Below are 72,089 nucleotides of genomic sequence, written 5' to 3' on the forward strand. Positions count from 1 at the left end.
AGCAAGAAAGTAATTGCCTCACAGTGAGCAGGTAAGACATTGCCTCACAATGAGCAAGTAAGACATTGCCTCACAATGAGCAGGTATGACATTGCCTCACAATGAGCAGGTAAGACATTGCCTCACAATGAGCAGGTAAGACATTGCCTCACACTGAGCAGGTAAGGCATTGCCTCACAATGAGAAGGTAAGACATTGCCTCACAGTGAGGACATAAGACATTGCCTCACAATGAGCAGGTAAGGCATTGCCTCACAATGAACAGGTAAGACATTGCCTAACAATGAGCATGTTAGACATTACCACACAATCACCAGCTAAGACATTTCCTCACAATGAGCAGGTAAAACATTGCCTCACAATGAGCAGGTAAGGCATTGTCTAACAGTGAGCAGGAAAGGAATTGCCTCACAGTGAGCAGGTAAAACATTGCCTCACAATGAGCAAGTAAGACATTGCCTCACAATGAGCAGGTATGACATTGCCTCACAATGAGCAGGTAAGACATTGCGGCACAATGAGCAGGTAAGACATTGCCTCACAATGAGCAGGTAAGGCATTGCATCACAATGATCAGGTAAGCCATTGCCTCACAATGAGCAGGTAATACATTGCCTCACAATGAGCAAGTAAGACATTGCCTCACAGTGAGTAGGTAAGACATTGCCTCACAATGAGCAGGTAAGACATTGACTCAAAGTGAGCAGGTTAGACATTGTCCACAATGAGCAGGTAAGACATTGCCTCACAATGAGCAGGTAAGACAATGCCTCACCATTATCAGGTAAGACATTGCCTCATAATGAGGAGGTAAGACATTGCCTCACAATGAGCAGGTAAGACAATGCCTCACAATGAGCAGGTAAGACATTGCCTCACAATAAGCAGGTAAGGCATTGCCTAACAGTGAGCAGGAAAGGAATTGCCTCACAGTGAACAGGTAAGACATTGCCTCACAATGAGCAAGTAAGACATTGCCTCACAATGAGCAGGTATGACATTGCCTCACAATGAGCAGGTAAGACATTGCCTCACAATGAGCAGGTAAGACATTTCCTCACAATGAGCAGGTAATTTATTGCATCACAATGATCTGGTAAGACATTTCCTCACAATGAGCAGTTAAGACATTGCCACACAATGAGAAGGTAAGACATTGCCTCACAATGAGCAGGTAAGACATTGCGGCACAATGAGCAGGTAAGACATTGCCTCACAATGAGCAGGTAAGGCATTGCATCACAATGATCAGGTAAGCCATTGCCTCACAATGAGCAGGTAATACATTGCCTCACAATGAGCAAGTAAGACATTGCCTCACAGTGAGTAGGTAAGACATTGCCTCGCAATGAGCAGGTAAGACATTGACTCAAAGTGAGCAGGTTAGACATTGTCCACAATGAGCAGGTAAGACATTGCCTCACAATGAGCAGGTAAGACAATGCCTCACCATTATCAGGTAAGACATTGCCTCATAATGAGGAGGTAAGACATTGCCTCACAATGAGCAGGTAAGACAATGCCTCACAATGAGCAGGTAAGACATTGCCTCACAATAAGCAGGTAAGGCATTGCCTAACAGTGAGCAGGAAAGGAATTGCCTCACAGTGAACAGGTAAGACATTGCCTCACAATGAGCAAGTAAGACATTGCCTCACAATGAGCAGGTATGACATTGCCTCACAATGAGCAGGTAAGACATTGCCTCACAATGAGCAGGTAAGACATTTCCTCACAATGAGCAGGTAAGTCATTGCATCACAATGATCAGGTAAGACATTTCCTCACAATGAGCAGTTAAGACATTGCCTCACAATGAGAAGGTAAGACCTTGCCGCACAATGAGCAGGTAAGACATTGCGGCACAATGAGCAGGTAAGACATTGCCTCACAATGAGCAGGTAAGGCATTGCATCACAATGAACAGGTAAGACATTGCCTAACAATGAGCATGTTAGACATTACCACACAATCCCCAGCTAAGACATTTCCTCACAATAAGCAGGTAAAACATTGCCTCACAATGAGCAGGTAAGGCATTGCATCACAATGATCAGGTCAGCCATTGCCTCACAATGAGCAGGTAAGACATTGCCTCACAATGAGACGGTAAGACATTGCCTCACAGTGAGCAGGTAAGACATTGCCTCACAATGAGCAGGTATGACATTGCCTTACAATGAGTAGGTAAGGCATTGCCTCACCATGAGCTGGTAAGACATTGCCTCATAATGAGGAGGTAAGACATTGCCTCACAGTTAGCAGGTAAGACAATGCCTCACAATGATCAGGTTAGACATTGCCTCACAATCAGCAGGTAAGGCATTGCCTAACAGTGAGCAGGAAAGGAATTGCCTCACAGTGAGCAGGTAAGACATTGCCTCACAATGAGCAAGTAAGACATTGCCTCAGAATGAGCAGGTATGACATTGCCTCACAATGAGCAGGTAAGACATTGCCTCACAATGAGCAGGTAAGACATTGCCTCCAAGTGACCAGTACGACATTGCATCACAATGATCAGGTAAGCCATTGCCTCACAATGAGCAGGTAATACATTGCCTCACAATGATCAGGTAAGACATTTCCTCACAATGAGCAGGTAAGGCATTGCCTCACCATGAGCAGGAAAGGAATTGCCCCACAGTGAGCAGGTAAGACATTGTCTCACAGTTAGCAGGTAAAACAATGATCAGGTAAGACATTGCCTCACAATGAGCAGGTAAGACATCGCCTCACAATGAGGAGGTACGGCATTGCCTCACAATGAGGAAGTAAGGCATTGCCTCACAATCATCAGCTAAGATATTGCCTCACAATGAGCAGATAAGACTTTGCCTCACAATGAGCAGGTAAGGCATTGCCTCACAGTGAGCAGTTAAGAAATTGCCACACAATGAACAGGTAAGACATTGCCTCACAATAAGCATGTAAGTTGTTGACTCACAGTGAGCAGGTAAGACATTGTCTCACAGCGAGCAGATAAGCCATTGCAGCACAATGAGGATGTAAGACAATGCCTCACAGTGAATAGGTAAGAAATTGCATCACAATGAGCAGGTAAGACATAGCCTCACAATAAGCATGTAAGACATTGCCTCACAATGAGCAGGTATGACATTGCCTCACAATGAGCAGGTAAGGCATTGTCTCACAATGAGCAGGTAAGACATTGCCTCACAATGAGCAGGTTAGGCATTGCCTCACAATTAGAAGGTAAGAAATTGCCTCACAGTGAGGACATAAGACATTGCCTCACAATGAGCAGGTAAGGCATTGCCTCACAATGAACAGGTAAGACATTGCCTAACAATGAGCATGTTAGACATTACCACACAATCACCAGCTAAGACATTGCCTCACAATGAACAGGTAAGACATTGCTTCACTGTGAGCAGGAAAGGAATTGCCTCACAGTGAACAGGTAAGACATTGCCTCACAATGATCAGGTAAGACATTGCCTCACAGTTATCAGGTAAGACATTGCCTCACAATGAGCATGTAAGACAATGCCTCACAATGATCAGGTAAGACATTGCCTCACAATCAGCAGGTAAGACATTGCCTCACAATGAGCAAGTAAAACATTGCCACATAACGAGCAGGTAAGGCATTGCCTCACAATGATTAGGTAAGGCATTGCCTCACAATGAGCTGGTAAGACATTGCCTCAGAATCACCAGCTAAGATATTGCCTCACAATGAGCAGATAAGACTTTGCCTCACAATGAGCAGGTAAGGGATTGCATCACAATGATCAGGTAAGCCATTGCCTCACAATGAGCAGGTAAGACATTGCCTCAAAGTGAGTAGTACGACATTGCCTCACAATGAGCAGGTAAGACATTTCCTCACAATGAGCAGGTAAGGCATTGCCTCACCATGAGCAGGAAAGGAATTTTCTCACAGTGAGCAGGTAAGACATTGCCTCACAGTTAGAAGGTAAGACAATGCCTCACAATGATCAGGTAAGACATTGCCTCACAATCAGCAGGTAAGGCATTGCCTAACAGTGAGCAGGAAAGGAATTGCCTCACAGTGAGCAGGTAAGACATTGCCTCACAATGAGCAAGTAAGACATTGCCTCACAATGAGCAGGTATGACATTGCCTCACAATAAGCAGGTAAGACACTGCCTCACAATGAGCAGGTAAGACATTTTCTCACAATGAGCAGGTAAGGCATTGCATCACAATGATCAGGTAAGACATTTCCTCACAATGAGCAGTTAAGACATTGCCTCACAATGAGAAGGTAAGACATTGCATCACAGTGAGGAGGTAAGACATTGCCTCACAATGAGCAGGTAAGGCATTGCCTCACAATGAACAGGTAAGACATTGCCTATCAATGAGCATGTTCGACATTACCACACAATCACCAGCTAAGACATTGCCTCACAATGAACAGGTAAGACATTGCGTCACTGTGAGCAGGAAAGGAATTGCCTCCCAGTGAGCAGGTAAGACATTGCCTCACAATGATCAGGTAAGACATTGCCTCACAGTTATCAGGTAAGACATTGCCTCACAATGAGCAAGTAAAACATTGCCTCATAACGAGCAGGTAAGGCATTGCCTCACAATGATTAGGTAAGGCATTGCCTCACAATGAGCTGGTAAGACATTGTCTCACAATCACCAGCTAAGATATTGCCTCACATTGAGCAGATAAGACATTGCCTCACAATGAGCATGTAAGGGATTGCCTCACAGTGAGCAGTTAAGTAATTGCCACTAAATGAGCAGGTAAGACATTGCCTCACAATAAGCATGTAAGATGTTGCCTCACAGTCAGCAAGAAAGACATTGTCTCCCAGTGAGCAGATAAGACTTTGCCAGACAAAGAGCATGTAAGACAATGCCTCACAGTGAATAAGTAAGAAATTGCATCACAATGAGCAGGTAACACATGGCCTCACAATAAGCATGTAAGATATTGCCTCACAGTGAGCAGGTAAGACATTGCCTCACAATGAGCAGGTAAGGCATTGCCTCACAATGAACAGGTATGACATTGCCTCACAATGAGCATCTTAGACATTACCACACAATCACCATCTAAGACATTTCCAAACAATGAGCAGGTAAAACATTGCCTCATAATGAGCAGGTAAGGCATTGCCTAACAGTGAGCAGGAAAGGAATTGCCTCAAAGTGAGCAGGTAAGACATTGCCTCACAATGAGCAAGTAAGACATTGCCTCACTATGAGCAGGTATGACATTGCCTCACAATGAGCAGGTAAGACATTGACTCACAGTTAGCAGGTAAGACAATGCCTCACAATGAGCAGGTAAGACATTGCCTCACAATCAGCAGGTAAGGCATTGCCTAACATTGAGCAGGAAAGGAATTGCCTCACAGTGAGCAGGTAAGACATTGCCTCACAATGAGCAAGTAAGACATTGCCTCACAATGAGCAGGTATGACATTGCCTCACAATGAGCAGGTAAGACATTGCCTCACAATGAGCAGGTAAGACATTTCCTCACAATGAGCAGGTAAGGCATTGCATCACAATGATCAGGTAAGACATTTCCTCACAATGAGCAGTTAAGACATTGCCTCACAATGAGAAGGTAAGGCATTGCCTCACAATGAACAGGTAAGACATTGCCTAACAATGAGCATGTTTGACATTACCACACAATCACCAGCTAAGACATTGCCTCACAATGAGCAGGTAAGACATTGCATCACTGTGAGCAGGAAAGGAATTGCCTCACAGTGAGCAGGTAAGACATTGCCTCACAATGAGCACGTAAGACAATGCCTCACAATGATCAGGTAAGACATTGCCTCACAATCAGCAGGTAAGACATTGCCTCACTATGAGCAAGTAAAACATTGCCTCATAATGAGCAGGTAAGGCCTTGCCTCACAATGATTAGGTAAGGCATTGCCTCACTATGAGCTGGTAAGACATTGCCTCACAATCACCAGCTAAGATATTGCCTCACAATGAGCAGATAAGACTTTGCCACACAATGAGCAGGTAAGGGATTGCCTCACAGTGAGCAGTTAAGGAATTGCCACTCAATGAACAGGTAAGACATTGCCTCACAATAAGCATGTAAGATGTTGCCTCACAGTGAGCAGGTAAGACATTGTCTCCCAGTGAGCAGATAAGACTTTGCCATACAAGGAGCATGTAAGACAATGCCTCACAGTGAAAAAGTAAGAAATTGCATCACAATGAGCAGGTAAGACATGGCCTCACAATAAGCATGTAAGACATTGCCTCACAGTGAGCAGGTAAGGCATTGCCTCACAATGAGCAGGTAAGGCATTGCCTCACAATGAACAGGTATGACATTGCCTCACAATGAGCATCTTAGACATTACCACACAATCACCATCTAAGACATTTCCAAACAATGAGCAGGTAAAACATTGCCTCATAATGAGCAGGTAAGGCATTAGCTAACAGTGAGCAGGAAAGGAATTGCCTCACAGTTAGCAGGTAAGACATTGCCTCACAATGATCAAGTAAGACATTGCCTCACAATGAGCAGGTAAGGCATTGCCTCACAATGAGCAGGTAAGACATTGCCTCACAATGAGCAAGTAAGACATTGCCTCACAATGAGCAGGTATGACATTGCCTCACAATGAGCAGGTAAGACATTGCCTCACAATGAGCAGGTAAGACATTGCCTCACACTGAGCAGGTAAGGCATTGCCTCACAATGAGAAGGTAAGACATTGCCTCACAGTGAGGACATAAGACATTGCCTCACAATGAGCAGGTAAGGCATTGCCTCACAATGAACAGGTAAGACATTGCCTAACAATGAGCATGTTAGACATTACCACACAATCACCAGCTAAGACATTTCCTCACAATGAGCAGGTAAAACATTGCCTCACAATGAGCAGGTAAGGCATTGTCTAACAGTGAGCAGGAAAGGAATTGCCTCACAGTGAGCAGGTAAAACATTGCCTCACAAAGAGCAAGTAAGACATTGCCTCACAATGAGCAGGTATGACATTGCCTCACAATGAGCAGGTAAGACATTGCGGCACAATGAGCAGGTAAGACATTGCCTCACAATGAGCAGGTAAGGCATTGCATCACAATGATCAGGTAAGCCTTTGCCTCACAATGAGCAGGTAAGACATTGCCTCACAATGAGCAAGTAAGACATTGCCTCACAGTGAGTAGGTAAGACATTGCCTCACAATGAGCAGGTAAGACATTGCCTCAAAGTGAGCAGGTTAGACATTGTCCACAATGAGCAGGTAAGACATTGCCTCACAATGAGCAGGTAAGACAATGCCTCACCATTATCAGGTAAGACATTGCCTCATAATGAGGAGGTAAGACATTGCCTCACAATGAGCAGGTAAGACAATGCCTCACAATGAGCAGGTAAGACATTGCCTCACAATAAGCAGGTAAGGCATTGCCTAACAGTGAGCAGGAAAGGAATTGCCTCACAGTGAGCAGGTAAGACATTGCCTCACAATGAGCAAGTAAGACATTGCCTCACAATGAGCAGGTATGACATTGCCTCACAATGAGCAGGTAAGACATTGCCTCACAATGAGCAGGTAAGACATTTCCTCACAATGAGCAGGTAAGTCATTGCATCACAATGATCAGGTAAGACATTTCTTCACAATGAGCAGTTAAGACATTGCCTCACAATGAGAAGGTAAGACATTGCCTCACAATGAGCAGGTAAGACATTGCGGCCCAATGAGCAGGTAAGACATTGCCTCACAATGAGCAGGTAAGGCATTGCATCACAATGAACAGGTAAGACATTGCCTAACAATGAGCATGTTAGACATTACCACACAATCCCCAGCTAAGACATTTCCTCACAATAAGCAGGTAAAACATTGCCTCACAATGAGCAGGTAAGGCATTGCATCACAATGATCAGGTCAGCCATTGCCTCACAATGAGCAGGTAAGACATTGCCTCACAATGAGACGGTAAGACATTGACTCACAGTGAGCAGGTAAGACATTGCCTCACAATGAGCAGGTATGACATTGCCTCACAATGAGTAGGTAAGGCATTGCCTCACCATGAGCTGGTAAGACATTGCCTCATAATGAGGAGGTAAGACATTGCCTCACAGTTAGCAGGTAAGACAATGCCTCACAATGATCAGGTAAGACATTGCCTCACAATCAGCAGGTTAGGCATTGCCTAACAGTGAGCAGGAAAGGAATTGCCTCACAGTGAGCAGGTAAGACATTGCCTCACAATGAGCAAGTAAGACATTGCCTCACAATGAGCAGGTATGACATTGCCTCACAATGAGCAGGTAAGACATTGCCTCACAATGAGCAGGTAAGACATTTCCTCACAATGAGCAGGTAAGGCATTGCATCACAATGATCAGGTAAGACATTTCCTCACAATGAGCAGTTAAGACATTGCCTCACATTGAGAAGGTAAGACATTGTGTCACAGTGAGGAGGTAAGACATTGCCTCACAATGAGCAGGTAAGGCATTGCCTCACAATGAACAGGTAAGACATTGCCTAACAATGAGCATGTTAGACATTACCGCACAATCACCAGCTAAGACATTTCTTCACAATGAGCAGGTAAAACATTGCCTCACAATGAGCAGGTAAGGCATTGCCTCACAATCACCAGCTAAGATATTGCCTCACAATGAGCAGATAAGACTTTGCCTCACAATGAGCAGGTAAGGCATTGCCTCACGGTGAGCAGTTAAGAAATTGCCACACAATGAGCAGGTAAGACATTGCCTCACAATAAGCATGTAAGTTGTTGACTCACAGTGAGCAGGTAAGACATTGTCTCACAGTGAGCAGATAAGCCATTGCAGCACAATGAGGATGTAAGACAATGCCTCACAGTGAATAGGTAAGAAATTGCATCACAATGAGCAGGTAAGACATTGCTTCACAGTGAGCAGGTAAGGCATTGCCTCACAAAGAGCAGGTAAGACATTGCCTCACAATGAGCAGGTAAGACATTGCGTCACTGTGAGCAGGAAAGGAATTGCCTCACAGTGAGCAGGTAAGACATTGCCTCACAGTTATCAGGTAAAACATTGCCTCACAGTTATCAGGTAAGACATTGCCTCACAATGAGCACGTAAGACAATGCCTCACAATGATCAGGTAAGACATTGCCTCACAATCAGCAGGTAAGACATTGCCTCACAATGAGCAAGTAAAACATTGCCTCATAACGAGCAGGTAAGGCATTGCCTCACAATGATTAGGTAAGGCATTGCCTCACAATGATCTGGTAAGACATTGCCTCACAATCACCAGCTAAGATATTGCCTCACAATGAGCAGATAAGACTTTGCCTCAAAATAAGCAGGTAAGGGATTGCCTCACAGTGAGCAGTTAAGAAATTGCCACTCAATGAGCAGGTAAGACATTGCCTCACAATAAGCATGTAAGATGTTGCCTCACAGTCAGCAAGTAAGACATTGTCTCCCAGTGAGCAGATAAGACTTTGCCAGACAAAGAGCATGTAAGACAATGCCTCACAGTGAATAAGTAAGAAATTGCATCACAATGAGCAGGTAACACATGGCCTCACAATAAGCATGTAAGATATTGCCTCACAGTGAGCAGGTAAGACATTGCCTCACAATGAGCAGGTAAGGCATTGCCTCACAATGAACAGGTATGACATTGCCTCACAATGAGCATCTTAGACATTACCACACAATCACCATCTAAGACATTTCCAAACAATGAGCAGGTAAAACATTGCCTCATAATGAGCAGGTAAGGCATTGCCTAACAGTGAGCAGGAAAGGAATTGCCTCACAGTGAGCAGGTAAGACATTGCCTCACAATGAGCAAGTAAGACATTGCCTCACAATGAGCAGGTATGACATTGCCTCACAATGAGCAGGTAAGACACTGCCTCACAATGAGCAGGTAAGGCATTGCCTCACAATGAGCAGGTAAGACAATGCCTCACAATGATTAGGTAAGACATTGCCTCATAATCAGCAGGTAAGGCATTGCCTAACAGTGAGCAGGAAAGGAATTGCCTCACAGTGAGCAGGTAAGACATTGCCTCACAATGAGCAAGTAAGACATTGCCTCACAATGAGCAGGTATGACATTGCCTCACAATGAGCAGGTAAGACATTGCCTCACAATGAGCAGGTAAGACATTGCCTCACAATGAGCAGGTAAGGCATTGCCTCACAATGAGCAGGTAAGGCATTGCCTCACAATGAGCAGGTAAGACATTGCCTCACAATGAGCGGGTAAGACATTTCCTCACAATGAGCAGGTAAGACATTTCCTCACAATGAGCAGGTAAGGCATTGCATCACAATGATCAGGTAAGACATTTCCTCACAATGAGCAGTTAAGACATTGCCTCACAATGAGAAGGTAAGACATTGCCGCACAATGAGCAGGTAAGGCATTCATCACAATGATCAGGTCAGCCATTGCCTCACAATGAGCATGTTAGACATTACCACACAATCACCACCTAAGACATTTCCTCACAATGAGCAGGTAAAACATTGCCTCACAATGAGCATGTAAGGCATTGCCTAACAGTGAGTAGGAAAGGAATTGCCTCACAGTGAGCAGGTAAGACATTGCCTCACAATGAGCAAGTAAGAGATTGCCTCAGAATGAGCAGGTATGACATTGCCTCACAATGAGCAGGTAAGACATTGCCTCACAATGATCAGGTAAGACATTGCCTCACAATCAGCAGGTAAGGCATTGCCTAACAGTGAGCAGGAAAGGAATTGCCTCACAGTGAGCAGGTAAGACATTGCCTCACAATGAGCAAGTAAGACATTGCCTCACAATGAGCAGGTAAGACATTGCCTCACAATGAGCAGGTAAGACATTTCCTCAAAATGAGCAGGTAAGGCATTGCATCACAATGATCAGGTAAGACATTTCCTCACGATGAGCAGTTAAGACATTGCCTCACAATGAGAAGGTAAGACATTGCCTCACAATGAGCAGGTAAGGCATTGCCTCACAATGAGAAGGTAAGAAATTGCCTCACAGTGAGGACATAAGACATTGCCTCACAATGAGCAGGTAAGGCATTGCCTCACAATGACCAGGTAAGAGATTGCCTAACAATGAGCATGTTAGACATTACCACACAATCACCAGCTAAGACATTTTCTCACAATGAGCAGGTAAAACATTGCCTCAAATGAGCAGGTAAGGCATTGCCTAACAGTGAGCAGGAAAGGAATTCCCTCACAGTGAGCAGGTAAGACATTGCCTCACAATGAGCAAGTAAGACATTGCCTCAGAATGAGCAGGTATGACATTGCCTCACAATGAGCAGGTAAGACATTGCCTCACAATGAGCAGGTAAGACATTGCCTCAGAATGAGCAGGTATGACATTGCCTCACAATGAGCAGGTAAGACATTGCCTCACAATGAGCAGGTAAGACATTGCCTCAGAATGAGCAGGTATGACATTGCCTCACAATGAGCAGGTAAGACATTGCCTCACAATGAGCAGGTAAGTCATTGCCTCACAATGAGCAGGTAAGACATTGCCTCACAATGAGCAGGTAAGACATTTCGTCACTGTGAGCAGGAAAGGAATTGCCTCACAGTGAGCTGGTAAGACATTGCCTCACAGTTATCAGGTAAAACATTGCCTCACATTTATCAGGTAAGACATTGCCTCACAATGAGCATGTAAGACAATGCCTCACAATGATCAGGTAAGACATTGCCTAACAATGAGCACGTAAGACAATGCCTCACAATGATCAGGTAAGACATTGCCTCACAATCAGCAGGTAAGACATTGCCTCACAATGAGCAAGTAAAACATTGCCTTATAACGAGCAGGTAAGGCATTGCCTCACAATGATTAGGTAAGGCATTGCCTCACAATGAGCTGGTAAGACATTGCCTCACAATCACCAGCTAAGATATTGCCTCACAATGAGCAGATAAGACTTTGCCTCACAATGAACAGGTAAGGGATTGCCTCACAGTGAGCAGTTAAGAAATTGCTACTCAATGAGCAGGTAAGACATTGCCTCACAATAAGCATGTAAGATGTTGCCTCACAGTCAGCAGGTAAGACATTGTCTTTCAGTAGCAAATAAGACTTTGCCATACAAAGAGCATGTAAGACAATGCCTCACAGTGAATAAGTAAGAAATTGCATCACAATGAGCAGGTAAGACATGGCCTCACAATAAGCATGTAAGACATTGCCTCACAGTGAGCAGGTAAGACATTGCCTCACAATGAGCAGGTAAGGCATTGCCTCACAATGAACAGGTAAGACATTGCCTCACAATGAGCATCTTAGACATTACCACACAATCACCATCTAAGACATTTCCAAACAATGAGCAGGTAAAACATTGCCTCATAATGAGCAGGTAAGGCATTAGCTAACAGTGAGCAGGAAAGGAATTGCCTCACAGTGAGCAGGTAAGACATTGCCTCACAATGATCAAGTAAGACATTGCCTCACAATCAGCAGGTAAGGCATTGCCTAACAGTGAGCAGGAAAGGAATTGCCTCACAGTGAGCAGGTAAGACATTGCCTCACAATGAGCAAGTAATACATTGCCTCACAATGAGCAGGTATGACATTGCCTCACAATGAGCAGGTAAGACATTGCCTCACAATGAGCAGGTAAAACATTGCCTCACAATGGGCAGGTAAGGCATTGCCTCACAATGAGAAGGTAAGACATTGCCTCACAGTGAGGACATAAGACATTGCCTCACAATGAGCAGGTAAGGCATTGCCTCACAATGAACAGGTAAGACATTACCTAACAATGAGCATCTTAGACATTACCACACAATCACCAGCTAAGACATTTCCTCACAATGAGCAGGTAAAACATTGCCTCACAATGAGCAGGTAAGGCATTGTCTAACAGTGCGCAGGAAAGGAATTGCCTCACAGTGAGCAGGTAAGACATTGCCTCACAATGAGCAAGTAAAACATTGCCTCACAATGAGCAGGTATGACATTGCCTCACAATGAGCAGGTAAGACATTGCCTCACAATGAGCAGGTAAGGCATTGCATCACAGTGATCAGGTAAGCCGTTGCCTCACAATGAGCAGGTAATACATTGCCTCACAATGAGACGGTAAGACATTGCCTCACAGTGAGCAGGTAAGACATTGCCTCACTATGAGAATGTAAGACATTGCCTCAAAGTGAGCAGGTAAGACATTGTCCCACAATGAGCAGGTAAGACAATGCCTCACCATGATCAGGTAAGAAGTTGCCTCATAATGAGGATGTAAGACATTGCCTCACAATGAGCAGGTGAGACATTGCCTCACAGTGAGCAGGTAAGGCATTGCATCACAATGATCAGGTAAGACATAGCCTCACAATGAGCAGGTAAAACATTGCCTCACAATGAGCAGGTAAGTCATTGCCTCACAATGAGCAGGTAAGACATTGCCTCACAATGAGCAGGTAAGTCATTGCATCACAATGATCTGGTAAGACATTGAGTCACAATGAGCAAGTAATACATTGCCTCTCAATGAGAAGGTAAGACATTCCCTCACAATGACATGGTAAGACATTGCCTTACAGTGAGCAGGTAAGACATTGCCTCACAATGAGCTGGTAAGATATTGCCTCAAAGTGAGCAGTATGACATTGCCTCACAATGAGCAGGTAAGACATTTCCTCACAATGAGCAGGTAAGGCATTGTCTCACAATGAGTAGGAAAGGAATTGCCTCACAGTGAGCAGGTAAGACATTGTCTCACAGTGAGCAGATAAGACATTGCCTCACAATAAGCAGGTTAGACAATTCCTCACAGTGAGTAGAAACTGCCTCACAATGAGCAGGTAAGACATTGCCTCACAATAAACATGTAAGACATTGCTTCACAGTGACCAGGTAAGACATTGCCTCACAGTGAGCATGTAAGATAAGACATTGCCTCACAATGATTAGGTAAGACATTGCCTCACAATGATTAGGTAAGACATTGCCTCACAATGAGCAGGTAAGGCATTGCCTCACAATGAGCAGGTAAGGCATTGCCTCACAATGAGCAGGTAAGGCATTGCTTCACAATTCCCTTGGATTGTTGTTAAGTGACAGAGAATTTTTTCTTTAAAACTTTGCTGGTAATGTGATGGGATTTTTTTTTTTGTTAGTTTTTAAATGAATTTTGAAACCTCTAGTATACTTCCTGTCTATATCTGATTAGTTTCATTATTACCTGTGCCATATGGCCTTGAAGACCCTTTTGGGATATTATGTGTATTATATACAGTTAATGGTTCCTATTCCTGATCATTTGTTTTAGCTGAATAAACAGTAAATTAAATTCAGAATCATTCTGAATAAGTCCAGCAGTCTCTATGTGTAAGACAACACTTCTTGACTAATAGGAATATTAGTTATTACACTAAGAGAATATTAAGCATCTAATAAAACCATAAGTCTTTCATGTAATTCTGATTTTAAACCTGAATTATAGGGACTATCAACTACTGTACTTAAATCTTCTGATTTATATTCTGCATTTCCTGATTTATTAGCATCAGTGTAAAATGTATTGGCTCCAAAAATTTGAATTTTTTTATTATATGAGAGAGAATCCTATTAGTTCCTTTTATGAACTGAAGTCACTTGCTTTTACAGTATTTGTTGCTAATTTGTAGCATAAAAAATTTTTGTCATGTTCTTTGTCAATGTTCATTATTATGGAGACAATCTCAGCATTAGTAAATAATACCACAATGTCAGATAAATCTATTCTAGCTAATAGTTGAAGTATCATTTATCCTTTTATCATCAATTCAGAAACCTTTTCTATTTGGATTTTTACTTTTTGCTTTGTTTATGAGTTAAAAATAGCCATTCTAAGATATCTTCCATCAGCCTAAGAATTCCTATATGGAATGAGTTGTAGGCAAGATAACTAAGATGCAGGGCATCTTTTGATTCTGTGACTTTGAGCCAGGCATTTAAGGTTGTCAAGCAACATAATGTCATAGTTTATCATATTCAGCTTGCACGTTCACATTAGCAAAATGACTCTCTCTACACAGATAATCAGTAAAAACTTTGCTACATTTGGCTTCATTTTATCATGCTATCTCTTTTGCATCTTCTCTCTACCATGAGAACCATTGTAAATGTGATGCACTCTAATATTCCTTTTGCCATAGCCTTCCAGTCTTGGGAGATTATTCTAATTTTAATAGGCCAAGAAGTCAGGATTTCTTTTACAAATGATAAATGCATTTCAAAATTAATAACACTTTCCTTAATTTTTCTCAGTTCTAACAAATTCATGCTTGCTATTTGAATTCCCAATAATTCTGTAGATGATTATCATCTGCTGGCCTTTTTTGTATACTAACCAGAAAAGTTAATGTTTTCTGATAACATTTGATTGGCTTTCTCTAATTTTATCTTCTGTCTACACCTGAATATTTTCCATAATTAATATTTTAAGTTTCTCTCTTATGGTCTGTGTCCATGCTTCATATCTCTCCTTTTGTTGTTCCTCCTGTTATATAAGTTTCTTTATCCTTTGTTCAAGGTTCTACATCCATATTTTAATTATTCTTTATATTGTAATTCTGATATTCTGATGTCTATTTTATTTTGATTGATTAATTTAAAAAGATTCTCCTCCAAACGTTTCTTTCATTGCTCATTATTTTCTCTCTGCTGCTCAGTGTGATCTGTAAGATAATGCAGCTTTTGTTTTACCTTATATATGAAATTCTGCATCTTTTGTTCTAGCATCTTTTTCAGAACCTATCTCCAAGCTTCATTTTTCTCTCCCTGTTGCTTATCATGACCTATAAAACTCTGTTCCTTAAGTTCCAGTATTTACTTTAGGCCATGTTGCCACATCATAAATTTATGTCTAAGTTGTTCATGGTACTCTATAAATTCCTTTATCTTCTGATCTAGGCCATGCTTTCATAATTTATTTTCTCTTTATGTTGTAATTCTGATATTATATCATCTACTTTATTTTGATTTACTAACTTCAGTAAATTATCTTTTAGATGCTGTTTCTAAATTTTATTAATATCTCTTTGCTGTTCCATCTGATCTATGAAACTCTGCATTTTTTTCTAGTATCATTTCCAGCTCCTGTCTCTAACATAAAATCCTCTAATCCCTTTTCTAAGGCTTATAATATCTATATATATATATATATATATATAGATAGATAGATAGATAGATAGATAGATAGATAGATAGATAGATTGATTGATTTACCTAGGGCCCTGTCTTTTCAGATGGCATAGTAAACCAAATACTTAACATTGTAATAATGATAACTTGCAAAGTGCCAAATTTCTTAAAATCCATCCAGTTAAACCATTCAAAATATCATCCCACAACCCAGATGGTATGTATTGTATTTCTCATCTTTAAATATCTAATATATTTATAATTTTAAATACCTGTTCTGAAGCTTCTTACCTCTGTCTTCCTTTGATGTTTGACTCAGGACACTGCAGTTCTCTCCACTTCTTTTATTCCAAGGGATGGCCTCATTGAAGAAGAACCAGTGATCTATGTGCTTCAGAGACATCTCTGTCTTTGGTTGGGTTGCAGCTGGCAGCTTGTTCACTGATCTGAGGCAATCTGCATTGCAAGCAGTCAGTAGAGTGGATCTGACTATCCTGTGTACTGTTTAAATAAGAGGAGTTCAGAAAAGCAAGCACAGGAAAGTCTGCTCAGGAAGAGATGCTCAGATGAGCCTGCCATGTCTGTTAGAGGGCTTTGGAAAGTTAATTGCCACTTTTTCAGCTGGTGATTCTGATCTTCACAGGCATTACTGCCTCAGGTTTCTTAGTCCTTATTTAGGCTCAGTGAACCCAAACTGTATTGTAGTGCTGGAATTGCCTAAATCCCAGGTCAGGGCTGAGGTGTTGTCTCTGATTGTCACAGTCTGCTTGAGACTTGGGGTGGAAGCTTCTCTCTGTAGACACCTTAGACCCACTCAGCATTTCATTTTTACACTACTGCAGCTTTAGAGCATGGCTTTAGTTGTTTATGTTTGTGGGGTGGACTTTTATCTCTTGTTAGTTGGTCAATAAGCCCTACTTTGGGCACCAATTTCTTGCTGGAGTTTTTGACCCCAATAAGCCCATAAAAACACACAACCCAGTTATTATACTTAAGTACTGTATGCCTAGATTGAGCAGATCTAACACTATACTACCTTATTCCACAGTTATAAAACCCTTTGCTAGAAAAATTTCCACTGGACATATGGTTCTGCTCTGTCATTATTACTACTTTCTCCTATGTCTTCTCTCCTTCTCCTCTCATCCTCTTCTACCACTCTAACTGCCTCTATTTTCAAAACCCTTTAGTTTCAACTGTTCCTTTCACTATTCTGCCATAGGCTCTAGCCTTATATTTACCAGTTAAAATATGGAGAAAATTTGTGTGAGGTCACCTGAGTACATGATTGACTGCTCGTTGGTGGTGGTAACTCCTCTTGAGGAAGCAGAATTAACATCAGAATACAAACAGCATCAGGACAACCCACAACATTAAGTGACTTGGAAGAAATTCTCATCTGAAAAATATAAAATCAGCAGAAAATATTTAGAAAAATGGCATAAGGCTATGTCCTTTGCTACCGAGTCTTCTGGTATTTTTTCTTTTCTTGTATTGTGAAAAGATAGAAGAGTTCATCTGGAAAGAGAGAAAAGCCTTACTCACATGTCATTAATTGTCTTGATATATGTGGTGTGTGAGTGAGTGAGTGAGTGTGTGTGTGTGTGTGTGTGTGTGTGTGAGAGAGAGAGAGAGAGAGAGAGAGAGAGAGAGAGAGAGAGAGAGAGAGAGAGGAGACACAAAGAGACAAAGAGAGAGACAGAGACAGAGAGAGACAGAGAGATTTGTACTTGGGTACTTATCTGGTGTCTACATACATTTGAGCATGTGTATATGTGTGACACCTAAAGGTGGACTTTGGCTGTATTCTTGTAAACATTTACTTTTCTTTTATTGTTTTCTTTGCATCTTTTTCAGCACTACATGCTCACTGGTTCAGATATCCACCTATCTCATTTCTCTTAATATTCAGAGTCATATGCCATACCATTAGCTGGTCTTTTGCAATAATGGATAACTGAAGCCATGATAGCACAACAATTACTTTATCCACTATGTAGGAATTATTGATTTTTATTTGTGAGTAGTCTTCAGTAAGATCCTATGATAGGTTCTGTTAATTTTTAATCCATAATCTCCTTTACCTGTCTATTCTACCTTTGTATTACATGAGTAACAGTAGAATAGAAAGGTTTTCTGAATTTCCCTTTTCTGGCTTTATCTAAAGAGAGTTCAATTTAGTCTTATACCTGCAAATAAGTGATGTATGCCTTATCTACAGATGTTCCTTAAAAGTTAAAACAGAGTCACTTTCACATGGTACTTCTAGACATGTGATCTTGATATTGTCATCCAACCAGAAAATAGGAAAATAGACACAGTGCTCTTAAAAAACATGACTCGCTCTTGGCACACACCAAGTTTAGTACCAAGTTTCTCATCATCTTATGATGATTCTAAAACAAGTGAGATATACCCAGGGGAAGTGAAAAGCCATTCCATCCCATACCACTGGGATATGTCCTACAAATAGATTTCGTTACAATTAAACATCTGACCTGACCTCAATGCACTGGTGAGGATGTGACATCTGTTAAGTAAATATATGTCTGTATATTTTCTGGGTGAAGATATTAATTATAAACCTAGAACTGTGCTATAGAATTGTATGCATAAACCATGGCTTATATACAGAAAACTATAATTATTTCCTTTTCATCAAATGCACAGAATTTACTTGGAAGTTAAAAATAGAGTATGTAAATGAACAAATTTAAGGTGAAAATAGCTCAATGTAACATTTCCATCTAAATGGTGAGAATTATTTTGGCAAAAAATCAAATAAATATAAAAGAGAATGTCTGATAGCAAAGAAGAGAAATACAGTTCACAATATAGTACAAAATGGTCTACTTTTATCCCTGTAACCATCTGCATAGTCCCAGGTGGGTGTATTAAGAAATTTTTGAAAACAAGTAAACAAAAACGACCTTCCTCCACAAACTAATTCAATTTTGCACAGAAAAAAAAAATCACAATTTTTACAAGTGTAATTTTTATACTTGTTTATAATTATGGAAAAGTTTACTAAAACCAGAAAACATAAAAACAGGTTAAAGCAGAAATGTATGTTTGTTACTCGAGTAACAACACCCTAGGTACCTTCTTAGCTTTACATACATATGCACCAAAATACAAATGAATACATACATGCACATGGGCTAACTGGAGAGTATTTGCACTTATATTTTATATATGTTAAGTTCCTCCAGTACCTTACTGTGGAGAACTATGTTTGAGTTGCCTTTAACCCTGTGACCCATATCTAAATGGTCTTGATTTGTGTTCTGGTACTTCGCTATATATTACTCATGGTTATCCAGTGTGTACTTTTTTCCTATTCATTTGGTGAAAGACCAATACCTGCTTCACCATTTTGTACTCCTATAAAAATTATTCTTACTAGATAAGGATCCCGTTTTTGGAAATCCCTCTAAACTTAATATACTCTGTGGACTTTGCCTGCCAGAAGTCCTATTGATATTTAAGGTTTTAATACGTATTTCTCAGGACATTGGGACTGTTTAACACATAACAGGGTCTTCCCTAATGATATTACAAATTAAGGTGGTAAAATTGTAGCTGTAATCATAGCCAAGATTATTTTGAGCTAATAAGACATTTTGTAAGTGAATGTGCATGTAAGTATGTTTGTGTGAGTTAAGGTAGGGCTCTTTATGCCATGACAGTCATGTAGAAGTCAGAGGAATACTTGTCTGAGGTGGTTCTCTCTTTAGACTGAGTTTTGACTTCTGGTGATCTAATCCACCCAAAGAAATTTGTGAAGATAATCTCAGGAAATAAAGAAAGAGAGGAATCTGAGAGGGAGAGAGGATGGGGAAGGAAAAAGAAAAGCAGGTTCAGATACTGGAGGAGATGGGGGAGAAATACAGAGTCAGGATTTTGAAAGGAAGTATGCAGCAGTGGGATAGGGGAACTGGTGGCACCCAGTAGAAAATCCCAGATGCCAGAGACCCAAGAAATTCCCAGGACCCAACAGGGAGGACATTAGCCAAAATACCCAACAAAGTGATGATAGAACTTATAGAGACTATATTCAGTGGAAAATCATGCTATTCGGTCATAAAACAAAAGCAAAAAATTCTCTTCAGATTTAGAGGAGGTGGGAACAGAATTTTTATGCTTGATTTCGGGAAGAAGCCACATTGTCTACTAGTAAAATTTGGAAGCCCAATTTATTTATAAATTTATTTTATTTATTAATATTAGCACACCATGACACAGAAAATCATAAATCCCAATGTGTAACTATTTTTCCTTTACATATGTATGCATATGTATATACATATTCATAATTTATATAATGTGGTTTCACCATATTTTTCCTTCAATAACTCCTCCCAGATCTTCCACACCTCCTTACTTATTCAACTATATGTTTTGTCTGTCTCTCAGAAAAAAAAATCAAAGCAACCATGCTAAAAGATCAGTAAATTAAAATGCACAGAAGACATCTACCAAAACACAGAGTTTGTTTTGTGTTGGCTAACTACTCTTCTGCATGGAAGCTGCCAGAAGTGTGCTGGATATGCCTGGTGATACTCCATTGGAAAACACAAATTTTCCTTCATTGGAATGCATCAATTAAAAGTGACTTCTTAGCTAATGGTGAGATTTTGTGTCCACATTCACTTCTTATTACTGGGTATGGTTTGATTTGAAACTAAGGAACTCAGGGTTCCTTTTTCATTTCTGTACATCACTCTTGAGTATGTAATTCTGCTTCCAGTAGGTAAAATGTGCCACTTCTTTTGGTGAACTGAATTGAATATTCTCAAGTAGTCTAGCCTATTCACCTCCTTCCTCCATTACTAGCATCATAATTCTTGCCCCTTCCCTAAAATTAGAAAAAAAGAGAAGAGAAGAGAGAGAGAGAGAGAGAGAGAGAGAGAGAGAGAGAGAGAGAGAGAGAGAGATTAATAAAGGTTCATAATGGAAAGTTTGAGGCTGGTACATTGGTCCCCTTCTCAGCCTCTCAGAAAAGGGTGTTTCAATCAGCTGGTCTCAATATAGTATGCAGAATGATCTCTTCACCAGACCCTGTTTGCTTGTCAGTTTGTTTGTTTTCTGCCAACTGATAATTAAGCTGTACAGGAATAGTTTTAGAGAGGATTCAGATAAAGATTTTTGTCTTCACAAATTAGTATGTATGTAGTTTGAGTGTTATTCGATGTTTTCTATTAGTGGCTGTAAGTCAAAGGACTCAACAATGTATCATTACTGATGGAACAAATCAGGTTTTCAGGTTTTCAGGTGATGCAGTTGATATTTCAGTCTCTACAGTCACCAAGCTTATGGAAAAAAATTATATATATATATATATGTGTGTGTGTGTGTGTGTGTGTGTGTGTGTGTGTGTGTGTGTGTGTGTGTGTCTGTGTGTGTGTCTGTGTGTGTGTATTTATGTATGTATCCATATATGAATTTATTGGAATGACTTACAGGTTGCAATCCAACTAACCTAATATTAGGTGTACTAAGATGGTGCAGATGAAGTAGAAACCTTGGGAATTAGGACAGTTTCTCACAAAACTTCACTTCAATGACTGCTGGAAACAGATGGCCCAAAACAAAGTTTGCCAATTTACAGGATGGTAGATAGGAAGCCTCATAGTTAAGAAGCACAGCTAAGGGTGTAAAATCTATGCCTGACAATCTATGAGTCCATGTTTAATTTTTATTGTAACTCTATATCAAGGCAGAAGTTTTGTCATCAAAAGAAGACCACACAAAGAAATATGATGGGAAGATTTATTCATTACTTCAGTCTGAAGTATGGGTGACATATAGTGATCAGCAGATACTTCCAAATACATTTTATGAACTACTTGTCTTTCTAGAGTTTGTCCCTGTCTTATTTCACGTTTTATGTATACCAATTAGGGATAACAACTTCTTAAAAGATTGCAAATGACTTCAGCTTATAGACAACAACTGGAACACCCACCCATTGAGACTGAGCAACAACTCAATTCTTAGACTTTGCATTCATATTGGTCAGCATTGGGTAAGGTAATGTGTAGTGGTCATTGTCTGTATGTATATCTGTACTACATGAAAATTGTTCAAGCAGGCCACTGGTTGGTATTAGATCTGTGCGTTTTGGGAATCAAAACCAGGACTTCTGTGGAAGAGCTGTAAGTGCTAAGTTCTGAGTCAAGTCTCTAAACTATAAATAGAACATTTTCTTGGCCAAGTACTATCCTGGAAATTTTATAGTTTTATTTGATTCAAGAGTTCTAAAATAGTAGCATCAGATAGTACCTGTTACCTTACTATCTATTTCTCTATGTCTTGTATTTTAAGCATTTGCGGTATCAAAGCTAATATTTCCTCTTGTATAGCTACATATTAAACCTTTTTTGAAAACAAAAGTCTAAAGATTGAAACTCCATGTAGGGAAGAGTTTACTCTAGTGCTCACAGTTATGGCCTTTTCTGGGCATATTCCTATACCATCAACCCCTACTCTTGACTTTAAGGTATCTGAAATATGAAGTTCCTTTATCTACTTGGACTTGAGCTTTGTACAAGGGAGTAAAAATGGATTGATTTGCATTCTTCTACATGGTGACTTCCAGTTGAACCAGCTCCATTTGTTGAAAATGCTGTCCTTTTTTTTTCACTGGATGGTTTTAGCTTGTTTGTCAAAGATCAAGTGACCATAGGTGTGTGGGTTCATTTCTGGATCTTCAATTCAATTCCATTGATCTTTCTGCCTGTCTTTGTACAAATACCAGGCAGATTTTACCACTATTGCTCTGTAGTACAATTTGAGGTCAGCAATGGTGATTCCCCCAGAAGATCTTTTATTGTTGAGAATAGTTCTCGCTATTCTGGGTTTTTGGTTATTCCAAATAAATTTGCAAATTGCTATTTCTATCTCTATGAAGAATTGATTTGGAATTTTGATGGGGATTGCATTGAATCTATAAATTGCTTTTGGCAAGATGGCCATTTTTACTAAATTAATCCTGCCAATATGAAACTAATAGAAGAGAAGGTGGGGAAGACCCTCAAATACATAGGCACAGGGGAAAAGTTCCTGAACAGAACACCAATGGCTTTTAAGATCAAGAATTGACAAATGGGACCTCATAAAATTGCAAGGATTCTGTAAGGCAAAGAAAACTGTCAATAGGACAAAATGGCAACCAACAGATTAGAAAAAGATTGTTACAAATCCTACATTCGATAGAGGGCTATTATCCAATATACAAAAAGAACTCAAGAAATTAGACTCCAGACAACCAAATAACTTTATTGAAAAAATAGGGTACAGAACTGAGGAAACTCAAATGGCCGAGAAGAACCTTAAGAAATAATCAACATCCTTAGTCATCAGGGACAAATCAAAACAACCTTGAGATACCACCTCACAACAGTCAGAATGGCTAAGATAAAAAACTCAGGTGATAGTAGATGATAGGGAGGATGTAGAGAAAGAGGAACACTCCTCCATTGTTGGTGGCATTGCAAGCTGGTACAACCACCTTGGAAATCAGTCTGGTGGTTCCTCAGAAAATTGGACATAGCATTACCTGAGGACCCAGCTATTCCACTCCTGTGCATATACCCAGAAGATGCTCCAACATATAATAAGGACATATGCTCCACTGTGTTCATAGCAGAGTTATTTATAAGAGACAGAAGTTGGAAAGAACCCAGATGTCCTTCAACAAAAGAATGGATAAAAAAATGTGGTACATTTATACAATGGAGTGTTACTCAGCTATTAAAAACAATGAATTCAAGAATTTTTTAGGTAAATGGATAGAACTATAAAATATCATTCCTGAGTGAGGTAACATAATCACAAAAGAACACACAAAATATTTACTCGTTGATAAGTGGATATTAGCCCCAAAGCTTGAAATACCCAAGATTCAACTCATAGACCACATGAAGCTCATGAAGATGGAAGACCAAGTGTGGGTGCCTCGGTCTTACTTAGAAGGAATAACAAAATACTCACGGGAGCAAATATGGAGACAAAGTGTGGGGCAGAAACTGAAGGATACAATGTCTGGAGACCATTCCACCTTTTTATCCATCCCATGTGCAGTCACAAAAGGTAGACGCTGATGTGGATATCAGAAAGTGCATGATGATGAGAGCCTGATATAGCTGTCTCCTTAGAGGTCTGCCAGAGTCTGACATATTCAGAGGCAGATGCTCATAGCTATCTATTGATCTGATCAAGGGGTTCCCAATGGAGGAGTTAGAGAGAAGACTAAGGAAGCTGAAAGGGTTTGTGGCCCCATGAGGAGAGCAATAACACCAACAACCAGAGCTTCTAAGGGTCTAAACCACCAGCTGTGAGCCCATAGGAAGTGACCCATGACTCCATCTGTATATGTAGGGGAGAATGGCCTCATTGGGCATATGTGGAATAGGAGATTCTTGGTCCCATGAAGGCCCCACACAGAGTGGGGGGGAAATTTAAGGGTGGGGAGGTAAGAGTGGGAGAGTAGGTGGGGACACATTTTCATAGAAGCAAGAGAAGAAAGATGAGATAGGGCATTCCTGGGTGGGTGGGAATGGTGTAGGAAGATACAATCTGAAATGTAAATAGACTATCCAATAAAAAATGAAAAAAAAGGAAATCCAAAATAGAGTTTTCTATTACTATTACAGGAAATGTCTGTATATAATTTAAATTTTATTTTTGGGTAGCTCAATATGATTTGCTGTCTCAGAGCCTCCTGTGCCATTCCATGCTTTGGGGTCGAGTGTCCTATGGCTCCACAGTCTTTCATATATCTCTTGCTGTCCAGCTAAACTCCAAGAACTAAAGATTCCTCTGGAGATGATCTAATGTAAAATTCTCATCTGAAGCTTTTTGCCAGATAGCTCATGTCCTCTGAGAATTTTTTTCTCAGATGTCCATTGCTTTATAAAATATTGACGGGCTTTCTTTTTTTCTAATCAAATCAGATTCCATATGGAAAAAGTATCTTTCATTCACCAAGGATTATTGCCTTTCGGAAGATTATTTGTGAATAAACTCATCAATTTTATCTTTTTCTCAATTCTGGCTGGTGGTTCAACTCAGATGCTTTGGATAAAACTCTTCTACAAGCTGCCTGATTAAAACAGGATTCTTTCTCATCCTGCTGAATTGTTCTTCTAGGTCTCAAACGAACTCTGGAAATCTGTGTTAATCTTCTGACTCCTTCTCATTTCTTTGCTCATTATGACTTTACCAGCAACCCACTTCTGTAAACCCATCCCAGTAAAACTACCTGCTCTTTCTTTCTCTGCATTGTTCTTTAAAGTGGCCTCTTTTTCATGGGCTGTTCTTCTGAGATAGGGCATATATTATCCCTGATTCATTCTGTCAAATCTTTTTCTGATTCATCACTTTGCTTCTTGATTAGATGTCTCTGGTGTCAATGTATTCAAGGTTATTTCCAACTTTCTTCTATCAGATATAGAGTATCCAGGTTTATATTGAAGTCTTTTATACACTTGGACTTGAGTATTGTATATGGTGAGAGATTATGGATCAATTTGCATTCTTCTAAATGAAGACATCCAATTAGATTAGCACCATTTGTTGACAAGTCTGCCATTCTTTAGTTTTCCCTTCTTTGTCAAAAATCAAATATATATAGGTGTATGGATTTATTTCTAGTTCTTAAATTTGATTACATTGATCAATGAGTCTGTATGTTACAGCACCATATAATTTTTAGTACTATTGCTCTCTAGTACAACAAGAAATCAGGGATGGTGATATCTTCAGTAGTACTTTCATTATACAGCATTCTTAGCTCTCCTTTTTCTATTGTTTCTCTATATGAAATTAATTATTGTTCTATCAAGCCCTGTAAAGAATTATGTTGGAATTTCAATGGGAAATGCATTAAAATTGTAGATTAAATTTGGTTGGATGACCATTTTTACTATGTTAACTCTACAGGTTTATGAGCATGGAGATCTTTCCATCTTTTCATGTCTTCTTCAATTTCTTTCTTCACAAATTTTAAGTTTTTGTTGTACAGGAATTTCATGTACTTGGTTAGTGTTACACATAGATATTTTATAGTATTTGTAGCAACTGTGAGTGGCATTTCTTACCTCCTTTCTTTTTTTTAATTTTTTTTTAGCATTTTTTATATGATTTTTTTTTACATTTCAGATGCCATCTCCTTCCCCCATTTCCTCCCCCTCAGAAAACCCCTATCCAATGCCCCTTTTTTTGCTTTTATACATTTTTTAAAAATGTTAATCAAAGTCTTTATAAGGTGGTAATGCTCAATCAGAAGTGTAACCCAATACCCAACCTAGATATATCAACTATCTTTGACTGGTGGGGACATGTGAACATCTGCCTCCCTGTCTCCACCCTCTTTCTCTCTCTCATCACCCAGTTTCTCCTCTCCTTCTTCTCCTCCTCTCCTTACTCCTTCTCTTCCTCTCAATACTCCTCCCAGCTTAGCTCCTCCTACATATCACCATTCCTGTTAAAATAAAACTTTCTCAAAAATACAATTAGAGCATAATTATGCCAATTTGTACCAGTGAGGTACAAGATAATCCTAATACCCAGTCCATCATTTTGTTGACTAACCAGCACCTCTGTCGTCTATCCTAACTAAAACATTTAGTTTTGAACTTGGCTTTTTCTTTGGCTTTAGAATAAATATCAGCAGAAAACCATCCACTCAAATCTTTTCCCTCAAGGGAAATAGCCAAGATTGTCTATGAGACTTTAAGTTTTCAACCCTGTCAGAAATCCAGAATGGCTGAGTTAGCTAAAATTATGGGAAGCACAAAGCATAACTTCTAAATCTTAGCCAATTTATAGAGACCACTGAACACCTGGACACTCCCTATACTACAAAACGTTCAAGCATCAAATCTTTAGCCTTCTGGCCCAGAATCATTTGACAGACCTTAGTGCTGCAGAATTATTAAGGGCTGATTACTCTGTCTAGGCAGATATAATCAGTCGACTATTCTGCAAGTGTGTCCTTTTCTGGACAGGAATTTGTCTGTAGATGGAAAGAGGCAATTCTTGCCTACTGGCTGTCACACCACAACAAGAGTAACTCCAAAGATGCTCAATTTCTTCATAGAATCCAAGACAGGAAACTGTCAGGAGCAGACAGGTCTCTAATCAAAACGAATATTACTACAGAAATGTTTGTCACATCAATTCTATGGACTTCTGACGTTTGAAAACCAAATATCCATGTAAGGTAATCTGGACTGTTGTCTGTTAACTCCTCTCAGCTGTTTCTAAATAAAATATGGAAAACACCCTAACAATAAACTCAAAGCCATGATTTTGCTATAGTCCCTTAACTCATAGGCTAACCATCTCAAATCAGTTAAAAAAGTTAAAGAAGGACTGGGTCTAAGCCTTGTATTCCTAAATGTGTTATACAGTTACAATGCTTATGAGAGTATCAATATTCATCTCACTTTCATATCAATAAGAAGCTCGTACCAATGAAAACCTTAAATTTGAAACCAAAGTAAATTTGTGCCATTTAAGAAGTCATAACTTCATCTTGATAATAATTGTACAGATTTCTACTAATAGGTTATGGCTATGAAATAAATCCTAGCTAATCCTCCTTATTCCCACAAAACCACTACTTTTCCCTAGAAAGACAGCCCAATATTAACCACTTTAGTCCCTAAGCCAAGGGAATAGGGGCACTGACTCTTCATTAACTTCTTCAAGCTGATTACAGGCGTTGAAATATTAGAATAGGGGTTGGGGGAAGAGTGAATTGATAAGCCTCTGATGCTGTATCTTCACTGCATCCAGATGGAATTCCAGGACCTCAGAGGTTTGAGCAAGTCTGCTCAGCCTGCTTGATGAGTAGATACACCAAGGCTGTGTATTCTGCAATATACAATTCTCAAAACAAATTTTAGTATCAAGATAATTTTTTTAGAGGGCTGACATTTTATTAAAGATGTTGGTTCTAACAGCTTTTCTCCCCCCCTTTTTTTAATTGGATATAATATTTACATTTTAAATTTTATCCCCTTACCCCATTCCCCTGCCACCCAGGAACCGCTTATCCCATCCCCCCTCCTCCTACTGCTATGAGGGTGTGCACCCACCTACCCCCCACTCCCACCTCCCCACCCTCAGATTCCCCCACCCCCCACTCAGTGTTTAGCCTTCATGGGACCAAAGATCTACTCTCCCACCTATGCCCAACAGGGCCATCCTCCCCTATATATACAGCTGGAGTCATGTGTCCCTCCCTATGTGCTTCTAGGCTGGTGGTTAGACCCTAGGGAACTTTGGCTGGTTGGCATTGTTGCTCTCCTCATAGGGTCACCAAGCCTTTTGCTCCTTCAGTCTTCTCTGTAGCTTCTCCATTGGGAACACATTATCAGATTAATGGTTAGCTGTGAGTATCTGCCTCTGGGTATGTCAGACTCTGGGTGACCTCTAAGGAGACAGCTTTTTCAGGCTGCTGTCAGCATGCACTTCCTGTCATACATATCAGCATCTATTTTTGGTGACTGCACATGGGATGAATACCCAGGTACAATGGTCTCCATACAACCACTCCTTCAGTTTCTGTCCCACACTTTGTCTCCATATTTGCTCCCTTGGTTATATTGTTACTCCTTCTAAATAAGACCTAGGCATTCACACTTGTTCTTCCTTCTTCATGAGCTTCATGTGTTCTGCTAGTTGAATCTTTTTTGTTTCAAACTTTTGGGCTAATATCCACTTATCAGTGAGTAAGTACCATGTGTGTTCTTTTGTGATTGGGTTACCTCACTCACGATGATATTTTCTAGTTCCATCCATTTACCTAAGAATTTCTTGAATTCATTATTTTTAATAGCTGTGTAATATTCCATTGTGTAAATGTCCCACATTTTCTGTATCCATTCCTCTGTTGAAGGGCATCTGGGTTCTTTCCAGCTTCTGGCTATTGTAAATAAGGCTGGTATGAACATAGTGGAGCATATGTCTTTGTTATATGTTGGACCATCTTCTGGGTATATGCCCAGGAGTCGTATAGCTGGGCCCTCAGGTAGTGCTATGTCCAATTTTCTGAGGAACCACCAGATTGACTTCCAGAGTGGTTGTACCAGCTTGCAACCCCACCAACAATGGAGGATTGTTGCTCTTTCTCCACATCTTTGCCAGCATCTACTATTACCTGAATTTTTGATCTTATCCATTCTGACTGGTGTGAGGTAGTATCTCATATTTGTTTTGATTTGTCCCTGATGACTAAGGATGTTGAGCATCTCTTTTTTTTTCATATTTTTATGGGATGTTATGTTTACATTTCAGATTTTATTCTCTTACCCCATTTACCCCAGCACCCAGGAACCCCCTATTCCATCCCTCCCTCTTGCCTCCACAAGGGTGTGCCCCCACCTACCCCCACTCTCCCCTCCTGATCCTTGAATTCCTCCCCACTCGCTGTTCAGCCTTCATGGGACCAAGGATCTCCTCTCCTACCCATGCCTGACAAGGCCATCCTCCTCTATGTATACAGCTGAAGTCACGGATGCTTCTCTTTGTGCTCCCAGGCTGGTGATTTAAAGCCTGGGGAGCTCTGGTTGGCTGGCACTGTTGTTCTCCTCTTGGGGCCAACAACCCTTTCATTCCTTCAGTCCTCTAACTTCTTCTTTGGGAACCCTTGATCAGATCAATGGGTTGCTGCGAGCATCCGCCTCTGGATATGTCAGACTCTGGCAGACCTTCAAGGAGACAGCTGCATCAGGCTCCTGTCAGCATGCACTTCTTGACATCCATATTGGCGTCTATCTTTGGTGACTGCACATGGGATGGATATCAAGGAAGAGTGGTCTTCCTATGGCCCCTCCTTGACTTTCTGTCCCACATTTTGTCACCATATTTGTTCTCTTGAGCATTCTGTCACTCCTTCCAAGAAAGACAGAGGCATGCACACATGGTCTTCCTTCTTCATGAGCTTCATGTGGTCAGTTAGTTGAATCTTGGCTATTTCAAGCCTTTGGGCTAACATCCACTTATCAGTCAGTAAATACCATGTGTGTTCTTTTATGACTTGGTTAACTCACTCAGGATGATATTTTCTAGTTCCATCCATTTACCTAAGAATTTCTTGAATTCATTATTTTTAATAGCTGAGTAGTACTCCATTGTGTAAATGTACCACATTTTTTGTATCCACTCCTCTGTTGAAGGACATCTTGGTTATTTCTAGATTCTGGCTACTATAAATAAGGCTGCTATGAACATAGTGGAGCATATGTCCTTGTTATATATTGGGGCATCTTCTGGGTATATGCCCAGGAGTGGTATAGCTGGGTCCTCAGGTAGTGCTATGTCCAATTTTCTGAGGAACTGCCAGACTAATTTCCAAAGTGGTTGTACCAGCTTGCAACCCCACCAACAATGGAGGAGTGTACCTCTTCCTCCACATCCTTGGCAGCATCTATCATCACTTGAATTTTTGATCTTATCCATTCTGACTTGTGTGAGGTAGTATCTCAGGGTTGGTTTGATTTGCATTTCCCTGATGACTAAGGATGTTAAGCATTTCTTAAGTTGCTTCTCGGCCATTCGTGTTTCCTCATTTGAGAATTCTTTGTTCAGCTCTGTACCCCATTTTTAATGGGGTTATTTTGTTGTCTTGCTTCTAATTCCTTGAGTTATATATATATATTCGATATTAGCCCTCTATCGAATTTAGGATTGGTAATGATCTTTTCCCAATCTGTTTGTTGCCATTTTGTCTTATTGACATTGTCTTTTGCCTTGTAGAAGATTTGGAATTTTATGAGGTCCCATCCATTTGTCAATTCTTGATTTTAGAGCATAACCCATTGGTGTTCTGTTCAGGAACTTTTCCCCTGTGCCTAAGTATTCAAGGGTCTTTCCCACCTTCTCTTCTATTAGTTTCAGTGTATCTGGTTTTATGTGAAGGTTCTTTATCCACTTGGACTTGAGCTTTGTACAAGGGGATAAGAATGGATTGATTTGCAATCTTCTACATGTTGACCTCAAATTCATTCAGCACCATTTCTTGAAAATGCTCTCTTTTTTCCACTGGATGATTTTAGCACCTTTGTCAAATATCAAGTGAACATAGTTGTGTGGGTTCATTTCTGGATATTCAATTCTATTCCGTTGATCTTCCTGCCTGTCTCTGTACCAATACCATGCAGTTTTTATCACTACTGCTCTGTAGTAGAGTTTGAGGTCAGAGATGGTGATTCCCCCAGAAGTTCTTGTATTGTTGAGAATGGTTCATGCTATCCTTTTTTGTTGTTGTTATTTCAAATGAATTTGTAAATTGCTCTTTCTATCTCTATAAAGAATTGATTTGGAATTTTGATGGGGATTGCATTGAATCTATAAATTGCTTTTGGCAAGATGGCCATTTTTACTAAGTTAATCCTGCCAATACAGGAACATGGGAGATCTTTCCATTTTCTGACATCATCTTCAATTTCTTTTTTCAGAGACTTGAAGTTCTTGTCATACAGATCTTTCACTTGCTTGGTTAGATTTACTCCAAGATATTTTATAGTATTTGTGACTATTGTGAAGGGTGTTATTTCCCTAATTTCATTCTCAGCCTGTTTATCGCTTTAGTAGAGGAAGGCTACTGATTTGTTTGAGTTGATTTTATATCCAGCCACATTGCTAAAGTTGTTTATCAGGTTTAGGACTTCTCTGGTGGAAGTTTTAGTGTCACTTATGTATACTATCATATCATCTGCAAATAGTGAAATTTTGACTTCTTCCTTTCCTATTTGTATCCCTTTGACTTCCTTTTGTTGTCTAATTGCTCTAGCTAGGACTTCCAGTACTATATTAAATAGGTAATATGAGAGTGGGAAGCCTTGTCTAGTCCCTGATCTCAGTGGAATTGCTTCAAGTTTCTCTCCATTTAGTTTGATGTTAGCTACTGGCTTGCTGTATATTGCTTTTACTATGTTTAGGTATAGGCCTTGAATTGCTAATCTTTCCAAGACTTTTATCATGAAGAGCTGTTGAATTTTGTCAAATGCTTTCTCAGCATCAAGTGAGATGACCATGTGTTTTTTTTCTTTGAGTTTATTTATGTAGTAGATTACATTGATGGATATCTGAATATTGAACCATCCCTGCATTCCTGGGATAAAGATTACTTGATCATGATGAATAATTGTTTTGATGTGTTGTTGGATTTGGATTGCAAAAATTTTATTGAGTATTTTTGCATCAATACTCATAAGAGAGATTGGTCTGTTGTTCTCTTTCTTTGTTGGGTCTTTCTGTGGTTTAGGTATGAGCGTAATGGTTGCTTCATAGAAGGAAATGGGTAGTGTTCCTTCTGTTTCTATTCAATGGAATAGCTTGAAGATAATTGGTATTAGGTCTTCCTTGAAGGTCTGATAAAATTCTGCACTAAAACCATTTGGCCCTGGACTTTTTTTGTTGGGGAGACTTTTAATGACTTCTTCTATTTTTTTAGGGTTTATAAGACTGTTTAGATGGTTTATCTGCTCCTGATTTAATTTTGGTATCTGGTACATGTCTAGAAAATTGTCCATTTCATCCAGATTTTCCAATTTTGTTGACTATAAGCCTTTGTAGTAGGATCTGATGATTTTTTAATTTCCTCAATTTCTGTTGCTATTCTCCCTTTTCAGTTCAAATTTTATTAATTTGGATACTGTCTCTGTGCTCTTTGTTTAGTCTGGCCAAGTGTTTATCTATCTTGTTGATTTTCTTAAAGAACCAGCTTCTGGTTTTGTTTATATTTTGTACAGTTTTTTCTGTTTCTACTTGTTTGATTTCTGCCCTGAGTTTAAGTATTTCCTGCTGTCTACTCCTCTTGGGTATATTAGCTTCTTTTTGTTCTAGATCTTTCAGGTATTCTGTCAAGTTGTTAGTGTATACTCTTTCCAGTTTCTTTTTGTGGGCACTTAGAGCTATGAGTTTTCCTCTTAGTACTGCTTTCATGGAGTCCCACAAGTTTTGGTATGATGTGTCCTAATTTTCATTAAATTCTAGAAAGTCTTTAATTTCTTTCTTTATTTCTTTCCTGACCACATTATCATTGAGTAGAGTATTGTTCAATATCCATATGAGTGTGGGCTTTCCATTGTCTTTGTCATTATTGAAAACCAGCCTTAGACCATGGTGATCTGATAGGAAACGAGATTATTTCAATTATTTTGTATTTGTTGAGGCCTGTTTTGTGATCAATTATATGGTCTATTTTGGAGAAGGTACCATGAGGTGCTGAGAAAAATTTATATTCTTTTGCTTTAGGATGAAGTATTCTATAGATGTCAGTTAAATCCAATTGGTTCATAACTTCTATTATTTTCATTGTGTCTCCGTTTTGTTTTTGTTTTCATGTTCTGTCCATTGCTGAGAGTGGGGTGTTGAATCCTTCCACTATTATTGTGTGAGGTGCAATGCATATTTTAAGCTTCAGTAAAGTTTCTTTTATGTATGTCGGTGCCCTTGCATTTGGGGCATAGATGTTTAGAATTGAGAGTTTCTCTTCATAATTTTTCCTTTGATGAATATGAAGTGTCCTTCCTTATCTTTTTTGATTACTTTTGGTTGAAAATCTATTTTATTTGATATTAGAATCACTACTCCAGCTTGTTTCTTGGTGCCATTTGCTTGGAAGATTGTTTTCCATCCTTTTACTCTGAGGTAATGTCTGTCTTTTTCACAGAGGTGTGTTTCCTGTATGCAGCAAAATGCTGGGTTGTGTTTATGCATCCAGTATGATAGTCTATGTCTTTTTATTGGAGAATTGAGTCCATTGATATTAAGAGATATTAAGGAGCAATGAATGTTGTTTCCTATTATTTTTATTATTGGCAGTGGGGTTACGTTTGTGTAGCTATCTTCTTTTAGGGTTGTTGAAAGATTACTTTCTTGCTTTTTATAGGATTTAGTTTCCCTCCTTGTGTTGGAATTTTCCACCAATTATCCTTTGAAGTGCTGAATTTGTGGTAAGATTGTGTAAATTTGGTTTTGTCATGGAATATTTTGGTTTCTCCATCAATATTGTTTGAGAGTTTTGCTGGGTATGGTAATCTGGGTTGGCATTTGTGTTCTCTTAGGGTCTGTACTGTATGATATCGGTCCAGGATCTTCTGGCTTTTATAGTCTCCGGTGAGAAGTCTTATGTAATTCTTATAGGTCTATCGTTATATGTTACTTTACATTTTTCCCTTACTGCTTTTAGCATTTTTCTTTGTTTTGTACATTTGATATTTTGATTATTATGTGGCGGGAGGTATTTCTTTTCTGTTCTAAACTATTTGGAGTTCTGTAGGCTTCTTGTATATTTATGGACATCTCTTTCTTTAGGTTAGGAAAGTTTTCCTCTATAATTTTGTTGAATATATTTACTTTAAGTTGGGAGTCTTCCCCCTCATCTATACATATTATCCTTAGGTTTGGCCTTCTCATTGTGTCTTAGATTTCCTGTATGTTTTGGGTTAGTAGCCTTTTGTATTTTGCATTTTCTTTGACAGTTGTGTCAATGTTTTCCATAGTATCTTCTGCACATAAGATTCTCTCTTCTATCTTTTGTATTCTGTTGGTGATACTTGTGTCTATGACTCCTGATTTTTCCTAGGTTTTATATCTCCAGGGTAGTCTCCCTTTGTGATTTCTTTATTGTTTCTACTTCCATTTTTTAGATCCTGGATGGTTTTGTTTAATTCCTTCTCCTGTTTGGTTGTATTTTTTTTGCAATTCATTAAACAATTTTTATGTTTCCTCTTTAAGGGTTTCTATCTGTCTACCAGTGTTCTCCTTAAGTTCTTTGAGAGTGTTATTTATGTTCTTCTTAAAGTCCTCTATCATCATGAGAAGTGATTTTAATTCTGAATCCTGCTTTTCTGGTGTGATGGGGTGTTCAGGGCTTGCTATGATGGGGGAACTGTGCGCTGATGATGCTATGTAACTTTGGATTCTGTTGCTTATGTTCTTGTGCTTGCCTTTTGCTATCTGGTTAACTCTAGTGCTACCTGTACTCGCTGTCTCTGACTGAAGCTTGCCTTTCCAGTTATCTTGCTTGTGTCTGATCTCCTTGGGGTCCAGATGTCTCTATGATCTTTTCCAGCTGCTCTGAGTATAGTCGTACCCCTAGGATGACTCAGGATAAGGTGTCTCCAAGGTAGCAGACCACCTAGATGTCTGCTTTTCTGGGTGCAGTGTCTCCTCTACGATATCTCAGGATATGTTATCTATCGCTCTGAGTTCATTTGTTCCTCTGCCACTCTGGTTTCAGTGGTATCTCTGCCGCTCTGTGTTGAGTGAACCTTCCAGAATGTCTCAGGAGGAATCCAGTGTTCACACAAGAGCAGATGGGGAAGGGCCTTAGTTCCAACAGAGGGGTGGAAAGGGAGTGCTATTCTGCAGGGGCAGGGGTTTGAGTATCTGCTGGAATCTGTGCACTCCCAGTCATAGGGCAGTGTGTGGGTCTTCGTACTTATGGCTCTGGCTTCAGTGGAGCCTCCAGGTTGTCTCGGGCAGAATCCAGTGTCCACACAAGACTGGGCAGGGTTTTCTCTTCCCTCCTTTCTTTCTCAGCCCCTTTATCATTTATATATAGTAGGGATTCTATTATTTTGAGTAAATTTTGTATTGTACTACTTTGCTGCAGATGTTTAGCATTGGTAGAATTTTCCTGGTAGAATTTTTTGAGTCACATATGTATACTATCATATCATCAGTAAATAATAATATTTTGACTTATTCTTCAACAATTTGTATTCCCTTGATCTTCTTTCCTTGTCCTATTGCTCTAGCTACAATTTTAAGTGTTATATTGAATAGATATAGAGAGAATGGACAGCCTTATATTATCTGTGATTTTGGTGAAGCTGCTAAAGTTAGTCTTTTTTAATTTGATGGTGATGGTAGGCTTGCTGTATATTGCACTTATTTTGTTTGAAAATGTAGCTTGAGAAGTTAGTTTGCTAGTGATGTTCATTGGCTAAGTTAAAGTAAACAAAAGTGCATAGTTTTTGTGTGTGTGTGTGAATGAATTTCATCTGTATTTTTAACATACAAGTAGAATGACAAGGTCCATGGTAGTGTAGTTATCTCAGTAGAAGTGTTTTCTGTTCAAACACTAGGACCCGAGTTTATATCCTAAGAATCCATTTGAAAAAAGGAACACACAACTAAATACAAAGTTTAGTGAGGCTATGTATTATAGTTTAATGTTTTGCTTGAGTAGTAATACTAAATACTGGCCTCTAAAGTCTGGTTGCCCTCAGGGGCAAGAGGAGCTGCATGTATGTAAGTGACATTCACAAGCAATAATATGTAACCTTACCCTCCAAGTTATCTCTGATTGACAAATAAAGATGTCTATAGTCAAGAGATGGGCAGAAGAGAGATAGGCGGGGTTCTGTGATTTCTGGGCTTTAAGTTTGAAGAGACCATTGGCAGGGTTTCAGAACTCAGAGAGAGGCAGAAGCCACCATAGGGTTAGTTATGCATACATAGCCATGAGGATTATTCAATTGGAATTAAAAGTAGCCGTGATGTTACATAACAAGCTGTAATTCAGGTTACTAATGGAAAATAGATTTTAATACCATGGAAGGTAGATATCTGCAAAGCTCCAGTGCTGATTAAGAGCTGTCACAAAAATAAAATTTTTATGTTTTTTTTGTTTGGGGACTGAAAGTTCAAATATGGGGTAGAAACTCCTGTTTGAAAATAATTATGTCAACATCTATGTGCACCTTTAACCCTAGTGCTAGGAGGGATACAGGTAGAAAGATCATTAAGCCTTGTTTTTTCTCAGGCAATTTTAAAATAAAAACCTCCATCTTCTGAAGTAAAACTTCTGTCCAAGGAGTATGTTACAGTGCTATTTGTAATACATTATGCAAAAAGAGAGGCTCCCAGAAAGCCACAGCTCTTGCTTAGTACTCTAAAATACTATCAGACTAGAAATGGATTTTTCAAGAGATTCAGATACTGGATCTTGCTTAAGGTCTGAAGCTTAGTTTGTTAGGGAAACTGAAGCCAATCTCTTTAAACAATATGATTCTTAGGTCAGAGATATGTAAGTGCAAATTCTTAGTCAACATGTTGAATTTGGTTTTAAAAAAGATGGCTCAATTGATTTCAACAAAAACAAAGAAACAAGCAAACAACAACCAACACCACCACAACAACAAACAAAAATCCCCACAGGTCAATGTATTCTTATACAAATTGAGGAAGTAATGGGAAAAGCCCAGACTCTTAAGTTTTTAAGATGAAACTGAAAATCTACTTTTCTTACATTTTGGACTCATGTTTTGGTTTTCTTATATTTTTATGTCAGTTTTATTTTTTACCATTGTGTTTAGTGTGTGTGTGTGTGTGTGTGTGTGTGTGTGTGTGTGTGTGCATGCACACTTGTATGCTCCTAGTGCACAATGCACTGGGGTGTGCATACCCATCTCTGCATGTGTGCCCTGTGTGCATGTTTACACATTCACATTTGCATTTAAGTGCAAGCCAGAGTACAATTTGTGCAGTCAAAGCTTCTCTTCAACTATGGGATACCTTAGAATCAATAAAATTGCCAAGCTTGGTGGTAAATAAATTGTAGTCATGATGTAATGTTCTGAATGGCACCCTCATTTCTATCTCCCACTTGCTCATTAGAAACTAGATATAGTCTCAATCACTGAGTTCTTATGTAGATACCACTAAGCCATGCAAATATAGCAAGAATAATGATAAAATTGTAACATTGATGAATTCCATACAATGAATTGTTCAATTTTTCTGTTTCCACTGTCTATTATTATATAACTTTTCTTTTGCAAAAGCCAGAATTTCAGTTCTAAAAATTATTTTCAGAAATGCAATTTTCTGTTTAAAAGCCAGGCAATAATTTGCATAAACAAGGAAGTCTTCTGTACAGAAATGAATGTAGTAGAATTTTTCTAGCCTGGTGAGGTAACTAATATGTACTGGGAGTAAAATTTCTCGGTTGTATAAAAACATTTTATACTTGAAAGAGCTAAGCTAAGTAACTCATGCTGCTTTTCATCATCTTTTAACACATTGTTTCCTTTATTGACATTTTTTTTTATTTCTGAAGCCCTTGAAAACTGAAAGCTGTCCATTTCAAATTCAATGAGGTGTTTATATACATAAAACACATACACAAACACATACACACCACAACAATCTACATTTGACAATCATTTCAGTACCTTTATTAAATGTATTTATAAGATTCATCCGAGATGGTTCCCTAGATAAGATCACTTGTAGCTATTGCAGCAACTGGGATTTGATTCACAGCATCCACATCTTGCTGTTTGTTTCAGATTCAAAGGATCATTTGCCCTGTTTGGTATCAGAAAAATATGTGATACATATAAACTTATGTAGGCACAGACACATACATTTATATGCAAAGTTATTAAACAAAACCAACACAAAAATCCACAACAACAACAGCAACAACAACATGCTAAATATTGGCCAAAATACGGAAAAAAGCAACTGTTTTCTTAAAAGTATTTGTAAGGCATGAGAAATGATACAGTAGATAAAGGTGTTTGCTGTCAAGCCTCAGGACGTCAAGAACCCTGAAGTTGATCCCCGTGACTTACAGGGAGGAATAGGATAATTGACTATCATAAGTTGTCCTCTGATCTTAAAAAAAAAAAGTTACAGTTGTTCTGCTTAAAAAACATGTTATGGTTCCACAAACATAAGAGTAAATAAATATAAGTTTTACTTAAAAATTTAAATTATTTAGAAAAGCTGTAAATTTGGTAAACATTTTAATGCACATTTGTTTAAATAGGTACTATCTCCAGAAAATCCAAATCTCCACTACATTGAAATCTAAATGGTTTTGAAGAAATATCTAATTGATGAAGACTATCTTAAGCCTTACAGTTTTCTCATCATATCTTATGATTTTAGTTAAAGCTATTTATAAGTGCTGTGGGGATGCCATAGTTAGTAAAGTGCTTATCTGTCAAGAATGAAGACCTGAGTTTGATGCTACAAAAATATGTTAAAAAAATAAATCTGTTAATAGAGTAATGTCTCAACAGTTAAGAATTCTTGATCTCTTCTATGAGGACTGAATTTGATTCTCAGTACTTAGGTCAGGTGTCTTATAACTGCCTACAATTCCATTTCTATTGGAATTGGACACCGTTTTGTAGCCTCAGCTACCAACATGTCATATGCACATGCCTTAAATAATATAAGTAAAAATTGTAATGCCAGGTATAGTGGTGTATTCTTGCAAACAGAGCTGGGGAAAATCAAGCCTGTATGTCTTGGGGGTCAGGTTAGCACAGTTAATTAGTTCTATGTGGAGTTTGTGAATCTGTGTCAAGGAAGTATATCGCACCTAAGAAACAATACCTTAGTTTGCCCTTTGGACTCTTCCTGGAAACATACACAAAAGTGCATCTATACACACACACACACACACACACACACACACACTCACACACACATGTACACCCAATTTTATGTGAGCTGTTTTGATGGACATGTCTGCAGTCTTGGTTTTATTTATTATAGAATTTAATTTTTTAGTGCTAATATTTATTTATTCAAATGGTTGTTCTTCCCATTGCTTTCTTCTTCCTTCCTTTCCACAGCAACAATATAGGTGCCCTTTTGTTCTTAACTAAAGTGCCTTTAGTAAAGTTGACCAACACTGAGATCAGTACTGAAGCTTAATCAGACTTAGACCACTAGAGAAGAAATATTTCCAAATATATCATGAGCAGGAAAAAAATCCAGCTTTCTAGCCTCTTATTTTTTTATTAATAAAAAGAATGTTAGCAAGGAAGATTTATGTAGAAATCTTTCCCAAGCAGAACAAAAGTGTACATGTGCTTGAGATTTTCTTTTCCACTGAGACATGTGATGGATGTGCTATATTCTCCATCACCTAAAACTGGGGGACTCTTTTTAAAATGAATGTTAAAAAAGAGTGCCATGACTGATGGCCCAATAAAATTGACATGTTAAAAATAAAATGTCAGAAATATAAAAAATTAAACTTCTCATAGCAATATGAAGCCACTACTTGTCACATAATATCTAAATTATGGGAGATTAAACACCCAAAGTAAGCTAAAATAATATTCTAGGTAAATAAGAACAGATTATATGTTCCAAATTCCAGGGCTTCATAATTATGTATTGAGAAATAAAAGCTTATAATATTCATAGACCATGATTCATGATCTAATGAACAATTAAGAAATAAGATGAAAAGCTTTTACTATTGAATGGAAATGAAAAACAATCCATGTGTGTCTTGTTATTTTAAATTTATCATTTAATAAATACATAATTAAGAGACATATGATGATATTTATGTATATGTTTAAATTTTGTAATTAAATATTTGTTATTCCATTTACTTACCCTATAGTAGAGTACAATGGAGCTAGATGGCTCAGCTTGTAAAGGCATGTGCCTCTAAACATGATGACCTGAGCTTGAGGCCTGGCCGCACATGGTAGTGCATTGAGAAATGAATGTTGCAAGTTGTCCCCAGACATCCACATTCTTGAAGATGCACTTGTGTACATACCTCTCCAACATATACAAAAAATAAATGAAAAGATTAGGATGAAGTTCATATTTCTGTGTTGCAGAGCAAAGAAAAGTCCTAAACCACAGGTTAGTACACATCAATCTCCTGTCAGTGGTGATATTACTTCTTCAGGAAGCCTTTGTGCTCTGGTTTTACAGCAAAAAGGCAAAAGTACATATGATACAAATCCAATCTTTATCTGAGACTCCGATTATCTCCACTTCTCAATATGCTATAGAATGACAACTTCCCTAATATCTTTAAGTATTTAATTCATTTTTAAATTAGGTTAGCAAAATTTGTGATGTACAAATAGTGAGAAATAATGGTGTGTTTGTCAATATTAATTATCAAATTGAAAGAATCTAGAATCTGCTAGAAAACAAGTCTCAAAGAGAGAACTAAGATTAAGCTAAACAAGCTGAGAAGAATGCTCCGAATGTGGGCAGCATTATTCAGTGGGCTAAATTACTGGACTGAATAAAAGTGAGCAGAACACAGAATATATTTCTCTGCTTGTGATGCAATGTAAAGAGGAGTCTTAAACAACTGCCATTGTCATCCCTTTCCTCCTGAATAGGTGATGTCTTCAAAGTCTAACCCAAAATAAATCCTTTATTTCTTGAGTTTCTTTTGTCACATATTTTGTTGCAGCAATAAGGAAAATAACTAATATTGGTAGTAATTAGGTTTAATTAGGCAGTAATTGGGACTGCATTGAGAATGTCCTATGGATTGAAAAGAAGATCGACTGGAGCTCAGGTACAATTGCTGGGTTATGGTGTGAGCAGAGAGTAGAAGATAATGACTAAGAAGACCAAAGAAGTATTGTAAGACCCAATTAATCCAATATCTCTGGGTCTTGCCGTCTTATCTGCAGCTTGAGATGGCCCTTCCTAGAGAACATATGGAATTTAGCCTGATATTTCTATACATCTAATATTTCACTATAAATACAATTCATTGGGAACCCAAGAGATTACATCATCTGTAAAGCATTTCATTGTGAAACATAAATATTTGAGTTTTGATCCATGTGCAAAAGCCAGTTGTAGTATGTTTCCCTATATGACTAGTCACAGGGTTGAGGAGGGGCACAAACAGAATCTCTGAAGTTTGCTGGTCAGCCAGTATAGCAGATTAGGTGAGCTCCAGAATCTTCTCTACATCTCCCAGTAAACACAATTGTAACAAATAAGGTAGATAGCTGGTAAGATTACCAAAATGAAAGACCAGTTTTTAGAAAAACATATGAAGTAAAAAGAGTATCAATACACATACACACACACACACACACACACACACACATATGCAAAGGTATAATAAATGAAAAGAATGTTAAAAATAGTGAAATCTATAAAGTATGAAAAAATATAAGCTGGAGAAATGATTGAAGAAGAAAATTGACATCAACTACTGTCCTCTGCAAGTCTACATTTGGCAGACTGAACCTGCACACAGGAATATGTATGCCTGTATACAACAGACAAACACATTCATGCATATGCACACGCACCTGCACACACACACACACACACACACGCACACACACACACACCACAATTCATTCTTGAATATACATGTCTAACTAACTGTGCATCCTCCATTCCTCCTTTCTCTGCTTACTGTTCTGTATAATAACTCTGCAAAACTAACCCTACCTACCTTCTCTCTATTTTCTTTCTTACTTCTGCTTTTGCTTTTTTTTTAAAAAAATGGTGTCCCCTGTACCTCTTTTCTCCTTTTCTTTCTTCTTTTATTTTTTGTTCTGTAGTTTGCAGAAACTTCTCCAGTTTTTTCTCATAGAAATTTAAAGAAAGATACTATATGTAGTTCCATAAAGCTGTCATGTATTCCCTTCATTTTAAATCTTTGGTTTTATTTTAAGTACTGTTCTTTTCATAAATGAAATACAGCACAATATGTTAACACACAGCCTATACAACCCTAACTATCTCCAGATATTGCTTTTAGTCTACTGTTCTAGGTACATTTCCTATTATTATATTTAGCATTCTGCCACATTTCAAATTCCAACAATGAGATTCTTTGTGAATCTGTAAACTTTCTTGTCCATCAATATTTTAAGCATACCTTGTTACTTATTTATTCATGTGACATATCTTTGCTGAAAGGGCTTAAAGTGGGATCAAATAAAAGTCATAAGTAATTAGCCTAATGCAACTAGAATGGATTCTTTTTAAAATAAAAATCAGATATGGGAAATGACAAATAATGCATGTCTGTGACTCCACATATGCTTACCAATGTTCCCAGGCAGCCACACAGTAGAGGTTCAAGTTGTTACATTTAAGTTCCTTGTTAAATAAAATAAAGCTGCCAATCAAACAAAGACGCTTCTATTCAACTCTGGAAGTATATTGAATAAAAGTTTGTCAAATAACAACTTTTGTAGGGAGTAGTGCAAATGATAGTAACACAATGATAACCTACCTTTCATTTAGTGTACAAATTGGTTTCTAGTTCTTAAATTTTTAATGTTTATAATTATTTGAAAACGTATGCAACAATTTTGTAGTTAAGTCACTGAAGTTATTTCTGTCAATATCAAGATGAGTTTTTTACATCTTATAGTGTCCTAAATTGTTTCCTTAAATAATATTCTCTAATATAAATTCCCTAACAGTTTCTATTGAAAAAACACAAGAAAACGCATTCTCTATTCAGCCCTTCAGATTTATTTATCAAACAAAAATCTTGTGAACAATTTACCCTAAGAACTATTTCTACATGCCAATGACCATTATTCATACTCAACACACACACCCACACACACACACACACTGAACTCCACACCATCTTTTTGTAACTCACTGACTTCAGTACATGAGGGTTAGATGTCATATAGAGACATCTTGAAAATGTCAGCATTAAATGAGATTTCTCCATCAAATTTTTCTCCTGGGGGATCAGAAATCCCTACAGAATAGAAGACAGAAGGAATGCAAGAGCAAATGCTGATGGAGAACACCAAGAAAACCAGGTCATCTAAACCAACATAAACAAAGCTCATATTAAAACTTAAATAATGAAGTGGGATGCACAGGGCTTGTGTGGGTCTATGTTGAGTCCTTTGTATATATATTATGGCTTCAATTGTAGTGTTTTTTTTGGGGGGGAGTGATCCTAGGTGTGTAAATAAGTATGTGTCTGATTTTGTGCTGGGGGGGGGGCTCTTTTCTTGTTGACTTACCTTGTCCAAATTTGATTAAATAGAATTTGTTTTATTCTTTTTTATTTTATGTTATAAAATGGGAACTCTTACTGAATCTAGAGCTCAATGATTTGTCTAGGTTGATTAGCCAATGATCTAGGTATCTGTATATCCCTGACTAGTCTAGTTCTGAGGTTACCAAAGGTTACTGCCTTAACTTTTTTTTTAATGTGGTGCAAAAATCTGACCTTAGTTCCTTGTAGTTGTGCTTGTACAACAAATATTTTACCAATTGATGTATCTCACTGAGCCCTGGATTCTTTTACTTGTTTTCTTGTTGTCCTCTGTTCTATTTGGCTCTTACATTGTTTCTACCTTTTCTTTTCCTGGGTTTCTCAAGCCTCAAGAAGAGGGTTTTGATAAAGACATCCAATTAATGAAGAGTAAAAACCTTAAGAACACGTGCATATGCATGCATGTACAGTTCCATTTAATTTCTTGAATGTCATATGTCACTACAATGAACTAACTAGACAGATTAAGTAATAACAGCATTATTTTTAAAAACACCACAATAAAAAATGTTTTATAATTGTGTTTCCCAGTAAGTATGCTGTTGGTAAGGTGTTATTTTTATTAATGTTCTTCGGGCAGGCATTAACAGCTGTTGGATGAACAAGCTTCTTTTGTACAATGCTCTCTATGTTCTTAGGTAGTTACCATTTTTTCTTTGTAATCCATTATTAATACATATATTACTTAGATATATTAAAATGTTTCCTGATTTATTTAAATTATATTTATAGGGCTGTAGAGTTTAGTTAGAGGTCAAGAAAACTTGCTTGCTGATTACGCAGAGTACCCAAAATTTTTTCAGTTTCCAGCATCAGCATAGAGCAGTTCACTATTACCTGTAACTCTAGGATCTGACACACTCTTCTGTGTTCTTTGCAAACTTGCATACACAGAGCACACATATACTTACATAGACATACATTTACAAATATAAATATAAAACAAATATTTAAAAATATTTTCAAAAGAGTATTTTATAAAAATTTTTCCTAGAGACATTTTTTGATTTCTTGCAACAAAACTATTGTTCCCTAAGAGTACCATACCAACAAATTTAAAGAAAAATGAAATGTAATTGTCTAAGAAGTTAAATAAGCATAAAAATGAGTAGAATCATTGAATACAACATAGTAGGCATTGTGATGACTGTACTGGTGCTTATAGTCAAAGTAGCAGTACTCAAAATAATATTACAACATAAGGATGACATACAAAAACTGTAACTGTGTCCAGAACATTGTTAGGAAGAACAGAAAATAATCTGAGAGAACATTTCAGAAGATGATGTCATATACTTTATACAGAAATGAGAGCATTTGACCATGGTAGTAAATAATAAGTGAGCTATAGAAAAACATAATTAATTAAAAGCAAGCCCTCATGAAATCTGAAAGTTATATAACATACAGAATAAAAAGGCTGGTGTATAATAGTGGAATGATGGTCTGTGAGAAGCAGTTAGAGAATGAAGGGACTTTGGAAACCTAAGAAAGTGTACTAGGGAAAATCTTCAGATAGAAAAACATCACTTGCCAGCTCTATATAGATGCATTAGAATTTTAAATTTTGACACAGGATGGATCATTTAGAAAACTATTAAGCTTTAGGAGGGCATTGAATCCTCAAGCTCAGATGGTGGATTTGTTGTGATGTAGCTGACGAAAGTAAGAATTTGACAGGAGCTGTAGGCAAATCTTTTACAAGCAAAATGATCAGTTTGAAACTTATATCTAATGTGGGTTCTCTTCACATTGTCAATGCACAGTAACTAGTCAAAATCAGGGAGCTCTTAGGTATCTAGAAACATTTCCTCACCATATATTGCCACTTGTATTTTGTTTTTATTGCAGTGCACAAATACATTTTAGTCATTATGTGATGTAGCAAGCTTTGCTTTCACAAAGATTTGTTCTCAAAAGGTAGAAATATGTTCCACTGGAGACCTTTAGAGATTTGTAGTTTCACACATTACAACTAGACATTGGTTTGTTAAGGTGAGGTGATCAGGGACAAAAAAGGGCACACATGGCTCTCTTTGACCTTTCAGAAATCGTTGACAATGGCTTTTCATGAATAAGGCTTAGATGAAAAGCAAATATTGACATTTTCTTAACTCTATACAAAGTGTATGCTCTGTCAAAGGCCAGAATAAACTCTTTTTAATACATTGTATTACAGAGAGCAAAAGTACCAGTATTTTTAAAAGATCCAAGAAAGTCTGATAATGGCCATGCAGTTGATGGTGACTACTGCATGCCTTTTCTCTCAGCATCTTCATGAAAATGTGCAGCACACTGTGTGCTTGGGACTCCTGGAGAACAGCACCAAGGATAGCCAGGAAATCTGTCCCTCTTCAGTGCTTTACCATAGAAAGTAGTGGCTTCATTTTAGTAAATGTTTTATAACATATTTCTTTATGTTTACCTTTACACAAAACAAAGGGCCATAAACAAAATAATACTCTGAAAGGGTTGGAAAATTGTTCAGTATGGAAAAGCACTTGCTGTGCCTGTATATGGATCTGACTTCGAACCTCTAGCAACAGTATGAAAATCCAGGCATGGATAATGGTCATTGACAATGAGGAGAGAAGAACAGGCAGGAGGGCTATTGGTCTTGTTTGCTTCCATCTTAGTTCCAGGTTCAATTCTCTGAAAGTAATAAGATAGCAAGTAACAAAGCTGAATATCTGATATCAACTTCTGTTTTCTACACAAAGCCTTGCTGAAATGTACACTATCATGAAACCACAGAAGATATGCCTTTCTGAATGAATGTTCTGATGGATGCAAACTTGTAAAATTTGTTATTTCTAAAAACATTACCATTTCAGCTTGTTTCAGGCAAATTAATTTCACCATGGAAAATAATCACTAATGAATAAATTCCCTGGACACATATTTCTAATTATAGGGTAAGATGATGGAGGGGACAAGGGTCCAGAAAGAGATATTTGGGAGCACCCCCAGACCAAATAGGAGTCTGAGAAACAAGGATAAAAACTCAGCTCCAGAAAGCAATTTATTCAGACTATTAATATTAATGTATTATGGAAGATAATGCTACGAACCTATTGTTCTATTCTGCAGTTTAAAATCTGAATATTGCATGATCTTGAATAAATGGAGTGTTTCTGATGCCATTTTCATCTCAATAGAAGGAAAACCAGAAAAACAAATCAGCAAATAAAGTCATAGGGTATAAAGACAGATAAGCATATTTTGGATAGTGTGGCTTATGATCAGCAGAGATGCTGCATGTGCTCTGTTCTTATTATGAACTTCAATTCCACCTTGAGGAGTGCACTCTCTATGGAGAAGGAAAATTAGGCACAGAATGAGAAAATACCTTCAAAATTCATTATTGGTGAATATCCTGTATTTGTTAAGTGCCGTGAAGTTGGATGGTTTTAAAAGGAAGTGCATGAGATACAGAGTATTAAAGAAAGTAAAGAGAAACAGCTTCATCCGAGATAAATTGCTGTTTATCTAAGGGATACATATTTCCCAACAGTTACATCTCTATAGTTAGAAAAGTTGTCACACGGTCCTCAGTATTTTCTATGTTTTATTGTTCAAAAGATTCTTTTTAATTTGGTGATACACTTTTAAAACTATTATTAATAAGCTTGTTCTTTGACAATTTTATACATGAACATAATGCAGTTTAACTATCCTCTGTTTCTACTTGTGAGATCCAAACAGGAATAATATATATTACAAGTAAATGGAAAACCAAAACAGGAAAAATAAACCTTGTAATCTTAGGGTTTTGTTTGCAGTTAAGATGGTTAAGATTAAGTTCTGGTTTGTCTTATGTTGAATCATTGAAATATTTACAGAATAGATTTGAGTTTGTCCTGTGTTAAGTCCGTGAAAGTTAGTGTTTCTATTGTAATTAACTGCAATTTTTTCATAGATCAGATGTAATCTAAAAAACATATTTTGTTTTTTGGTCTGTTTTTATTTAAATTTTAAATTTTATTTATTTAATTATTTATTTATTGAATGATTTAGTGTTGGTTTTCCTAGAAATTGCTCCATACTCCAGGCTGGCCTTGAACTAACATAGATTTGCCTGTTTCTGCCTCCCAGTTGTTTAACCTACACTAAATTTTGACTTCATTCACTTGATGTATATGCTTATGCATGATCCTTCTATTTCATTGTATTTCTTACCAATGTAAAATGGACAATACCTTCACCCCTGCGAACACCTTGTCTATTATATTCAAAGGACATCAACAGAATTTAACTTGCTAGAGGTGTCAAGGAAAACACCAGAAGACCTAGACTTAACTAACCTGGTCCCATGGGAGCTCAGAGAGATTGAACCACCAACCAGAGAACATGCAAGGCTAGACCTAGGCCTCCAACATATTTTTCACAGTTGGACTTCTTGATTTCCATGTAAGACCCTAAGAACTAGAGCAGGGGCTGTCCTTGTCTCTGTTGCTTGCCATGGGATCCCCTTCCTCTACCAAGACTGTCTGGTCAGGCCTCGGTAAGAGAGAAGGTACTTAGCATTACTGGCACTAGATGTCTCAGAATGGGGTAGAAACAAATGGGTTTTTCTCTTCTTTGAGGAGAAGTGGAGGGGGTATTCAGAGGAGTGAATTGCAAGGGTAGAGATGATAAGAGAGAAGGAAGGGGATACAACTGGGATGTAGTATGAAAAAATAAATTATGAGGAATAAAGGATGTTCTGGGGAAGGTCTTTCTTATGCAGACTTATGATGAGACAGCTAGAGTGACAGGCCAATCCCTGATACACTCCAAAATATACCTTGTTTTAATTGGAAAATTGTGAATTTGTTCATTTCCTTCTTGGTTTTCTGAGGTTAAACACTGTCTTCAGTTTTCTCTCTCATACCTTATCAAGTCCTTCCTCCCTACAAGTCTTTTTTTCAGGTTAATGTTTATTTTTAATTTTTACTGTCTCATTTTAACTAGGAATATCTGTGTGACCATAGTTGTGACTATTTGTAGGATTCTGGTGAGTGAACAACTGAAGATAATAATTCACAGTTTCTAAAATATTTCTGTATATAGCAATTTAGCAGTGAAAGACCATTTCCTTCAGAGTCCGCCACTCATATTTAGCTATTGTTTACACCTTAGGTGACCATAGATTGTAGGACACAGTGATTGTAACTTCTGAGATTCCCCCCCCAAAAGCATTTTGAAACCCATTTTTTTAATCTATATTCTTCCCAAACATTTCCCTACAATGTTTCTTGAGTTCTAGAGGAAGTAAGTACAGCTATCTTGGTTAGGGCTGATCAGTCAGCCACAGCTCAGTCTCAACAACTTTGGGAGCACTAAGCCTTTGAAACACTGATATTCTCTGGAGTAGAAAGTTTTTCTGATTAAGGTTGATAATAGCATATTTTTCTGAATACCAAGATATATATTTAATCACCCTCCCATCTTATTAAGAATTTCAAACGATATGAATTTGATATGTCTTAGCACAATTGAATGCCTTTCTAACATGGCTGAAATTCTGACAGAAAAATAAATAATGTGGTTACACAAAACTCCATGCCCTGACCACAGACTTTCTATATTTTATCCACCATCTTCCCTAGAACTGGAATAATTAGGCTGACTAAAATCTGGAGCTGGAACTTTCCTAGGTCACTGCTAACATTTATACCTCACAGAAATTGATTCTATGCTTATCTTGTGAAAAGTAATTATAAACATTATTTTCTATGAATTTGTAAATACTATTTCTGTGGTCTTGATATATTTTTGAATTACTAAGACCATGTATGTTTTTCTGCCTGATATTGTATGTATATGCTCACATGTTTCTGTGTTTGTATGTGGAAACAGTATCAGGTGCTATCCTTCAATGCTGTCAACTTTGATTTCTTTCATTAGCATGGAATCATCAATTTTTCTAGGTGTTGGAGTTCAGTAGTCACCTCACAAAGAAGAGGAACATGGAACTCAATCTGGACCTAAAATCCAGACTTGGGAGTTGGTCGTGACATTGAGTCATGATCTTATAGATATTGATAAACCTGAGATCTACAAGTATCTTTCCCAGGTTATTTTACCAATCAGGATCTAGGGGTATTGGGTTTCCCTTAGGAACATGTCTTTGTTGTACATTTATCCTGTATCCATTGGTCAGGGTATTCAACTGTAGCACGGAATTTGTCTCTTCTACATATATTTCTTAAGTTGGGAACCAGAATGCTATTTATCAGGGAGTAATTGAGAAATTAAACTTTACTCATTCCATACTCAAATTTAAGTCTTGTTTTATGTACTTTATTATGTTGGTGTAGGTGTCTCTTATTTTGGTGTCTATCCCAGGAACAGTTTATAAAATCAAATAACATAAAAGTTTATATACATGTGCAGGAAGTGCTACTGGGGGGTTACTTCAGGTCCAAGCTTATTACTATAATAATACAAATCAGTTCTACTTTCTACTATCATCTCTTTCAATTGTTTTAAAAGGACCCAGAATGTAACAGAATATATAATTAACTTGGGCAGGAGAATGTTTCTTAGTAACATCAGAAATATATGCAGACCTGTAATATATATATATATATATATATATATATATATATATATATATATATATATGCAAAGGCCAGATTAAAACAACAGGCATCCTGTTTATTTATCATTTATCAGTATCTTCTACTGAACATAGAACTTAACATTTTTCAGTAATGCACCTGGCCAGCAAGCTCAGTGATTATCTTCTTTCTACCTCAAAAATAGAGGCTACATGCACACATGGGTATGTGTAGCCACTCCCAGCATTTTGTTTATGTGTGTGCTCAAGATCCAAACTCAGGCCTTCATACTTTTTATTTAAAAAAATTTTTTTAAATTTTATTGGATATGTTATTTATTTATTTACAATACAGATGCCATCCCCTTTCCCCATTTCCCCATCCTAGAACCCTCTGTCCCATACCCTTTCCTCCTTTATGGTTTTATAATACATTAATTATATGCATTTATTAAGTCTGTTCTAGGTTGAGGGTCTAGCAATACAATAGATGCAAATAGTCAAAGAACAAGCAAGACAATAAACACAAATAGTCAAAAAAAAAAAAAAAAAAAAAAGCAAGGCATTAAACCCAGTTATGTGAACACTCCTGTGGTCACTGTTTCTAAGGGCTTATCAGGATGACTAACGTATCTGAGTCAAATTTCCTGACCTAGCCCAAGGTCATTTTTATGTCTAAGCCTACTTCCTTGTTCTAGCCTAATAATTAGATTCCTGCCTGAGATTACTTCTTTGTTCTAGCCTAATGTCAGATTCCTGCCTAAAGTCTACTTCCTTGTCTTTGACCAATGTCATATTCCTGCCAAACAGCTCATATTTTGGTCCTTGGCCAATGTGAGATTCTTGCCCAAGCAGCCCCAAAGGCTCTCTGCCTCTCCCCCTTTTCTATTTCATTAACAATACTGAGCCTGTCCTAGGTCATTCTGTCAAGAATGACTTCTTTACACATCATGGAATATGCATTATAAAAAGCAATGCACTTTTGTCTTATGTTGGTAAGGCTCTGTGCAGAATCTTACCTGTTCTTGGTGTTCCAGCCTTTTAATTTAATAACTTTGTCTAGGGGTGCATTTTCAGGTTCAAGCCATGGACTTTGGCTATAGCAAACATTCTTACCAACTGAGTCAAATCTCCAGCCCCTATATAGCTGATATTTTTCTTTGCCCCTCTTTATAACACAGAAATGTATTATATGATTCAGCTCTTTAGAACTCTTAAATCCTCACCATCTCATGAAGAAATTTTTCTAATATAGAAAAATGTGCAAGACATATTTGTCATCATTCATATATAATACTTTAATATCCTAAAGAAATTCTGGAAAATTAAATCATATATTATTTGATGCCATTGATCATCAGTCTGTAAAATAATAATGAAAAATATTTTAATGCTGCTATCATGGGAAGACCATGGTCAGAGCTCTGTTACTTCTAAGATTTAAAAGTCAGCATTTTTTTAAACTGAGTTTTACTTTCAGGTTGTGCGTTTTAAAGTTCAGTTATGGTCAAAATACACATGTGTAATATGTGTTACAGTACACATTCCTAGCTAATTCTTAATGACATTAAGAGACTGTAAAAATTGTTATCACAAATGCCTTCAATGAATCTCTAATGTGCATGAATTTAAATACTAGTCAGATATTACTCACCCACTCTTGGTGTATCAGCTACCGGGAACCTTGAAACTTCAACTAGCATAGAACATAGATGACGTCTTTAATTTTCTGTCTTTTCCTATGCTTTTTATATCATCTATCTATCATCAATCTATTATCAATCCATTTGTTATGTGTATGTTTCTAAGTAATTATGTGTGGGTATTTATGTACATAGCAGCCACAGAGTTAAGCACTAGATGTCCTCTTATATTAATTTGCTGTTTACTTTTGAGACAAGGTTTCAAATTGAATTTAAACATTACAAATTTATGTAGTCTCCCTTACCAGCAAACTACAGCATAACTATCTGCCTCCCTATACTTGTATTACATGGACATGTTACCATGCTTGATGTGCTGGTTACATTTTTCAACTTGGAACAAACTAAAGTCATCTATGAACATGAAACCTCAATTTAGGAATTATTCAATTGGATTGACTTGTGGAAATATCTGTGGAACATTTACCTGATTAATGATTGATACATGAGTGCCCAGCCACCTCTAAGCTATTAAACTGTTTGGCAAGTGGTGCAAGGTTGTATAGGAAGCCAAATTGAGCAATCCATGAGAATAAGCCAAGGATTAGCACTTTTGCTTCCTTCTGATTTCACTTTTGTTTCCAGGTTACTGCTCTGTGCTCCTTTAGATCTTTAGAGTTGAAGAGGTTTGTTCAAGCAGGGTTGCTTTCCTGAAACTTCTCCCATATTGGTGTGGGTATTTGGTAAGGCAACTGCTGTTGAGTCATCTATGTTCCTAAGTATTACAAGCTCATACCTCTGATCATGATCCCAATAAAAACTCATTGGATCACCAAATTAGACTTTGATAGAGTCTTCACATTGATCTGTTATAACTCTTTTTCCTAGGATGAATAGCTGTGTGTGTGTGTGTGTGTGTGTGTGTGTGTTTGTGTGTGTGAATATGTGAATGCTTATTGTGTATCCAAAAGAATAGTGTTTCACACATTAAATAGGAATATTTGCTGTATCTAAACTATTGTTAGTTAAGACTTATGACTACATATTTTATTAAATTACATTTACTCAAAATTTCAACAAAATACTAAGATTCATTTTATCTTAAAAGTGTAAGTTATTTAAAAAGATAATGTCCAATATTATATGCAAAATTATGCCATATCTGGTCATTGTGTTTTCATTCCAGTGATGTGGTTATATATCAAAGCAAATCATATAGATATGTGTGTATACAAGCACACATACTAGCACTTACAGAGAGATTTTTTTCCTGTTTTTAAGCATTTAAACAGCTTTGTAAATCTCCACTCTAGAGAAGATTGCCCATAGTCAGAGAATGCACTGTAAGTGAAAGGAGAAACTAGTCCTAGGGTATTCTTTTATTTTTTTCTTAAAATGTTTAAGCCTATTCTTTATAGTTCCTTCAATGTACAGTGTGCCTTTCTATTAGTACTTGAATATCATTCATTGTCTAGGCCATTTTGAGAAATAGGCTATCCAAAGAATAAAGATCATTCATTTATTTCCAAATGCATTCAGTCACCCAAAAACATGTATGTCTTTTTCTTGCTTTTATGAGGAGCTCACAGATGTAGCATCATGAATCCACTCCATGCCAGAAAAATCATAACTCAGTGGACTTCATATGAAATTACAATTATTTTAAATGTTATTAGTTTTGCATGGACATGAATGTCTATGGCATTTTGTATTGAATTAGATATGCTTTATTTTAAAAATATGTACAAATATCAGAAACAATGACCTTGCAATTTAAAGAGTATCTGGCAATGGACTTTGGGCTCTCAGGATACAGACATGTAAGAATGAAAGAAAGAAATTAGATAATATAGCTGTTAATTTAGAGATATTACATATCTTAATCATTTTCAGGTTTTGGGAACAAAACACCTGACAGAAGCAATTAAATAAAGTAAATATTTGATGTCACAGTTTGATGCTCCAATACCTCTACCCAGGATATTACTGTTGCAAGCACATAATGTGGGTCTGCTATAATACATCCATAGTCAGGAAGCAGAGAGTGATGAATGCTATTGCTCAGCTCACTTTTTCATTTTAATTTATCATGAAATATCAATCCACAAATGATCATTTCAAAATTCAGAGAGTGTCTTTCTTGCTCAAATATTTCCAGAAAGATGGTGCTTCTAGAGAAAAGTATGTATCCATGGTGATCTATATATCACCATCTTTTCTTTTTTTTAAAGATTTATTTATTTTATGTATATAAGTACACTTTAGCTGTTTTCAGACACACCAGATGAAGGCATCAGATCCCATTACAGATGGATGTCAGCCACCACGTGGTTGCTGGGAATTGAACTCAGGACCTCGGGAAGAACAGTCAGTGATCTTAACCGCTGAGCCATCGCTCCAGCCCCTGCATTAAGTTTTCAATGGAGACTAAGCATCACAGAAAAACAAGGTGTTTTTAAACCAGTGCACTGCACATTTTATGAACCAGAAATAGTCATGCTATCATATACCCCCAAATTTAATCTGTTAAAGGAAATTAAATGCATGTTCAAAAATCTACCAGTGTAAATTCATTACTCAGAGAATTTTATTTTGGTTCTATAGTTCCAAATCCTCATCATCCTCTTATTTGCCTTCTCTAACTCTACATAAGACTTTCTGCTAGTTGCAATCCTTGTTACCTTCTTAGTAATTATTCTGAACAAACAGCTTAGGAGAAAAAAGGTTTACTTTTGTCCTTCATTTCAAAAGGATACAGTCCATCAAGGTGGTGACTGCTTGGAAGCAGGCACAGAAGACAATGCATCAAGTGAAGGAAACACTGTACCCATATTTAGAAAGCCAAGCATAAAAAGAGGAAAATTAAGCTTGTTTTTAAAGCTTCAAGTTCCATTCATTAGTGACACATTTCCAGCAAATCTCCACCTACAAGAAGATCCATGGCATTCCAATTAGCACCGCAGTCTATGGACCAAGTGTTCAAATATGTGAGTCTTTAAGGTACAGTTTTCATTCAAACTACAATACCAGATGCAGCTTCCTTTTGGTCTCCTCTGCCACTAGAGCAGATAGAGCCTTTATAAGTTCAAGGTTGAATTCTTTTCTTATCTTTTCTCAGTTGTTTTTCCACTTATCCTGACTGTCAAGTGACATTCTACTCTTTGTCTCCGCCTAAAGAACATATGAATCTCTTCATTATTTAAAAATCAACACAAAATAAAATTGTTTTCCTTAGTTTCCTAAAAGACATGTATCATACTATTAAATTGTTTAGACATACGCTGCCTTCAATAGATATCTGTACTCTCTATCTCTCTTCTTTGTTTCATAGCCAATCTACCCTGAAACACCTTCTGTTAGATTGAATTGAATTATTTGTAAAAATCATGCAGAGACTTGCTACCATGCTCTTAAAACTCAGTTTGTCTTTAGTATTTGAGTCCACTCCAGATCCTTCTGAATCCTTGTTTATCTTTAGTTCTCTGTCTAGTTGATAGATATTATTTGACCATAAACATTATACTTTTTCTGTAGCTTTCTCCATCATGTTGACATTAGCATGAGCATTATTTTCCTTTTTTCTGACTTTTTAATTTTATTTTATTTTATATTTTATTTTATTTACATTTAAAATGCCATCCCCTTTCCCCATTTCCCCTCCCTAGAAAACTCCTGTCCAATGCCCCCTCTTTCCTTTTTGCTTCTATACATTTTTTTAAAAAATGTTAATAAAAGGATTTATAAGTTTGGTAATGCTCAATCAGAAGCATAACCCAATACCCAACCTAGATATAAAAACTATCTTTGACTGGTGGAGACATGTGAACAATTGCCTCCATGCCCCCTCTCTCTTTCTCTCTCTCATCACCTAGCTTCTCCTCTCCTTCATCTTCTCTTCTTATTCCATCTCTTCTTCTTAGTACTCCTTCCCACTTAGCTCCTCCTACATATCGCTCTTCCTGTTAAAGTAAAACTTTTCTCTCAAAATACAACAAAACCACTACTTTTCCCTAGAAAGACAGACCATTATTAACCACATTAGACCCCAAGCCCAGGGAATAGGGGCGCTGACTCTTCTTTAACTTCTGCAAGCTTCCTTGACCTCTCTCGGGTGCCTCTGCAGCTCTGAGGTCTGTGCCTTTCCTAGGGTGCCTCTGGACTCAGTTTTCAGAGGGGAGCAGATCGGCTGGGAGACTGCTCAAGCCACTGGTATCTGGTCCAGAGGTGGAAGGGGAGTGGTTCTCCGCAGGGGCAGGGTCTGGCTGACAGGTGCTCTCTGGGGGCTCTCTACTGCCAGTTGTGCTTCTAAGGCCTAGGGCTGTGGGCTGGTTCTCCTACCTTCTGCTCTGCTCTGCGATCCGTGCCTTCCCTAGGGTGCCTCGGGACTCAGTTTCCAGAGGGGAGCAGATCGGCTGGGAGACTGCTGGAGCCACCGGTATCCGGGCCAGAGCTAATACTGACTTCTTGTAGTGAGACATTTTTCCCACAAGTTGGGAGGAGCCAGCATGTGCATTATTTTCTAGGTCATGGCAATTATGAAGACACTTGACTTGTTGGAATTCAGGCAAGGCTTTCATTTTACTAAATTGTCCATATTTATATCACATACATGCACTGTGGACAAGGCAGCCTTTTGGTTAACACAAAAATAAGAATGGAAATTGTTTACTCAAGATGCTTCATAATATGAGAAAACAGAAGAGCAAAAACAAATGTCTACAAACAAGGCTCATAATACCTGTCACAGCAACCCAAACTCACAAGTGTAAACTCAGAAAGTGGGGTGAGTAAGTTGGGCAGAAGAACCCACATCACATCACACATCTTTCACAAAAGTAGAGGATGACCTAAAGTAAGGAAACTCTATCTTGTCCCTCATATAAACCATAATGTTGACAACAAATAAATACAATTTAGTCTAGATAGGAAATATTTTTGAAGGATGAATTGAGAAAACTCAACATCATTTTAGCATGCTGAAGTGTTCACTAGGGAATGAGTCAATAGTACAAGCAAAAACATCAGTCTTATATTATTCAGATGCTATAGCCAATATGAAAATAGAGTTTGATGGAGAAAATTTCTAAATAATGCATGTGCTGAAATTTTTTTGATTGTTCACAGGTACCTCAATGCAAAGATGATGTCCCCTGCAGGGTCTCATTAGAAGTTGTTATTGCATACTCCAGAGGTATTCTGGAAGGATTGATCCAGTGGCCATATAAATCTAAGTAAGTGCTTTATAACCAAGTCTATCCTCAGCTAAAAGAATGTTTGCTGTTGATGATATAACTTTTTAATCATTACATCTGAGTTTTGCCAAGAAACTTATATTATCTCTCCTGTTAATCCTAGGATAAAGTACATTTTGAAATAGAAGGTATTATTAGAGAAGAAAAAAAAACCTTGATTTAACTCTTTCAAATAAGGCCAAATATTCAGAACCTTGAACAAGTTGGCCCTGAGTATATGAGCAAGATTTTGGCAAGTGAGAAGGCTCTCCATCACCCTAAGTGGAGAATAAAAAGTGATTTTATAAATATCAGATATTCAGAAATCAGTAAACAATGACTTTAAAGGAAAGGTTGCATGCAGGGGAGAATGTGTGTGTTAGGACATTATTTGTTTTTGAAGAAAAACCCACAAGAATGTGAAGGTCATGAAGGTTTTTGATGGATTTTTGCTTCAAGTCCTAGCACCCACTTTAAAGAAATACTCATAATGCTTGTAATTTTAAAAACCTACCACAGAATGGCTAAGACAGCTGAATATTTAGAAAGCATTAAACCTCACCTTAAAATACTCATTTTCTTTATTTACTATTTTTCTATTTTGGGGGACTACTTAGATGTAATTGAGGTGAGCACAGATATACCAAACTCTAATGAGCATTCATCTTAGATTTATTATTTAAAAGATGTTCAAAATGAGATGCTTTGAAACTTTTTTTCTCTTTAGCAAAAGACAGGATAATGGAAGATGCAATGTCCAAGACCAAAGTCAAAATGGGTTGCATGGAAAATTTGAAAGAAACTTGTTTCTGTGAAAATATCTTGGGTAATCATAGGAGACTGGTGATGTCTTATAATTAGCACAGCCCCTATAGCAAATGGCAGCCCACACAAATACTTAGATATGCATCTATGCTATTTAAATATGGCTACACATAGCTAGTATGTAGAGTATTTGTGTGTGGGTTTATGTACTAATTTTTGGCTATAAAATACTTGTCATCCAATCACATGGAGAAAAGAATCTGTAGGCATTTGTAGTCAGCAAACCTAGTCTAAATGGTGATTCCAGGACAATTAAATACACTGTATCAAAGAAAGTGGTGCGGTGTACCATATGGTATATTGTGCACACATATATGTGCACACACTTACATACATTCTTAAAAATGATATACACTAATAAACAAAAACTAGGTCAAAATCTTAAGACAAGTATGATAGTGGTTTTAGCATGGAGATAATAGTCAAGATATATATATTCTCGTAAATAATTACAGCAGAATTCAGCTGTTGTTTGGTTTTGTGTTCTTTCTTGAAGACTAAAAAAATGCCCATGTCCTGCGAAGGAGGGAAGCATGTAGTCTTGATCAGCAAGCACTAGAGGACAGAAAGATCTTCAGGTAAAGAAATGACCTTGAAGACATCTTTGATATAGATTGAGACAATGCTGTGTGTGGAAGACCTAATGGAGGCCCAACAAACAGAAGGTTTTATATATGCTTCTCAGAAAATGTTTGTTTATGTACTAGCAGATGTTCAAATCATATACAGTGTTTTTGAATCTCTAGTAAGTTTCATTAACAAGTTTTAGGGCTCACTCTATGAAGTGAGTCATTATCATTCCCCTGCATGTAGCCAAATGGTCTCTAAACCTGATATGAAATATGCAACATCTCACCACCACAGTTTCCCAATGTTATTTTTTTCTTTACTGGAGCCAACAGATGTTATTTTCCATGTTTTCATCTTGTGTTGAACTAAGACATGTGTTCTAGCAGCAGATATTGGTATTTAATTGTGTTAGTTTCAGATGCCCTTAATCCAAGCACTCAAGAGACAGATGCAGGTAGGTCTCTGTGAGTTTGAGGAAAGCCACATCCACAAATCCAGTTCCAGGACAGACGGGCCTACACAGAAAAACTCTGTCTTGAAAACCAAAAAGATAAAGTATACATACAAAAAAAGAAGAGATAAACACATATAAATGCATAAATTTATATATTTTTATATTTAAGTTTAATGGAGGGATATAGAGAGATAAAATTAGTGACAAGTGTTAGTTCTAATTCTCATTAGAGGGTAAATATAGCAATGTTCTTTCTGTGGTTAGTTTTAACTCTCAATTTGACATAATCTAGATTCACATAAGAGGTGAATCTCCAGGAACCCCTGTAATTTTTTTTCCAAAAATAATTGTAGCCCTTGAGAATATGTACAAGGATAACTTTTACTGTATTAATTAAGATGGGAAGATTCATCTCAACTGTGGAAAGGACTGCTTTCAGGGATTGGAATCATGGATCATATAAATAGAAAAATTCATCCACTGCTTGCTGACTCCTGAAAGGGAATGCAATACAACCAGCTTGTTCAAGTCCCAGCTACCATGATTTCCTCTTTATGATGGATGAAAATATTAGTGTGAATGAATATTTCTTCTTAAATTTCTCTTAATGGAATATTTTTATCACAGAGTCAGAAAAAAAAACTGCTGGTGTATTAATTACTTCTGTATTCCTATTACAAATCACCATAACCAAAGAATCATATAAAAGAAGGGTTTCAATTTGTGCTTGAAGTTTAGAGATGTAGGGCATCTTTGCTTGATGGCAAAGCACAGGTGAGGAGACAGCAACAACTGAGAGGTTATATCTTGCCCTACAATTAAAATTCATAGAGGGCTAAGTTAAAATAAAAACACCCCTGTGAAACCTTAACGGTCCAGTATCATACATCCATATTAAAGAACATGCCTCCTGATCCTAGTCAAACACCACCAACTGAAGTCTGAACATTTATACATATGAACCAATGTAAGGCATTTTTATTAAAATTACCACAGTTGATGTGTTTTTATTTCTCGTGGCCTTGCTGTAACTCTTGTCATTTCTTTTAACTGTATGGACAATATAAGAGTAAGTTTCTTATGACTTAGAACATGCAAAAGTGACTTGGAAAAGAACAATATGATATTTCTATTTTGTGCTTTTCTCAAATGATACACTGCCATTCTTCGGAGTAAAAAGCTTAAGACCCTATCTATATGTGTGATGTTTAAAGTTTGTGGGTTATGAAATGCATTTTACTTGTCTCCATTTGCTATCATTTGACCAAGCACAGAATATTACCCTCAAAATATTTTTTCCTTAAAAGATTCAAGATGTTGAAATCAAGGAAATAGATCAATTAGTGAAGTGTTTTATTTTCAAATGTAAAAACTGATATTTGAACTACAGAACTTATGTGAAAATAATTCAGTAATACTATTGCTGGAAGCATGAATGGGCAAAACCTGGACTCAGAAACTGCTGGCCTAATCTAGTTTGCAAGTTCCAAGGCAATAAGGGATTCATAAAGCAGGATGTGTGACACCAGAGGAATGAAACTCAAAGTTGTCCTCTGAGCTCCATAGTCCTTTGCACAAAAACACACATACCCATACATACTCATAAATGGATATGAGTGCATACACACACACACACACAGACACACACACACACACACACACACACACACACACACACACAAACAGTTCTTTCCTCCCTGGAACCTTGAGTTTCTATTGAGGAATCTGTTGACACTTGAAAAACAAATGTTTATTTAGGTGAGATATCTTATTGTGTAATTTTATGAAAGTATACAACAGTCTGCCTTAGAGTCACAGAAATTTTTCATCAAACAATATGTGCTATCTATAATGTGCAGAAAGTAGACAGTGAGATCAATATTATAATAGAGATTTGGTGATGTGTGATGTGAATATCCCTGTTAGTTCTTCTCATTTACCATTTCGTCATGTTTTGATTGGACCCAGTGAGTTTAGTATAGGGTTGCTTACCACAGAGTGGCTGAAGTGTTTTGGATATAGTTGTTCTTCTACAGAATCATAAAGGTACCAATAGCTACAGAACTGGACAAAATGCCTATCCCAGTACTGAAGTTAGCTGTCTATAGGTCCTCAGGGAATAGTTGGGTCCCCTGAAACACTCGCCATCCTATAACAAGGTCTTAGTAGACCAATTTTATGCATATCATGTGCATTTAATTGCTTCTGTTGTAAACATAAAAGTCAAAAGACATGTCTTACTTGGAAATAAGTTGCCTTCATGAAAAGTTAACATACAATATTTTTATGGAAAAATATGTTTTATGCCAGCCATTAAGTCTGTGAAAAAACAGTTGTGGTAAGACATATTTATTCAAAATTTAATATTTCAACCAACTCCAAGTTGGAGTTCTGAACTATCTACTGGTATATCCTCTAGATAGACACCATTTAAAGAAGACAATAGAAGTAGTGGAAAAAATGTAAAATGTAAAGCAAAATAGTAGATTCGTGTCCCTGTCCTCTTCTGGTCCCTCAGTCCTTCCCTCAATGCTTCTACATGACTCCCCTAGCTCCATTTAATATATTTGTTGTGGGTCTATGCATCTTTTTTTCTTGGGGAGTTGGCTCCGTTTATAAAATTTTTGCCTTGACATAAAAAAACAAAAACCTTAGTTAGATTCCTAGAACTCACATACAAAATAGCAGGGAATTATGACAAATGCTTATAACTCAAGCACTGCAAAGGAAATCCAGGAAGATCTCTGGGACTGATGGCTAAAGCACATAGCCTATAGAATTCCAGAACAATGAGGAACTGTCACTAAAAAGAAAAAGAGACAGCTTAGGTTGTCTTCTGTCTTTCACAAACACAAGCATGCCCACTTTCTGCTTATGAGTCTAGGGTACTCCCACCCAGGGTATTTCACATTTGCAAGGCAAGTGCTTTGCTGACTCAGCTGTATCTCAGACCAATAGAGAAGGCTTTAATTTAGAGCATCCCTGTAATCTTTACAAATACTATATATATTTATATAATAATATGTATATGTAATAAGTCACCTATAAATACATTTTATAAGTTAGGTGTAAGTTATAAGTAGAAAGATGCATTTTGCAAGAACATATGTATACTGAGCTTTCTTTAAAATTTTCAGTATTTATGAGAAGGTAGCATATACTTAACTTTCAGTTACTCACTTGAAAGGCATTCAATCCTGCTTAAGATAGAAAAGCTTTGTTAAATAATTTACAACAAACATAAGCAAAATTAGCATTCCTTTGAAGTCTCTTATTTGCCCTACTCAAAATGATGTTGTTTCATGTCTTGCACTTTACAAAATAAGAATTAATTGTAATTCTTTTACCTAAAAAGTATAATATTTGATGAGATTAGTCACTTTATCTGTAGATACAAACTACTAAATGGAAATGCAAAACTATTAAAATCCACTGGACATCCACAACACACATCACAAATTCCCATACTGTAGATGACCAGATTCATTTACATCCATTTTTCTAAATAATTTGCTGCAAGGCATAAAGATAATTCTAAATTTTAAGTACCCCCAACAGTGTCTGGTATTTCTATCCACCAATATTAAAAGCCTCAATAGTTAACACACTCAAAAATAATTACTAGGTATCTGGATATATCAATCCTCAATTTGATTTTAATAGAAAGCCTAACAATGAGGAATTCTAGTGATTAAAAGATCTGGACATTTTCAGAGGCATATTTAGAAGTTACTTGCAGTTCCATATGATGTTATGTTAGCAAGAGATAAAGTTGGGAGAGAATCTGGTTTACAAACATGTTAATCCATGTGTTAAGGCACTTTTAATTGTCAAGTTAAAATTAATTTTGTTTCTTCTACAGTATTTATTGTAAGTTGTGTTGATGGTACACTTTCTAACTGTGTTAGTGTTGAAACCTGTCATGTCTTTTACAGGGGGTCTATCAACCAGCTTTTGTCTTATTTCCCTGAATATTACAGAACATTCAAATTCTGATAAAAAGCTTGCAAGTACTGGAAGATGTGAGTTGGGCTTTAAGCTGAAGCAAGAAGGTAGTGGGCTTGATTATTGCTGGTATAACAGTTTTAGTTACATTAACTGCTAGCACCACTGCTTCTGCAATTGCTTTGATACAAGAAGTTAAGACAGCTACTGGAAAAAAGTTCAGAGTTTAAGAGTAAGGGACCATCTTGTGTGTCATGTCAAATACCAATTGACTGTGTTACTTGTAAACTTTACAGCAATATTCATTACAATTAGGAAAAAATTTAAAGACACTTGCAGTGTATTTAGAATAATTCTAACACCTCTCTGGATGTTTTATCTTTGCATAGTAAGATTATGAATTTAAAGAATGCTGCTTTGCTGAGTTTTGATGCTGCAGATAATACAGATAACACTATCCATGCTTTGAGGTCAGTTTTTCCAATTTGGTCAAGTGTCAAGAATAGCTTATATAATTTGATCATGCTAGCTCTTTTTGTCCTGGGAATGTTTTTATTCCTGCACATCATGTGAAAACTTGTCATTAACAACATCAACATATTGGCAACCAAAGTACATGACTTGAAACTTAAAATAGATCCTCAATCAGAATTATAGATCCCCAGTTAGAGTTATTAATTTAGCAGAATGTCAAGCCAAGGATAGGTAAGTTTCTGCACAGAGCCTTACCAACCTGAGACAGAAGAAGTGCATTGCTTTTGATAATGCATATTCCATGATACATAAGGAACACATTCTTTTCAGAATGACCAAAGACAGGCTCAGTCTTGTTTATTAAATTAAAAGGGGGAGATCTGGAGAGCTTTTGTGCCTGCCTGGCAGGAATATGACATTGTCCAAGGACAAGAAAATGAGCTCCTTGGAAGGAATCTGACATTGACCAAGGGCAAGGAAATGGGCTGCAGGCAGGAATCTCACATTAGGCTACAACAAAGAAGTAAGTTCAGGCAGAAATCTAAATCTTAGACTTGAATAAAAAAATAATTTCAAGCAAGAATATAAAACTTAAGCTAGAACATAGAAGGAGGCTTCAGACATAAAAATGACTTTGGACTAGGACAGGGAAATAGGCTTAGATATTTTGCTCAACCTGATAAGCCCTCAGAAATAATGGTCACAGGAGTGATCACAGGACTTTGTTTTTTGCCTTGCTTGTTTTCTATTTGTGCTTATTATCTTGCTTGTTCCTTGACTATTTGCATCTATTATATTACTAGTTCCTCAATCTAGAACTGACCTTAATACTTGCATGTAATTAAAATGATATAAAATCAAAAATGAAGAAGAGGTATAGTATAGGGGGTTTATGGTGAAGGATGGGGAAAAGGGATAACATCTGAAATGTAAATAAATAAAATATCCAAAAAAATCATAAATTATATAAGTAATTATTGTTTTTTATAAAAGGACAGCTATTAAAGATAACATCTGAAATGTAAATAAAATATCCAAAATAATGAAAAAAGAAATCCTAAATTACATTAGTAATTATTGAGGTTTTTTATGTATAATAGGACAGCTATTAAGTTCTCTCTGATGATCATAACTGTAATGAGAACTCTGCTAGTCTTCAGGTGTCATCAGTTAATTGCTTCCAAGATAGAAAATAGGCATTTACAACTTTGAGAAAATTCCAAGAATTTGTGAAACAGTTAAAGGGAACTAGTGATTTGATGTAGATGCAAGAACAGAAGATAAAATACTGACTGGGGCTATCTATACAAAATTTCAGTGATAACTCAGCTATGGTCTTTAACTCTGCATTATTCAGTAGAGCTGGTGACAGATAGTCAATGCTTAACCTGATACTTACATTCAATGCATATGCTTTTTAAAACCTCTGTTGTAAATTTTGTATTCAATTTTTGATTTGAATTTATGTGTAAATTTGTGGTAAACTTTTTACCGTGTAATCTATTCTCCTACAAAGAACAGAAAATTCCCTAGCAATTATTCCTTTACTTCCTTAAATTAATCCCTTGCTATTGGGATCCAGGTATTAGTCATATAAGCCACAGTTTTCAATGCTAAGAATGAATATGAAAGTTTTTTCATAAGTTTTAAGTTATCAGCAAGAATTCAGTGTAGTTGGAGAGCTAGAAAGTCTGAGACGATTAATCTTTAAAGCTATGTCTGAGGCCATCGATGTATAAAGCTGTACCTATTTCTACTGTGTATCACTGTTTCAACCCATTTCAGTCCTGGCAGCCTCCCCACATGTTACTGTAGTCATGTTATCTCTTCACAGCAATGGAAGTGCAATCTATATCAGTCAAATATTTATTACAAGAAATTATTTTATCAAACCTTCTTCTGATCAATTTATGAGATTATTTAATTGTATTCAATTAGTCCAGGCTAACATAATTGGTCAGTATCAAACAAGCCTTCAATCCCTCAAAAATTTTTATTTGTTTATCAATTTTGTTTAATTGTTAATTATGTTTATCAATATTTTATTTATCTGTAAATAGTTTTAATAGAAAAAACTTTCTTCTATATATTAAACACAACAAATACACACAGATATACACACAATCAGATTTTGTAGGATGCACACACATTTCCTAAGAATCATAAAATATTTTCCCTTATAGTTTGTGTTTCTAAGGCTAAAATACTGACCCATATCAGCTATATTATCAACCACAATGAAATGGAAAATAGGAAGGCTGTAGTGAACTTTTCTTTTTTTGTTTCTTTGTTTTAATGTTGGGTATGAGTCCTTGGATATACAGCTATGGTTGCCAAAGTTTTCTCTCAAACCCTTGATTTAATTTTTTCTGCTAACTTTAATCATACCTTTAAACTTTCATGCCAAGAAGTGATAGAACTTCCAATAATTACTAATTCCTAAATACTCAATTAGTCTACTTGCTCCCATGCTCACTGTTTATGCATGTAAAATGATCTGGTAAATTATTCTTTATCTAAAAATTTTTATGTGTATTTATATTTTCTACTGAAATTCTGAGTGATACAATAATCATTACTTCCCATTATATTTTAAATAAACTATAATTCTTGATTTATAGAAAACCCTATAAGTCTATTTTCATTCATCTTTTACATATCTTCCTCCTCATCATTGACTAATAGTGACATTTTACTGCTTTTTCTACTGTAGTTTTAATAATCCTTACTCAGTACCTTGAATAACATTTACAAAAATATTAGTTGCCTTATCATCTGTCTTTTTAAAGGCTTATTCATTGCATTGTTGTGCTGTGGATACAAATGAACCAAAGAAAATATAAGTTAAAATATTGTAACACAATTGACTCCATCTTTGGAGTACAGACTCAAAAAGTCCTAAATTTACATAATAGTTAGAAACTTTTCACAAAATAATGGAATACCCATCCTGAAAATTAAATTAAACAAGTAGCATTTTACCTTTTATGACTTTTAAAATTCTATTTTAACAGTGGAGGCTTATTTGCATAATCTACATATGTATATTCTGAACTTTATCTTCCCTTAGTATCTATCTGCATTTTAAATCTGTCTGTGAGGCTGAATCTTAATAATTCATTTAGGCAACCCTTAGCATATACAAAGAAATGTTGATTTAATAACAACAGCGAAGTGCTAGGAAAGACAAATTCTTAGAAACTGTCAGCCTACGATTGTGATTTAAACACAATCTGAAACACCTCTGTAGTATGCCTATGTTAAAATTCTGTAAAAATAAATGTCTGGGTGGAATTCATTATCCAAAAAGATTTACATGAAAGATGAGTTTTTGGAGAAAGTGAAACACTGTAGACTAACAAGTTAATTTGGATGACAGATACAAACAGGCCACAGGATAAACCAGATAATTGATGATGCCCTAGCAAATTTTATATATGGGAGTATTTTACTATGCATAAATCTTGTGACAATAAAAATGTACCCACATATGAGTCCAGCTTTTATTATTCTGTAAAATGAAATGGAATTGTGACGCTGAAGAGGGGTTTGATTCTTTCAATATTGTGCCTGACATAAGTGCTTAGTTCAACAGCTGATGGAGTTGAGAATCTCTACTACAGCCTATTATAGCCATAAACAGAGGCATATCACTGATTTAATGTGGCATTAGTCAATATTCTCAACATTTGATAACACGAAGAATCAATAAAACATTTTGAAATTACCAAATAAGTTCTGAAATGCTCAAAGCTTTCATTGATGTTATTCTACACATATCTACACTAGTAGACCTCTGGACAAAACCTACATTTCCTTGCTGGACAAAAAAGCTTGCTTTTGTTAAAACTCTTTATTTCTATCAGAGAGCAAGCTAATATGAAAGAAAACTGAGAATGTTTATTTATTAACATAGGTAGTTTATTATTAATAAATATGAAGTTGGTGATCAGGAGACCTAAGTACCTTTATCTGAGTTGGATGAAGACTCGAAAGTGCCATGTGTGTGTGCCCACTAAGTGGTTACTTCTGTTTTCTCCTGCAGATAGGAGAGGACAAATCTTGTGTTTAAATTTGTTGTTTCTGTTGGGACTACTTGTCAACTCTTACGTTTCTCATTACAGAGTTACTTTGATTTTGATAGATACTAATATGGGACAGGTTCCTTGAACTCCACTGGAATTAATCCTGAGCCACTTTAAGAAACCACATTTTGCAGGCCAAACACTAGCCTCAGCTGTTAGAACAGGACACAGGTCTGCTAAAAGGCCGCTTCTATAATCTCTTACACATCTTCATTGGGATTTTAAAACCACTGAAGGGAAAGAATGGTTCTTTGTCTATCTCCAGACTCTGTTGTTAGGTCTCAAGGTGGTCAAGGTGGCTGTATGACAGCCCTCTAATTTGGCCAAAATCTATTATATTATTCAGGTAGACAATGTGAGCTCTGTGGCTTTCTTAGAGAGGATCATAGAGACATTCCAGTAATAACCCCATGGACCCTGAATCACCAGAAGGGAAAGCAGCAGTAGCTATTGTTTTTGCCAGTCAGGTAGTTCCAGATATTAAGAGAAAAGTTCAAATGGTTAAGGAGTTCAGAGAAAAGAGTCTGAGAGGCATAGTGATAGTGGCAGAAAAAGTATTTAAAAAGTAGAATCAAGACAGGCAAAAGAGCAGAGGAAATGGACTTGTGTCTGGCAAAAACAGCCATGGCTGAACCAGGGGTCATTGTAGACGACTAAAACATATGGCTTCTCAAGAAGAAGATAAAGGGGGTGACGAAAGATAGAGAGTACCCCCCATTTGTTAAAACCGAAAAATGAGTGAAAAACCGTGAGCTTACTTGTTGATAATACAAGCAAAACATTCTGTCTTGCTAAGACCTGAAGATAAAGTCTCTTCCAAAATGTATTGGGTAAAAGGAGCAAGATCTTTGGAGCTGGAGCGAGTGCACATCTCTTGTTCTCAAGATGCACAGGCTTCCATAAGAACACTGAGGTGCCCAGAGAGAGCTTGGTGGGCAAGGCAACCATAGGCAGCACCATGCAGTTGCAGGCTGCACCCAAAATGCCCACAACCGTAACCCCAAGAACCCTTACCCAGGTGCCCACAGCACTGCTCATGGGGGTCCAAGGTGGAAACTCAGAACTATTCTGCCCTAAGTATTTACAAACTCATCTGCTGTCTTTGATTATGCCCTTTATGAAGACCTAAGTGAGTACAGAACCCAGCATCCTCACTTGACTCTCTTACAATTTGTAAGTGACCTACTAATGGCAGCTAAAACCAAATAAAAATGCCTAGAGGGAACCCATGACTGGTTGGTGGCCCTGGGAAATTTGGGGGTATAGAGTGTCCTTTAAGAATGCCATGTCTGCTCATCACAAGTGACCTATCTAATTTACATATTAATAGAAGTTCCAAGTTGTATCTCTGAGGCCAGGAAAAAAGAAAGAAAGAAAGAAAGAAAGAAAGAAAGAAAGAAAGAAAGAAAGAAAGAAAGAAAGAAAGAAAGAAAGAAAGAAACAAAGAAAGAAAGAAACAAAGAAAGAAAGAGAGGAAAAACAACTTAATTTCTACACAAACTTTGGGGTTGCCAGATATGACTAAGCCCTTTTGCCACTTTTGTGAATTAGGGATCTGAGATAGTGAAAGGAGTATTGATCCAGTTTCTCAGGGCCTGGTGCTGGTAGGTTTGTTTGTATTTCTTAGCATATTGTATTCAGTAGGGGTATGGTAACCTGTTACAGATTAACTTCATTTTTAATCTATCTATCTATCTATCTATCTATCTATCTATCTATCTATCTACCTAATATCTGTCATTTATTCATTATCTTATATCTATTATTTGTCTATCATCTTTGCATCTATTTTCTATCTATTGTCTATCATATATTTATTCAACATATATCTAACATCTATTATTATCAATAATACAGCAATCTACAATATCTATCTCTACTTATACATTTTCTTTTCTGCTGTCAGGTAGCCCCATCCTATAATATTGTTTTGAGTAATGGTCTCATAGATCCTTATTGCTTTATTAATATGCTTAATGCTTTTTCTTCTTATTTTTTATTAAACATATTAATGATGAATGTTTAAGATTTTCTAGTAACAATTTCAAGTTGTGTGTTTTCTAAAAGTACATTTTTCTGTTGCATTTTATCCCTGCCTTAGGCATATAGCCTTGATTTGGGAATGGTTTGCAATTAATTTAAAGCATTTTCATATGTTATTTAATGTCTTTTGTAAAAATTCAAGCATACAAATAATATAACTCATCTTCATTCTATGTGAGCACAAAATATTGATGCTTTTGGTTTTCTTATTGTTACTTGTTACATGACTCTTTCTGGATTTATTCTGTGAAGTCTGTGTTCATTATGCTTACATTATGAAATCTCTGCTTATATTAGTTTTCAGTTAGTGTTTACAAAGATATTTCTTTTATTTCTTGGAAATAATATATCTCCAAATTTTCATTTATAACTGCAACACATATGCTTGCACAGTCTGTAAACAGTACAATAGTAGTTAAAACATCTACCTTAATTTTTGCTTATTTATATAAATCCTCAAAGTTTACAAATTTGGAAAATTGTTATAATCTGAGATATTTTCCAATTAAATGCCTGGTTTGTGTATGTATATAGTCCAATGCATGTATTTATTTCTATATAACTGAGCTATGTCAGAAAATTTCAAGATCTACAGTTTCTCATTCTGTATATTCTGGTGTTGAAATTCATGATCCTAATAAGCCCATATAAAAGAGACATGATCCAGATATATTATTTATCAACTATTTCCCTAGATTTGACAAGTCTAGAGCTATCTCAATATTTGCCCATCAATACACCCTCTACTTACTTGCTCTTATTGTGGCCATACAGTTCTGATCCATAGCAGCTTTCTCCTTCTCAGTGTCCTCCCACACACTATACCTGCAATTCCCTCTCAAACTTACAGTCTCAACTTTCTCCTTCCACTGCCCAATCACAGGCTCTAGCCTTTCGGTGACCAATTAAACTGGGGAGAATGATTACATGACATCATTTGAGTAATTAAGGTTCTGCTCCTCTGTGACAGTGCAACTTGAGGAACCAGATTTAGCATTAGATCAGAAGCAACATCAGTCCAAACCTCTATAATATTGAATCATGTCTTTAAGCAGAATGATTTTTGTGCAGATGCTTTTTCATTACATAACGTACCTGCAGTGTTGAGCAAATTTGTCTTCACTGTTTTCAACAAAATCACATAAAAAAGGCTGTTCTCATTAAGCGAGCCTCAAACCATATCAATTTACGATATTTTCAAAAAAGGGTTTTTCTGGTATTTCTCAGACAGGCTCAAATTAGGATTCTTCATAAATATGTTTGGATCAACTGACAGTCCATGGGTCTTCTACTGCTTTTCTTGTCATTTTCATTATGACAGTTGGTGCTGGGATTCAAGGTTGTATGATATTGGACATGAAAAACATGGTGGTTGAGATGTATTGAAAGCCTAGTTTAACATCTACATAGATTATTTAACATGTTTATCTGCATATGAAAAAAATAACAATATATATACAGACTAAATAATTCATCTTTATGTAAATTTTTAAGATCAATTTTAGGTCAATACACCTTGGCTGAATACAGCATTTTTCACTGAATCTTTTTCCTGTTCCTCTTGTGGAATATTTGATGCCTTGCTCTTCTTTTAAGAAAGAATGAATATGGGTCATTGAAATTTCTCATGATAACATCTGTGTCTTCTAGCTTCTAACTGCAATCTCACATTTTCAGGTTGCATGTCTTATATTTATTTTTATTATCTTATATTTTTCTTGAATTATCTTTGATCAGCTCTCTCAAGTAGAAGTTTCACAAGGTTTGTCTGTTTAGAGTTTTCTGGTGTATATATTTTTATCTCTCCCTTGTTTTCTTAACCATATTCTTAGAACATGGTATGCTGCTTCTGTGTGATAAGCCAGGTATGCACATAGTACAGTGAAGTGCAGAAGCTCCAACAAAGGCACAGGAGACAATATTTTTACTATTTTTTCGGATCTCCTTAGGTTCCATTTTTAAAATTTAAAAAAAGGCATTTTAAGCAGCCTGTCATGTACATTTATAAACAAAATCTAGGGTTAAAATCTGTAAATCTTTCTTTATCAACAGGTATGATACTGAGAATTCAGTAAGGTTTCCCTAAAACAAAGACAATAAATAAATTCACCTTAATATTGAAATCAACATACAGATGTTTCTTGATGTTGTTAGTTTGCTTGTTATCTGGGCTATGTGGAGTGTGTAACATGTCATCCCTTGTAAGACTCAAGATTTCTGTGAAGTATTCTAGTTATTTCCTTCATGATGCTATCAGATCAGAGAACAAAAAACAAGTGCAACAGTCTAGAAGGCTCATTGTTGGATTTTTGAGATTCA

Source organism: Arvicanthis niloticus, chromosome 10, assembly GCF_011762505.2.
Source record: "Arvicanthis niloticus isolate mArvNil1 chromosome 10, mArvNil1.pat.X, whole genome shotgun sequence".
NCBI classification, from domain to species: domain Eukaryota; kingdom Metazoa; phylum Chordata; class Mammalia; order Rodentia; family Muridae; genus Arvicanthis; species Arvicanthis niloticus.